General features: G+C 46.2%; 1 protein-coding gene and 1 long non-coding RNA gene across 2 annotated transcripts; one reads left to right on the top strand and one right to left on the bottom strand.

Moving 5' to 3' along the window:
• Positions 1 to 34,483: 34,483 nt before the first annotated feature.
• Positions 34,484 to 38,097, bottom strand: IRX5 (iroquois homeobox 5). Its single transcript, XM_024124984.3, has 3 exons — positions 37,463 to 38,097; positions 35,985 to 36,390; positions 34,484 to 35,824 (listed from the first exon to the last, which is right to left on the bottom strand). The coding sequence occupies exons 1-3, from the start codon at positions 37,709 to 37,711 to the stop codon at positions 35,028 to 35,030; spliced, it is 1,452 nt and encodes a 483-aa protein (XP_023980752.1). The 5' UTR covers positions 37,712 to 38,097; the 3' UTR covers positions 34,484 to 35,027.
• A 1,943-nt stretch (positions 38,098 to 40,040) lies between these two features.
• On the top strand, positions 40,041 to 50,485 carry LOC102974497 (uncharacterized). The gene is made up of 6 exons (XR_447937.4): positions 40,041 to 40,143; positions 42,477 to 42,525; positions 43,758 to 43,879; positions 45,281 to 45,346; positions 48,532 to 48,586; positions 50,210 to 50,485. It is a non-coding gene; the product is annotated as an uncharacterized lncRNA (long non-coding RNA).
• The last annotated feature ends 10,878 nt before the right edge of the window (positions 50,486 to 61,363 follow it).

The raw sequence follows: 61,363 nt of genomic DNA, 5'->3' as shown, positions 1-61,363 counted from the left end.
GGCATGTGGGATCCTCCCGGACCGGGGCGCAAACCCGTGTCCCCCGCATCGGCAGGCGGACTCTCAACCACTGCGCCACCAGGGAAGCCCTGGGTCTCTTTTTAAAATGGAAAGATGGAGGATGTGACAGGGAAGGAAACTGCAGGGTCCCACAGTGGATGAGTAATAGAGTCCAGACGGGGACACAGATTCCGTGCCTTCAGTCCCCAAGTGTCTTCCAATGAAGTAGCCCTGCTGGGGCAGGGCTGACCTTCTCTGGGCCTGTGGCAGGTGGGGAGGGCAGGAGGCATGAATGGGAGCTGCTAATGGAACCCAGTGAAACGTCTGCACCCCAGTAACTGCCCCTCTGAGCATCCTGGCAAGGGCCACCCCAGGACTGGTCACCAGGATTCCTGGCATAGGCCCAAGAGCGAGCAGGGGGTGTGGAACAGCAGCCATTGCCCCCGGAGCCACCAGACAATAGCCCCGCAGTCCACAGCCCTCCTGTAAACAAGCTGTTGTGCCTGAGAGAACGGGATAATAGCAGCCCCTGCCATCCTGCCCTCTCTCTGTGTCGGGGAAGGTCTGTAATTACTGTCTTAACTGACTCAGATATGACTGGCGGAGGGTAGACATTTCCTGAAGCTGTATACAATTTTTGCAAGCTTTTTCCTCCTCCCTCTTCTAGGGCTGGGGGTTCAGGCTCCTTCCCTCCAGCCCCAACCCTCAAACTTCTCCTGCAAGGCCAATGGTGAGGCGTGCTCCAGAGAACCAAAACACAGAAACTTCCTGGCCCAGAACTCACATCCACAGCTGTGGACCAAGGCTTAGAGGTGGGGTTGGGGGAGGGACAGTGCAGAAAGGCCTCTGTCTAATGGTCCCTGCCCAGACCTTCACTGTGCCTGGAATTTCTCCATCAAAGAGCCAGTCCTTTGGCAAAGCATGGCTCTCATAAAGTACCTGCTAGACAATGTTTATCTCTTCAGGACACCAAAAGGACTTCAGAGAAAGTCAATGGTTTAGATGCCTAAAACAGAGCATATTCAGAAGTAGATAAATCCTGGAGAGGGTGTGGAGAAAAGGGAACACTTCTACACTGTTGGTGGGAATGTAAATTGGTGCACCCACTATGGAGGACAGTATGGAGCTTCCTTAAAAGACTAAAAATAGAACTACCTTATGACCCAGCAATCCCACTACTGGGCATATATCTGGAGGAAAGTATAATTTGAAAAGATACATGCACCCCAATGTTCACAGCAGCACTATTTACAATAGCCAAGACATGGAAGCAACCAAAATGTCCATCAACAGATGAATGGTTAAACAAGATGTGGTACATATATACAGTGGAATATTACTCAGCCATAAGAAAGAATGAAACAATGCCATTTGCAGCAACATGGATGGACCTAGAGATTATCATACTAAGTTAAGTAAGTCAGACAGAGAAAGACAAATATCATATAATATCACTTATATGTGGAATCTTAAAAAATGATACGAATGAACTTATTTACAAAACAGAAATAGACTCAGACATAAAAAACAAACTTATGGTTACCAAAAGGGATGGAGGGGGATAAATTAGGAGTTTGGGATTAACATATACACACCACTATATATAAAATTTAGATAAACAACAAGGTCCTACTGTATAGCACAGGGAACTATACTCAATATCTTATAATAACGTATAAGGGAAAAGAATCTGAGAAAAGAATATAAATGTATGTATAACTGAATCACTTTGCTGTACATATAAACCTAAACCTAACACAACATTGTAAATCAACTACACTTCAATTAAAAAAAAAAAAAAAAAAAAGGAAATCTGCCCAGGCCTGAGTTGAGTGACAGGAGGGGCTAAGTGGCCTGGATAGGTCAGACCTGAGTCTCTGAAATGAGATTTGGTGCCCACCACTCGCTATCAGTCCTGGAGGCTCAGAAACGGGTATTAGGGAGTCACCACAGAATGAGGAGAGAAACTGGGAAGTAGAAAGAAAAGGAGCCAAGGAGACTTCTGGGCTTTAGAGAAATTTACTGATAGAGCCTGAACCGGACCAAGTATTAGCCACCAAATCTCTTTGTGCCTTAGTTTTCTCATCTGTAAAATGGGGATAAAATTTAGATAAACAACAAGGTCCTACTGTATAGCACAGGGAACTATACTCAATATCTTATAATAACGTATAAGGGAAAAGAATCTGAGAAAAGAATATAAATGTATGTATAACTGAATCACTTTGCTGTACATATAAACCTAAACCTAACACAACATTGTAAATCAACTACACTTCAATTAAAAAAAAAAAAAAAAAAAGGAAATCTGCCCAGGCCTGAGTTGAGTGACAGGGGCTAAGTGGCCTGGATAGGTCAGACCTGAGTCTCTGAAATGAGATTTGGTGCCCACCACTCGCTATCAGTCCTGGAGGCTCAGAAACGGGTATTAGGGAGTCACCACAGAATGAGGAGAGAAACTGGGAAGTAGAAAGAAAAGGAGCCAAGGAGACTTCTGGGCTTTAGAGAAATTTACTGATAGAGCCTGAACCGGACCAAGTATTAGCCACCAAATCTCTTTGTGCCTTAGTTTTCTCATCTGTAAAATGGGGATGATAATTCCACCAATCAGGACAAGCTAGGTTATCTTGCAGTAACAAACAACCCCAAAGCTCAGTGGCTGTCAACAACACAGGTGTGTTTCTCACTCACACTACAAGTCCACGGTGAGTCATCGAGGAGTTTCTGCTTATTGTGTTCAGAGCAGCTACCAACCCAAATGTTGCTGGTTGATAACAGGAGGGAAAAAGAATGATTGAGATCTTGAACGAGCAATTGTGCTCTGTCCTGTAAATAACACAGGTCTCTCCTGTTCACACTCATTGTCCAGAAACAGTCCCCTGATCCATCCAGTTATCAGAAGTGCAGTCCATGTGTTCTGGAGAGAGAGAGCCAGAATTACTTGGTGAACAGCATTAATGCCTACCACAATAATCATAGAAAAAACTTCTAGGGTTGTTGAGAGAACGAAAGGGATTCAATTTGTAATAAGTTCTGTGTAAGTATAGGCTGTTCGCATTATAATAATAATGACGATGGTGATGTTTATTAGTAGTAAGAATATTAAAATAGGACCCGAGCAAACCATCAATGAAAGAATAATCACTGTTCTAAACTCCTGTTAAAATGATATTAGAAAGTTTGATGTCATGTCAAGAAGAGCCAAATCCTGGGTCTGCCACTCATTTGCTGTGTGATCTTAGGAAATAATGCTCTTTGTCTGAGCTTTCAATTCCTCTTTTGTGCAAAAGGGTTCTTGGGCTCATTATTCAGGAATGAGCTTGGGGGTAGGTAGGGGTAGAATGTAAGTAAAAGGAGTCCAGGACCTGGCTTGGGCTCAACCTCACTAGCTTGGGTGACATGTACCCCTTGATGCTGAGCTCAGGAAAATCCCTGACATTGGAGCTGTCTGTGTCAGGGTTATGAATCTCAATCCGTAAATTATGGGTGACAGTGGCTTCTTAAAGAGGAAATGAATTGTTGCAACACAATCCAGCCATGTTGTATCGATATGATTAGGTAGTTATCCATGGAGTGCAGTAATTTGCTTTGATTTTTAAGTATCCGTTAGCAGCCAAGTCCTAATGAGGCGGCTCTAAATTGATTAGATACTCTAAGATACAGCACGGTTCACAGATTGTTTCAGAAAACTGTCAAGATCCCGAGACTGGCATTTCATTGGATTTAATGATTGCTGGAGAATGTGTGCATCCCAGCTAGATACAATCACATTTGTCAGCATGATCCTTTTAAGCACAATTCAATTAAAGTGTTATTCTCTAATTTTATTAGAACCTGAGCCCAGAGCTAATGCAAACTCCCGATATTGCGTCAGGAGGGGAGTGTGCACAATTTAATTTACCTAATTGGAGTTTAGTGATCTAACATGCTTTTCATATCTTAATTCTTGGGATAATCTCCGGTTTTTGCACCTGCTACAATTCCTTTAATGGAAATGAGGAATCAGATGCAACGGTTACGCCTGGCATGGAATCACTGGGTCACATCTGCCTCATTGAAGCGAATTTGCACATCTGGATCCTTTGCTTTTACCTGATCCTTTCCCACCGATCTTGGCCTTGACTTTGATAAGAAGCATCTCTAACCTGGATATGATCAGCTTTTCCAGCCAGGCTGACAATTTGAGAATGAAGATGGTGGAAAGAATGTGGGCTAGTTTTGGATCTCAGCTCCATCAGGCATCCATCCATGCAGCTGATCAATATTTTGTGGGTTCCTACTATGTGCTGGGCACTGTGTTAGGTGCTGAGGGTACAAGCGTGAGCAAATCAGACGTGGCCTCTGACATCATAGAACTTAGAGCCTGCTGGGGAGAGGGTCATAAATAGTAATCACACGAATATCAAAACAATCGTTATTGTAATAAAAGATGTGAAGGGAAGGAATGATGTAAGAAAGACCTCGTGCCACTCCAGGCTTAGTTGTAGCGAGGGCCTCTAAAAAGGTCCTGTGGCCTGAAGATCCTGGATGAGAACCAAGGGAAGTGCCATGTAGCCTTCGTGCCAGACCCTCTCTCTGGCTGCAGTGCCCCTCTCCCTTCCCCAAACAAGTCCCAGCCTTCAGGTTTTGGGTAGAGCCCCAAGTGGGAAGAAGCTTGGAACATTTGTGAAGCTAAGAGTTGACTGTTCAGTTTAAATGACATAGAAAGGGTCAAGGAATCAGGTTAGAGAGGTAGCTGGGGGCCAGATCCCATAGGATCTTACGGGTCTCAGTTGACATCTGTTGTCCTAATGCCCCAGTATGGGCGATAAATTACAAGGCCACCCACTTACAAGTCAAAATGGGGAGGGGTGTCTTATTGCTAACATTGTCTAGAATTGCTGATGCATGGTGCTGATAAAAAAAGATTAATAATAGGAAAAATACCTAAAATATATTGAGTTCTACGTGCTCAGCTCTTCTATACATTATCATTTGATGCTTTCAATGGCCGTAGGAGGGCACTGTGACAGTGTCCCTTCTACAGATGGGAAAACTGGGGCTCAGAGAGGTAAGTACTTTGCAAGGTCATCAGCTAGTACATAGCAGAGCTATGTACTAGGATTTAAACCTTGCCTAGCTGACCCAGAACCACCAGAGTGAATTGCTTGATGTCATAAGCCTTCTCCTCACCCCCAATCCTGAAGTGCAAGCCCTGTTAAAAAAAGGGGAGGGGCTTCCCTGGTGGCGCGGTGGTTGCGCGTCCGCCTGCCGACACAGGGGAACTGGGTTCGCGCCCTGGTCTGGGAGGATCCCACATGCCGCGGAGCGGCTGGGCCCGTGGGCCATGGCCGCTGGGCCTCCGGAGCCTGTGCTCCGCAGCGGGAGAGGCCACAGCGGAGGGAGGCCCGCATACCACAAAAAAAAAAAAAAAAAAAAGGGGGAGGTACCAGAGCCTCACCAGGCCACACTGGATGTCTAGAGCCCTGTGGACCCTGCACATCCTCTCCTCAGCTCTAGACTGGCATAGCGAGTCCAACTCCAGCCAGGATTCAAAGGCAGGACACCCAGGGCCTGCCTCATTCCTGCCACTGTCACTTCTGGGACCTGGCCTGGTTACATCAGCTTTTGTTGGGCTCTGTGGGGAAATAACACACCAGCAGTGATCACAGCTAGATGACAGGCAAGGATGCTCCTTGCTGGTTAGAAATGGCTTCCCATGGCACTCCGAACCAAACCTCAAATTGTTTCTGTGTTTCCACAAAACTCTGGAAAATCTGGCCTCTGATCTATCACCAACCCCTCTTCTAATACTTTTTCGCCTTCATGCGCTCCTGCCACTCTGAACTTCTATCTGCTCCTCTATTTCCTCTCAGTGTCTTTGAACTTGCCGAACCCTCTGTCTAGAACATTCTCCATCTAGAACATTCTCCCCCGAGATCCTCTTTCAAATCTGAGCTCAGATGTCACCTCTCAAACAGGCTTTCCCTGACCAGCCAGTGGAAAGTATCCCTCCATCCTTGGTCCTATCCATCTATTCTATTTTTCTTACATCGTTTATCACTATCTAAAATTATCTGACGTATATTTATTTGCTTATTTATGATCTCTCTCCCCTGACTAGAATGCAGTTCCATTCGGGCAGTCCTAGTCTGTCTTATTTACTATGTCCTTCACCTGCTATGGTGCCTGGTGCATAGAAGACTATTGATAAATATTTTTTGGATGGATGGATGGATGGATAGGTGGATATGTGGATGGATGAATGCATGGAGGGATGGATAGGTGGGTAGGTAGATGGATAGGTGGATGGAGAAGGCCCTCAAGCCAAACAAGGCCATATGCAAGTTGATGTTTTAAGGCAGCAAAACCAAAAAGCAGGTGTGACAGTAAAGGAACAAAGTACTTCCTAGGAGGCTGAAGAAGCAGACACCACAAGCCTTCAAGGGAGGTAAAGCTCATAGAGACAGGTAATCCATGCACTTCTGACTCAGGGCCAGAATTGCCCATCAATTCCTGCCCTTCCAGAAGTTGGCAGTCCTTCTTTCTCTGGTTCCTGCCCAGGTGCCCTCCATGATATGAAGCCCCTTGAGTGAGGCTCTGCTTCTTGCTGCCCATGGACCCCAGATGGAACAGGCAGCTCTGGGCTCTGTGGCATTTGTCCCAATCTCAGGACATCTTCTTCCTGGTTATCTTATTTAAGTGTTGTGATAATGTGGGAAGTGGGCAGTCAGCCCCATTGGACAGATGAGAAAACTGAGGCCAAAAAAAGAGTTAAGGGGCTTGTCAAGGTCACACTGGGAGTTGCTGGCTTTCCCAGCACCAGCCTCCAAGGCCTGGGTCTAGGAGTTTCAGCTCCTCATCACCTCCTCCACTTTGTCACTGACAAGGGTCCCCCTGTGATAACTCAACTCACCCCTCTGCCTCCAGAGGTAAGACTTGCTACCCTGAGTCTGTCAGAACAATTTGGATTTGGATTAAAAACAAGGAACTTCTGTCCCAAGCCACCTAATGGGAAGAGAGTAAAGAGAGGAGAAGAAATCCTTCAGAGACAGAGGCAGGTGAGAAACATTTTTCTGGGAGTAATCAGTAAAAACTAACACTTGCCTAGGTATAACTCTGTGCCAGACAATGTGCTAAGTACTTTATATGAATTAACTCATTTTCATTCTCCCAAAAACCCTAGGAGGTTGGGGATGCGGGAGTATTACAGGCAGATGAAGTATCCGGGGCACAGAGAGGTTAAGTAACCTGTGCAAGGTCACACAGCTCATAAGTGGTAGAGATGGGATTTGAACTCATAACCCTGCCTGGCTTTAGAATTTTTGCTCTTAACATGCATTAACTCATTCCAGCTTCCAAACACTCCTGTAATGGGGTACTATCAGCACTTGCATTGTGGGGAGAGTAAAACTGAGATTCAGGGAGGAAACGTGATTTACCCAGTGTTTAATCCTTGTGAGTAGCAAGCTGACAGGCTAGTTCTATTTGGGTCCAGGCCAGACAGTGCCTCCCTAGGATGGAGGCAGGAGATGATAGATACTGATGGTAACTAACATTGAATGTGTACTTATAATGTGTCAGCCACTGTTCTAAGTGCTTTATAGGAATTAACACAGGTAATCCTTACATGAACCCTATGAAAGAGGTATAGCTTACCCCCATTGTACGGATCAGGCAACTGAGGCCCAGAGAGGTTAGGCATTTTGCCCAGGATCACACAGCTGGTAAGTAATGCAATCTGGCTCCAGGGTCCTGCTTTTCTGCCTTATCTCCTAGACAAATGCCCTCTTTAGGCCTGAGGAGCACTAAACAGCACTCAAAATTCGCATCTAGGTATGGGGAAAGGTATCTGGGGAAACACTGGCCTCGCTGACTCTGAGTAGCGCCAGATGATAGCTGATGTAGCCCGGATCAGGGGTTGGGAGGCACCCTCAGCTGGGACAGTGAAGACCCAAGAATAAGATGTTCAAGTTTGAGGCTCCCCCAGGGAATGAGTTCACTAGTGGAAACCCACAGGATGTGCCAATAAAATATGTGATGGGGAAGGTGAGCACCTTGCTCTGCTCTGCCCAGGAGTGATCTTACTGTCAGAAATGATTAGGGGTCAAGTTTGTCTGTGAGCCAGCTTGGGGGCCAAGGCGGTGGGGGGTGAGTGGGAAGATGAGAGGGGCCTATTAGAACAGAAAGAGGGGCTTCCCTGGTGGCGCAGTGGTTAAAAATTCGCCTGCTAATGCAGGGGACACGGGTTCGAGCCCTGGTCTGGGAAGATCCCACGTGCCGTGGAGCAACTAAGCCCACGCGCCACAGCTACTGAGCCTGCGCTCTAGAGCCCGCGAGCCAGAAAGCCCAGGCGCAGCAACGAAGACCCAACACAGCCAAAAAAAAAAAAAAAAAAACCAGAAAGAGAAGCAGACTTAGAGAGGCCGGGAGAGGGGAGGGGGAGGGAGTGAGATGGAGAGAGAAGGGGAAGAGAGACGAGAGACATATTGAAGCAATTGGAAAAAAAAGTAAAAGGAGAGAGAATCATTTCGAGCAAGCTCTTTTGAATCTCCCCTCCCCCCATATCCCTCATTCCATCCCAGTTTCCCTCTCCCCTCAAAGTTGTGATTAAGTTATCCCATACATAACAAATAGAATGAGACTGGCCTCTTGGAAAGTGATTTGGGGAAATAATTAAATTATTGTCTTCGTGAGCACCGGCCAAATAAAATGATTCTGGCCCCTTTTCATTCCAAGATGGGGCCGGGGCGGTGGAGGAAGGGAAGGGGCCAGGTTACCAGCCTGCCTGCTGGTGGAATTAACTTCTCACTCAGTCTTTCTCTCTCTCTGAGGAGTGGTAAAGATTCATTTCATCTTCATGTTTGACTGTCCTGGCCGAGGAAGTGCTCACGACCGTAAAAAATGGCATGTGGCTCCGGGAATGACATCAGAGAAATAAAGGTAGCTCTCCAGTCTCCATCCCCAAGTAGGAGCGCAGATGCCAGCTCCCAGGATGACAGAGAGCCCAGGACTCCCCTGAGATGCCAGGAAAATCCACAGCCCTTGGCTCCACAGTTTTAGGGCAAAAGCCTTTGCTCCCCTCTTGGACTCCAGGGAAAGAGATGATGACGCCCTGCCCTAAAGGAGCTGGGTAGGTGGACCAAGCTTATTTATGATGCTGCTTGAGTTTCATTTGACTCAGGCAGAAAGATGAGTTTGTCCTCTGCAAAAGGGCAGCTTTTGACGACACGCTTTCGTCGATGACTCTTACGCCTCAATTCAGAGCTTCCGGTTAGAACTCTTAGCGATGGATGACCAGTCCCTGTGAAAGTCTGTGCAGATCCTAACTGGTGGTGGGATTTCTTTTCGTCTTTGTGTTTCATAGCGACGGTGCTGACGGTAGCTTCATAATGTGTTGCTGTCTCCTCCTTGGGTGTAGCTCCTCCCTCCCTCTCCCACCTCCCTCCCTCCCTTCCTCTCTCACTCCCTCTCTCTGTTACTTCAACAAATATCGACTGAGCACCTACTCTGTGCCAAATCCTGTCCTAAGCGCTGAGAATCCAGCCGTGAACAAGACAGACAAGATCCCTGCTCTCATGTAACTCGCATCTGTATAGAAATTATAGACAATAAACAACAGCAAAAAAAAAAAAAAAACCCACAAATGCTAATACTATAAATCATGTGAAGCACTATGAGAAAAAACAATGGACAAGTGTCATGGGGTGGTGGGGGGGATGGGGCGGGCAGGGGGCACTGTGTATTTGGAAGGCATCTCGGAGCGGGGTCTGGAGCAGAAGGGAGGGTGGTAGGCGGTGAGCTTGGAGGAGATGTGTGGTCAGATGGACCCGATGTTACTCTGGGCAAGATGGGAGCTGTCTGGCTGCTGGGTGGGAAGTGGACAGAGAGACAATAGTCCAGGTGAGAGATGGACGTGGTAGAAGGAACGGAGATGTAGTTTGCAGGTAGAGCTGAGCGGATTTGCTTAGGAATTGGGGAAAGATCAGGACCATCCTGGGATGATGTGAGGGTGAGTGCTGGGCGAACGGAATGCGGCTCCCTGCCTGGCAGTGCAGACGAGAAAGCCCTCACCCCCTCGTTAAGGTGGGTACCTCAACTGCGGGAGGGCAAGCTGAGGCAAACACCTTGACCTTCCTCCCGGAGCTCTCTGGTGGCCAGCAAAGGAGGAGAAGGCACTCCTCATAGAACAATTACTCTTGCCACCCCTGACGGGGGGGCCTCTCTGCAAAGTGTTATTACCCGCTTTTTGCACAGGGGAAAAAAAAAAAAAGATAGGCCTCGATTTCCATTGATCCATCATGAATCAATGCTTTTAAAAAATCTCACACACATTTGGCTTAAGAGCCAAAGCATGCATTTTATGTTTTGACATGGTGTTATTGATTGGAGGCATGCGCGCGCGCCCCACCTGCCAGAGCCCCCCGGTCCACCCCCGAGCGGCGGGCCTGGTCGCGGTGCGTCCTTAATGGCCTTGCCCCTGCCTGCACCTTCCATGCCTCCCCTGGCCCTCAGCACGGGGCCCTTTCTCAGGTTTTTTGAAAGGATCGATAAGGTGCTGAGGCCTCCCGCGGCTGCCTGTCACTCATACTCCGCCATACCATAAATTATGTATCTGCCTCTCTCTCTCTCTCCCGGCTCTAATTCCTCTCGCATTCTTCGATGACTCGGCGACGGTTGTCTCTTTTCAGCCCTCTGAGGCAGGGGTGCAGTTCAACTTTAGTGAGGACACGGGTCGGGGCTGCAGGCTTAGGAAGAGGGGCTGGAATGGGGGGAGAGGGAGTCAGCAGCTGCTGGTGATGGATGGAGGAGAGGGGGAGGGGTGCTGGGGCTCGGGACGGCTGAGCTGCTTCCGGTGGTCCTGGGACCTTCTCAGTGGGGTGGCGGTGGATCGGAACCCAGCCTCCCAGCCTAGGAAAAAGGAACATCTTTTTGGGGGAGAAGGGAGAGATTGAAGTCGGCATAAAATGTCATCTCCTGCTGGGTCTTTTACCCTGGCTTTTAGACCAACAAGGAATTTTGCTAAGACTGGGACAAGCAGAGGGTAGTGAAAATAGGGTACAGCATCCGTTGGCTGGAGAGTGGGCTTTCCTCACTCGGGAGCCTCCAGACCACCCACCCAGAATGCTGAGTGATGTGTTAGAAGAACAGTGGGCTGAAAGGTCCCTCATTTACTGTGTGACTAGAGACGAGCCTGTTCCCTTCCCTCAGAGGTACAGCCTGGAGATCAAAGGAGCTAATACATGTAACAGCTACCAATTATTGAGCATTTACTACAGTTCATCTTCCAAACAGCCTCCGCACAATCACAATCCCTATTTACAGATGAGCTAACTGAAGCCAGAGAGGTGAAGTCAGTTACTCAAGATCACACAGTTAGGAGTGAGGGACATTTGAACCCCGGCCTCTCCACATCAGAGGCTATGCTCCTAGTCACTCCACCCTGCTTTGTTCCTCTTTGATTCTCTTAGAATCTGTCCATGTGATCGTTGCACTCTTATCTCAGGGTAGAGACAGGCTTGGGAAGAGGGGCTGTAACTGGGAGAGAGGGAATCGAGCCTGTAGCCCAGCCACGCTCTAGCCAGGCCTCTCTTCCCTGCACCCTCTCTCTCCCACTCTCCATCTACACAACCACCATGCCTTCCTCTCTGTTGATATGACAACGGTGGCTAGTGGATTGGTATGTTTTCTCCACCTGTGTAAATGTTTGCGATGAAAACTAGAAAAAGATTTGAGCCAGAAGTCCAAGTAATAACTTCTGCCTTCCGGTATGACCTAGAGCAAATCCTTTCCTCCATTTTCACCTCAGTTTCCTCATCTGTAAAATGGGTACTATAAGGTAATGCATGTTTTATGTACCTCTTAATGGAGATGGGAAGGAGGGAAAGAAATGAGGTCATTTTTCAAAAACCAAGTAGATAATGAATGAGGAAATATTTTGAAGCCCTAAAACATCATACACATGAAACAGGTTGGTGCAGATTTTGGTGCAAAGAGTGTTTTATTCTTACCCCAGGGAATAAAACTCTAACAGATTCTCTGGGTGACACTGGGAGGGAAACTAAGAAGATAGTCTAACTCTGCAGCTATAGTGACCTCTGTCTACTGGTCTCGGGGTTTCACAAAGAGGCCCAGCACGGCTCTTTGGACAATGAAAGATGTTTTCCGGTTGGTAACGATCACAATATCTGTGTCCCTATTCCACTGATGTGAGTGGATCTTGTTAAGGCCAAGACCTAGCAGTTGGATGGAGCCCCCAAATCTACCAGACTCAGAGCTGGAATATCTGTTCATATCTCGCAGAGAGAAGGGGTCTGCAGCTCTGAGCTGGGAACCGGGCAGAGAGACCCATTCATTCAGTATTCATCCATGTGTATTCATCTATCTGTAAAGTACTTGGTACAGTGCCTGGTATATAGTAGGTGCTATATAAGTGCATGCCTTCATCATTCACTCGTCCTTTCCCTCGCTCACTAGCTCACTCAGTCACAGGGCTGGTTTGCACAATTCCAGGGGGTGACATTCATATGGATGGGAGGGGGACTGTTCATTCCATCTCTGAAGCTGGACACTGGGCCAGGGCCTTTGGGCTTCACAGCTGAATAAAAGAGAGTCCCACCCCACCCCCACCCCAAGGATCTCACAGTCTGTAGCAGAGGAGACGAAGATGCCTATAAACATCCGTAATTCCCACAGAAGGTAGAAAGCAAGAAATAGTCTCTAGAAGAAAAACACAGAGAGTGGAAGAGGAGGGGGAGGAGGGGAAGGATGGGGAGGAGGGAGACAGGAGGGAGGATCTCAGTTGCCTTCAGGTCTCAGGCAGGCAAAGTCCACCCTGGAGTTAAGTGGAGAAATCGTGAAATGACTGCCCCACCTGCAGGGGGCAGCAGTGACCCATCTCCAGAGGATTGTTTTTTTTTGTCCGGGAATGTGGAGCCAGGATTGCCAGGTCTTCCGACTCTTTTTAGAGAAGGTGGAAATCCAAAATTTTCGGTGACGTTTTCTGATTTTTTAAAATATAGTGCAGGTCAAACAAAAGAGCCGCTAGTTTGTAACTCTGGCTTGAGCTTTGCAAGAAGAAATTAATTCCTTCCCAGGGAAGGCTTCATGGTGGCATTTGAGCCTGACCTTGTAAGACTGACATGCAAGATGGGAAGAAAAGATTGGCAGTGACCTTAGAGAGAATCTAGTTTCTCTATCTCACTTCATAGATTAGGAAATTAAGGCCTAGGGGTCTGGTTCCTTTTGGTTGCCAGTTAAGAGAGGATGGGAAACGGGCAAGAGTTTGGAAGACTAGGTTGGAGACAAATTACAGAGGAGCTTGAATGCCAGGCTGGGGAATTTGGGTTTGAATAAGCATCTATGCCTAAGGGCTAACACTTCTGAGCACTTACTATGTGCCAGGCCCATGCACCATCTCATTTAACCTTCACAGTACAATTACTATCATTCCCATTTTACAGATGAGAAAACTGAGGCTTAGTGAGTTTAAGAAACTTGCCAAGTTCACACGGCTGGTAAATGGCAGAGCAGGTCCTCAGACCTAGGCCTTTCAGACCCCAAAGTTTGTGTTCTTGACCACCAGTTCCTACTGTAAGAGAAAAACGGAGCAATGGATTTTCAAAAGATGTTCCATTACCTAGACATATTTTTAACTTCTCTAACTCATTTCCTCCCAGAGCCCTGTTTTGTTTTATTGACTTGAAGATTAGGTTTCCACATTTCTTGAGAAGTCTCTCTCCACCCCTTTTTAAACACAGCTGTCTTTGAGGGTGGGGAGGAGGAGTATTTTAAACAGGAGTTGTTTAACTAATTGCCAATTATCTCTGAATAGGGTATGGTTTCCAACAGCTGTAAGGGATTTTGGTCTCCATCCATTGCCTACTGTTGCTGGTACTTGGAGTGTGTTGAGATATTCTTGGCCTCTTGCTTCAAAGGGACAAAACCAGTGCCTCACCCCTCCTCCATTCATGCAAACAGTCTCAGCCCTGCTTTTCACTGACTGGCTGGCTTAGGAGGGCACTGGCTGTTTCTGACTGTAAGAAGATCAGTAAAGACTTTCTATCTGTCTGTCTCTGAGTGTAAGTGGCCTGGTACTTGTGAGGGCAGAATTCTCCCCCAGGACTTGGCGCCTTTACTGTCATTTCCCAGTGCTTTTTAACATCTCCCTTGTGTATGGAGGTTTCTTGTTGAAATAGGAGACCTGCTTTGCCTCCTCCATCCTGAATCTAGCAGAAAGCTCAAAAGAAATTAATATGAGACGTCAGAAGACCCCAGTGCAGATGGGTGATGTTAATTGTCCCTTCTGGCTCTGTCTGCTGGATTCTTGGGAACCGGCCGAGGGGCAAACTTTTGTAAATGTTAATCTCCTTATGCTTAAGATATCACACTGCCTTTGATGTTCCCAAACATGTTCACTCCTATCTTGGTTAAGGGTGTGTGGCTCAGACAGGCCAAATGCTTGTTTTGTCTTCCGTCTTCCTCCAGGAGGGCTCAATTGATAATATGCTCACCTCCAGTTGAAATATGAATAAGTCCCTCTTCAAAGCCAAGGTGGTATTGGGGCGGGGGGGAGGCAAGATGCAGTGACGCTCAGGGCCCCTCCACCTCTATACCCAGAAACCAAACTTAACTGGAGTCATTTTCTCACCCATGGCCCTTTGGATTCAAGTGGGTTGACTTCAAGTGGATGGCCCTGTCCGTTACAAACCCCTCCGCTACTATAGAAAGGGGAAAAAAGGAAAGATTTTTAAAAATCTATTTAATATATATGTATGGTTAAGGTAACGCTGATTGCTGTAAGAAAAAAACCCAAAAACGTATGATGGCTCAAATACAATGGAAGTTTATTTATCCCTAATGTCAAGTCCAAAATGGATGCTCCGAATTGGAGGTGGCTTTCCTCCAAATGATGATTCAGGTACCCAGATTCATTGTCTTGTGGTCCTTTCATCTTCAACAGTGGTATCCAAGTTTTCTGTGTTCATCTACAAGGAGCTGTGGAAGGAGGAAGAGAGGGTGGGGAAGGCACACCCATTTCTTAACTGCTGGTGTCTGAAAATGGTACATATCAGAAGGAGTCACATGACTTCACCTAGAAGGGAAGCTGGGAAATGTAGTTCTGGCTGGTGGCTGCTTCCCACTAACACCCTGTATTACAGAAGTGGGAGCATGACCCTTTGGTGGACAATTAGTTTCTCTGCCATATACTTGAGCTGTGAGGAGACAGCTGGGACACCAGAGGAGGAGAAGCAGTTAGAAGCTATGGTTTGAGTTTCAAAGTCTGGCCATGTCCTTTTGGGTAGGTCACTTTCCCTTTCTGAGTCTCAGTTTCCTAATCTGGAAAATGGAGATAGTGCAGAATGGGAAGAGATAATAAGGATGACCGAGTTATATTCCATCAAACATCCTACCCGTGGCTGCCCACTAAGCTTGGATGTTAGAGTATTTTAGGGAAAATGTGATGCAGTTGACGATTTATATGGATTTCAACTTTCCCTGAAAAAGAAAAAAAAAGCGAAGGACTAGCAACACTGGGTCTGCATTCCTGGATGGTGACAATCAGCCAGTGCTGAATGTAGAAAAGGTAGCATCGTGAAGTCCCCTACAGTCGAAACCACTCCCATATGGCCTTTTGCCCATTTATATGGCCTTTCTGGCCATGCCAGCAGGGAAATTTGAGGATCCTGAGCTATACAAGTGTCATACCCGCTCATAACGATGATCACACTCAAGCTTCAGGAGTGTTTTACTTCTTTTCTGATTTCAAAGAACTTAGTCATTGCCAAACTTCCACCCCAGCTGCAGAATCTTGTACATTAGCTTTACTGACTGATAAACTCTAGAAATTCCATATTAACAATGAAGGCCAATGTATGTAATTTTTAATTGTCAATTTTTTTTTTTATCTCGGCAGAGTATTGTTACGACTGCCATAGCACAAACTTCAGGATCTTGTTAATTTTCCTGAGATAATGGATGGGCATTCTTGGAGAAGGTTCCATTCCAGAACTCAGAGCCCTGTGAGTCCAGTAATTTGCTTAGGAAGTTACCTCCTGCCGAGGCCAGTGCTGGGGAGGTCGACTGACTGACAGCTGTAATTGATGGACACTGGTGATGATGCCAGGGGCACAGCTTTGTGGGGCAGGCTGGTGATCTCCTGCCAATGTCCACTTGAATATCACTGGGAAGGCAGGAGATGACCAATCATCGATGCCTTTTAATAGTCTGTTGACAGAAGATAAGTTAAGAAATAGAGTTATGTAAGACTGCTGGGCAGAGCAGGGCAGCAATGGGAGAGGGAGGGAAAAGGAGGGGAAGAAAGAGAAGGAGGAGGAGGAGGAGGAGGAGGAGAGGAAGGGGGAGAGGGAGGGGAGGGGAGGGGAGGGGAGGGGAGGGGGAGGGGAGGGGGGAGGGGAGGAGGAGGATTCTGCATCTATTATTTAGGATAGGCTAAGTTATGCTGTTATAACAAATGACCCCAAATCTCAAAGGCTTAAAACAACAAAGGTTTATTTCTTGCTCACAGTGCATATCCATCGAGGGTCAGCAGGGGTCTCTGCTCCATATTGTCCTCAGTATGGGACCCAGGCTGATAGAGCCACCACCACCTGGAACACCATTATGGGAAGGAAAGAGAGAGAGGGGTGAATCGTACACGACTTGTAAAGAGCCCACCCGGAAGTGACACCTATCACTTCTACTCACATTTCATTGACAAAGGAAGGCATATGCCCTGCCTCCCTCAGAATCAGTGGAGAAGTACAATTCTCCCACATGCCCAGAATGAGAAAAACTGGAAAGTTTGCGAATAGCCTTAATATCTACCTGTCAGAGGATCCGAGATTCTAGATCTGGAAAGACTCTGTACTGGTTGGAACTATTTGGGTTGCAAATATAGAAAGTGAAACTCAAACTACTTTAAACGAAGGACATTAATTGACTCACAAAACTAAAAATTCAGTGGTAGGTTTGTCTCTCTTCAGGCAAAACTTAATCCAAGGGATCAAATTCTCTAAGATCTGGTCTCTTTCCATCTCTCAGCTCTGTTCCCTTCCATGTAGGCTTTGTTCTCAGGTCTTCATAGTCCCAGAGTTCAAGTTCAATGGGAAAAGAGAGCCTGTACCTCTTTTCAATTTTAATAAAAATCTGAGGCCTCAATCTCTCTGGAGCACATTGAGTCATGTGCATATTTCTGAACCAGTCACTGAACCCAAAAGGATGGAATGTCCGGCAGCCCTAAATCATATGTCTAGCCCTAGAATCAAAATTGAATTAACTTCATCAAAAGCATTTAGACCGGGCTTCCCTGGTGGCACAGTAGTTGGGAGTCCACCTGCCAATGCAGGGGACAAGGGTTCGAGCCCTGGTCTGCGAAGATCCCACATGCCGTGGAGCAACGAAGCCCGTGTGCCACGACTGAGCCCGCGCGCCTAGAGCCCGTGCTCCGCAACAAGAGAAGCCACCGCAATGAGAAGCCCGCGCACCGGAACACAGAGTAGCCCCCGCTCGACGCAACTAGAGAAAGCCCACGCGCAGCAAAGAAGACCCAACACAGCCAAAAATAAATAAATAAAATAAAATTTAAAAATAGCTTTTAGACCCAGGGGAGGGGAGAGATGGTTCCCAAGGGAAATTCAGAATGCTGGACTAGAATAAGTATCCAAAAATATACACAAATAAAATAACACATATCCACTATAGGATGTAGAGGTGCTCTGACCCAGTGGCTTTCCAAGTATTGTTCTGTGGTTGGGAGGAGTAGGATGGAGTTCCTGCACTCTCCAATCTCCCTTTCAATTAGAGCAATTGTGCTTTGTTATACATTAACGTTCCACGTAAGATTTTTTTGGAATTAAAAAAGGGGGATCCTCTGCTTTTAAAAAAAACAGGGGGATTAAGCAACGCTGCTGTTTGATCCCACCTGCTCATTTTACTAAAGTAGAGATTGAGATTCAGAAAGATTAGTAGATTTCTCTTCACGTCTCATTGGCCAGAATTGGTCACATGGCCTCCTACCTGTAAGGGAGGCTGGGAAAGTGAGCATCTGGCAAGGAGAATGGAATGATCACAACTGGCCTAGAGATAAACGGTCCATCCCCTAGGGCTGGGCACATTGCCACCCCACACAAAGGTGGGGTTCCTTTAGGAAAAGAGAAGGAAGGAAATGGCTCTCAAGGAGTTGTCAGCTGTGGTGGTATGAGTCTGATCTCATTGAAAGTTCCTTAAGGCTAGGACTGGGCCTTGTGCCTCTGTTCATTCCTCCACTGGTCTATGAATGTGCCTGCAATGATCTCCTTTAATCCTCACAACAATCCTATGAGGCAGTGAAACACACACTGACTGTTAAACTGTCCAGCTAGAATGGACTTTTACCATTATGATTGTGCCCAATTTTACAGAAAGAGAAACTGAACTTCAGAGATGAATTAATTACCCAAGGTCACACAACTAGTAAATTTTGCTTGTTCCTTACTTGACATCTTTAGCACTGAAGGAGGAGGGAACTTTAAGCACAGATCTTTAACCATGTAGGGGTTGACTGTAGAAAGGTGGGGGGCAGACAGTGAGAACTGGGGCATGACAGAGGGAACAACAGCATGTGCAAAGGCCCAGAGGCAAAATAGTGTACATGAATGGCAAACAGGTTTGCCATTTGCAGGTTTAGAACCTAATGTTTAAACGAACATTATACTTAGGAGTTCAAGACTTGTATGAGGGCAATAGAGAGCCGATAGATAGATATTTCAGGCAGAAGAATTATATCATCACATATGTAGCCTATCTTCAGTGGGGAAAATCAACTTCAGGGAACAGGACTAGAGCTGGGAGGCCATTGAGGAGGTGAGAGATGACAGTGGCCTGCATGACAATGTTGGCGATGGTAACGAAGTGTAGATTCAAGGAAAAAAATCAAGGACATTGAATCCACCAAGTCTGAATCCAGATTTTGTAACCAGAGGTGACGATCTGGAGAAAATGGAAAAAGCCAAGACTGAGTCCCAGGTTTCTAGATGGTGGTGCCATTGGCTAAGCTGAGGTAGGTGGGAGGTGAGTATGGAGGGCGGGAACCCAGGCAGCCTGGCTCTCAAGGCTGCACTCCTCGTCACAATTCAATCTCAGTCCCCAACACTTAACACGCAGTAGGAAAATGTCAGGACTCAGGACTGGGCCAGGGGTATTAAGGGAAACCTGATGGAAGTGAGGAAACCTCCCTCACTGGGTGTGGGTACAAGTCCTCACACAGCCAGTTCCTCACCCTGCAAAGAACACCGGGAACAAGCAAGTGCCCCTTGCCAGGAGCAGGTAGTGAGCCCCTCCCTCATCCTGCCTCAGAGCCACCATCTTTGCCCCTCCCCTGCACCCAAGGTAAGACATCTGGGACCTCAGGTTCATCTTAGACTGACTGTAGTCTATCTTGGGCACCCCAGACTACACTTTAGGGTGCCCAAGATAGATTCTATAGAATCTGGTATGCACTTGATTCCTTTCTCCACGTGTATCCTCTGAGAATCACCTGGGTGCTTTCACACCTGTTACCCTGAAGCTCAGACTCTTTGCCTGGTACAGTACTGAGGGAAAGAGTACCAAAATTCATGATTTTGACACTTGTTAAATTCATCCTAAAACTTGTGTGGAAAAACAAATGCCCCCAAATAGCCAAGTCAAAGAGTTTTGAACAAGAAAAGCAAAAAGTAAGGACTGCTCTGTCATATTGTAAGAGATATTGCAAAGTCATAGTCAGATAAACAGTATGGGGCTCCAGACAAATAGCCTAGGAGAGTGCAGAACCAGATCTGTGTGTTTCTGGAAATGTACATGCCAAGATGAAAAGCCAGGTCAAAGCTCACAGAAGCATGTACTCTTTGGAATCATCTTGTTTCCAGTCCTGCACATGGATGCTAATATGTGAACAAAGAACATACTGGCTTTGCAGGTGGTCCTGGAATGAATGACTTCTAAAGCACTCCACAGACAGGCTCACCCTCTAACCAAAAACTGGGACACAGATAGCATCATCATTACTTCACTCTGGTGGAACTGAGGTTCTGAGAGGTTAAGCCACTTGCCCAAGGTCACACAGCTGGCATGTGGCAGAGATGGGATGCAAACCCAGCTTTCCCTGACCCTAGAGCCCATGCGCTCTGCTGTCTCTTCCTCAGCAGCAGCCCCATGTGGAGAGGAAGCAGTGTGAGGTGGAGCCATTGTGAAAGCCCTAGAAGCTGCTAGAAGCACTTGAACTCAATCTCTGAAGGGCAAGTGGATTTAGACAGGTGACTAGGATGATGGCTCTGAGGCAGGGGACCCAGCCTGGGGAAAAGGGCTTGGAAAGTGACTGTTTAGCCTGTGTGACCAGAGCACAAGATACCCAGGAAGGGTCTATGGAGACGGGGTCACCTGGGAGAATGGGGTCAGACTGATGAAGAGCTTCAAATGACTTAGAGAGGAATTGTGACTTTAATCTGTTGGAGTATAGTTTTGATTTTGCCGCTCTCCCGCTCTACAACCTTCTGTAGCTCCTTTGGCTACTGTCTCCTGGCTAGTAAGGTAAGAGTATGTAGATGGAAAGATGGGGGAGAGCCTTGGGACAGAGAAACCAATTAGGAGGCTGATGTCACAGTCCAAGAGGGAGGGGACAAGGGCCTGGAGGCGATGGGAGGGAGGAAGAGCATGCACTTTGGGACAGGGTTTTGTGAGATGCATGCCAACCCCTCCCCCCACCCCCACCCCCCACCCCCGCCCCTGGCCCTCATCACATTGAGGATCACTGCTTCTCTGTAGCATCAGATAACATTTCAAGGTCAGCAAATAGCAGGTACCTTACTCTACTCACAGTAGAATTGAGCTGTGAATAGCCAGAAAAATCACTGCTGCCTAAAACTGCAAAGAACAGCCAGCAACTCCCTCCTGGCTCCATCTAGGCACAGAAAATGAGAGTCAGACATTCCTAGGTTCATATGTCACTTTGACACTTACTCAGTTTCTTCACCTGTAAAATGGAGATAGTGATAGTACATACTCCATAGGTTTGATGAGGCTTTACTGAGCTCATGTACATAAAATCTTCAGTCGAATAACTGGTATACACTAAGAGCTCAATAAGGTAGCTATTATTATCAATAACAAAATAATCGTTTAGGTAATATGTTAACTGTTAACTGTACTATGCGATTGTTATGCAGCTTTTAGCAAAGGAATTGGTGTTGGAATTCTCAAACATCACTTATTTTATCACCAAGGTGGCGACATGGGCCTTATGACTAAGAAATGTCAGAAGATGAAGCAAATTCCATTCAATTCAATTCAGGAAGTTGTGAATGGTCATTCCTAATTATAAATTGTTAGAGAGATAGATGGACAGATAGTAAATCATGAAAGCTAAACATATTTCCCTACTTGAAGTACTGATGGCTATTAAAAAAAAAAGAAAGAAAAGGAAAGAAAAGCCTATTATATCTCCCTCCAAAAGCCCCTGCTTCTGTGACAGAAGTACATGGTGTCACCTCTAAGAGTTTTCATTATTCAGCAGTTTTGGGAATGAGTGATTGATGTAATTAAAGTTATTGGTAAAGAAAGACTCAGTTACCACGGAACAGATGAGTCAGCAGAAAGTTTAAGTAATGAAATAATGTTCCAAGGAGTGATTCTTAAAATAAGATTTTTTTTTCACTCTAGACATCTTAACCATTGCTGATCAGCAAAAAGATGTGAAGTAGTTAAGAAATGGAGAAAACACGCTATACAATTTTAGAAATTCTCAGATGAAATCATTTGCAATCATATGAAAGCATATTTATTGAGTAATAATGGTAAGCACTCACATTTCTTGAGAGTCCACCATGTGCTTCGGTGCACTTTGCATCCATTATCTCATTTAATCCTCACCCTGTGAGGTAGGTACTGTATTATCCCTGTTTTATGGATGCTGAATTTCAGAGAGGTTAAGGAACTTTCCCAGGGTTGCACAGCTGGCAGAGGGCACAGATAGGAATGGAATCCAAGAAGTCTGGCACCCAACAGAGTCCACCTTCTCCATCACCACAGGTCCTGGGCCTCTCTGTTTAGATTTCTTAGTCATCTAATCTGGTTCATTAATATACCCAAGATAGTAGAGGGCAGTCAGGATTTGAATTCACATCTGTCTGACCCCAGAGCTGTTTCAAAATTCATTTCTATGGGAAAAAAATCCAAGTACACTGGCTTGGAATCCATTTCTTTGTTTTCATTTCCATCAAAATGTATTGAATACCCAGGACGCTCCAGGCTTTGGGCTCTACTTTGGTGCTACAAAGATGGCTGGGGAAGGGAGACCTTCAGGAGGTATGTGATGGTCAGTATGACAGATGATGAAGTTCAGACTAGTGCAGTAGGCCGGGGAGACGGTTGAGCACAAACCCTCAGAAGGATCTATGGGACTTGGGGAGCGGATGCATATGAAGCATTGGGGAAAGGAAACTGTTGGCATGTTTCTGAAGTCCTTCCACTGGGTCACTGGATGAAGGAAGGCAAGAGAAGCCAATCTGGGGTTAGGGTGAGGCTAGGAATGGGAAGGAGGTGACTTTAGTTTGGGACATTTTTTTTTTCATCTGTCATTTTATCTGGCTTTATTCTTTTATATATATATATATTTCTTTTTATTATTATTATTATTTTTTTTTTTTTTTTTTTTTTTTTTTTTTTTTTGTGGTACACGGGCCTCTCACTGTTGTGGCCTCTCCCGTTTCGGTGCACAGGCTCCGGATGCACAGGCTCAGCGGCCATGGCTCAAGGGCCTAGCCACTCCGTGGCATGTGGGATCTTCCCGGACCAGGGCATGAACCCGTGTCCCCTGCATCGGCAGGCGGACTCTCAACCACTACGCCACCAGTCCCAGCTGCTCCGCGGCATGTGGGATCTTCCCGGACCAGGGCACGAACCCGTGTCCCCTGCATCAGCGGGCGGATTCTCAACCACTGCGCCACCAGGGAAGCCCTTTTTATTATTTTTAATTTTTATTGAAGTATAGTTGATATACAATATTATATTAGTTACAGGTGTATAATATAGTGATTCACAATTTTTAAAGGTTATTCTCCATTTATAGTTATTATAAAATATTGGCTATATTCCCTGTGTTGTACAATATATCCTTGTAGGTTATTTTATACCTAATAGTTTGTACCTCTTAATCCCTTCCCCCTATCTGCTCCCCACCGGTAACCACGAGTTTGTTCTCTATATCTGTGAGTCTGCATCTTTTTTGTTATATTCACTACTTTGTTGTATCTTTTAGATTCCACAGATAAGTGGTATCATACAGTATTTGTCTCTCTCTGTCTGACTTATTTCACTTAGCATAATACCCCCCAAGTCCATTCATGTTGTCACAAATGGCAAATTTTCATTTTTTATGGCTGAGTAGTATTCCACCGTATATATATACCACATAGAAATTAAGGAAACTGTCCCATTTACCATCATGTCGAAAAGAATAAAATACCTAGGAAGAAATCTAGTTTGGGACATTTTGAATTTGAGGTGCTTGTGGTCCTTCCGGCTGGAGATAGACTACGGGTAGTGGATAGGTGGCCTGGAGAAGAGGTGAGAGTGCGGGCTGGATGTAGGCCAGGTGTGCTGCAACACCACTGAGGGGCATGGCAGGCCTTCCAGGGCAGGTGAGGGAGGGCCTACCCAATGAACAAGCTATGCTGAAGGTCCCCACCTAGGGAGAGGAGAAAGGAGCCAGGGGTGTGTGTGTGTGTGTGGTGTGTGTGTGTGTGTGTGTACAGGGGTGTTAATTTTGAGTGATATTAAAGCCGGGAACCTAACAACACCCTACTTGTTAGCACTAAACAAAGTCCCCATGTGTCTCTGTGGCCAGCTTCAGAAAGGAGGGGAGAGAGATGGGAACCTCCCACTTGTAAGTATCTGGAAAAAGGGGCGCTGATAAGGCAGGAACCTCTCAAAGGGAGATGCAGCCACCTCCTCAAGCCCACCCACCCCCTCTCCAAATTCTGCTCAGAGCTGGAGGCTCCAACCCTCTCTTCTTCCCCTTCAGAAGAAATGGAGAAGGGCCAGAGTCCTTTGTGGAGTCAAAGAGGGTTGTGGGTCTTGGCCTCTTACCCCCAAAGAATGACCCACAGATAGGAAAAAAAGAGATTCAGGCCTTGCAGAACCAGTGGAATGGAAGGAACAAAAGTTTACAAGGTTTGTAAGGATTCTCCCATCTCGGTCCTGCCTCCCCAGAAGCTCACCCAGAGATGAGGATTACAGTGCAAGGAATTCATTAAGAAAAGGGCAATAGGGGGAGCAGGGTGGGGACAGGGGGCAGCCATCCCTGGCTGCTCTGTCACCAACAAGCTGTGTGATCTGGAGCAAACTGCTTTACCTCTCAGGGCCTCAATTTCCATATCTGTAAAATGAGCAGTTACAATTTTTTAAAGTGTGGGAAGCACATCTCTGGGGGGACACAGGATGACTTTAGGTGTGAGTGAAAAGATGCTCATGTGACCCACATAATCATGGGCAAAGCAGAAAGAATGGGGTTGCAGTAACCTCTAGAACAACCAGAGACCCTGAGAGACGCCAGTTGCCTTCAAAGCCCAGGAGGCCAAGAAATTCACTTAATTAACTGGTTTCTTAATAATTGTCTTCCACTGATGGCGAGTGATACTAGTTTTTCAGTGACTGTAATGGTATAAACATTCCTTTCAATATAAGTAAATGGTGACAAAATTCAAAGGAAATTATTCTGTAAACAGTAGTTTCAATAATCGTAGGCTATGACAAGGATTGCGAGGGCGGGGCTCAAATGAGTAAATTTTGGGGAACACAGAGCAAGGTAAGGACTCTTTCCTTGCAATTTCGAGTCCTATGGAGCCTTCTCAGACATTCCTCAGACATTTTCTTGGACCTGTCAGGTACTTACCAGATTAAAAGAAAAAAATTAAAAAGAAAAAAGAAAGTAAGAAAGAAAAAAATGTCTGGAGAGAGGGGAAAAAGAAAACTCCACCAACCAAAATAAACCAGGCCAACGATTTTTCTACCACATTCTTCATGAGCGCAAAGAGGTGGTGTTTATTCCAAAAACGCCCTTCTCTCCAAGTCGCCATTCATCCACTCTTTTATGTGATCCAGGAAAATCAGTCCTCAACTACCCATGAACATCTTTGCATGTATGAGTGTTTAGAAAAAGAGCCACCTATTACCACAGGGTTTGGATTTAGATGCTGAATTCAAATAGAAGGCAAATGAAATCAACCAACCAACCAACAAACAAAAGACCTTGTGTCTTGGACCTTAAAAAAATGTCTCAGCAATGACAACTGTGTGGTAAGTCTGATGTCAAACTGTGTTAGCTGGGAAGGTGTCTGGGATGTTCTGGGACTGTGAGGGTATTTGGAATCTAGGGCTAACCGATGTCTCACTCTGCTTGAAAGACATTGAGATGCTATTCCTAAGGGCCTGTGGGTTCCCTTGGGGACAAAGCCACTGATAGTTTTTACAGAAAAAATCCCCAAGCTGACGACCATATATATGACACAAGGAGTCAAGAAAAGGATTGAGGTGGGGGGAAAAAAAGCAAAAAACAGTCAAGGTGAGGCATTGAAAAAAAAAAAAAGAAAGAAATACAAAATCAATGCATGAAAGACCTATGATTGGAGTCCTTGTCCCCAATTCAAATCTGTTTGCTAGGAGCTGCTCTGTAAAATGATGGGCAAAAGAACAGTCATTTTTGCTGCATTATGTGAGATCATTGTGGGCAGGCAGGCAGTCACTTCCAACAGGAGAAATGAGCAAATCTTTTCAGATGGCAATTATTTAGGGAAGTAAACACTCCTTGGCAGGGGCAGAAGTCCTAGTACTTCCTTGCTGTTGAGTATCGGGGAGAGATGACATACTCCTAGCTTTTCCCTCATCTGTACTTCACACACAGAGTCCTGAGGAGGCAGCCTGTCCTCCAGCAGCTTTGGAGGAGGGCTAAGATATTTCCCGGCCCTGCCTAAAAATATCTCCCTTGACAGCCTGTCACAGTGTCTGAGACTCCACCGTTCTAAATTCATTCCTCTCTGTTAAGGCATTTTGTTTCCAGGAGTTCTCCGTTAAAATACAGATATCCGTGAGATCTTAGCTTGGCTGAGACAGAGGGAGAACACAGCCTAGGAGTTAGGAGACCCGGGTTTCCGATTCGGTGCTGCCTATAAACTCACTGTGTGAGCTTGGGCAAGTCATTTTCACTTCCTGAACCTCAGTTTCTCCACTGGTTTAAAAAAAAAAAAAAAGAAAAAGGGAAAGGAAAAAAAAAGCAGAAATAAAAGGGGAGATGGGGTTAGAAAGGTCTGAGATCTCTGGTCTCAGGCAGCAGGATCTGTTCACTTCAGGGTTTGGCCTGGACACTGGATGACCAGCATGTCCACGAGAGCAACTCCTTTAGGCCAAAGGACTTGGGGATCAGGTCATTAAGTATCTTACTTCCCCCTTCTCCAGAAAAAAAAAAAATCCCTACTCCTCCCTTACTGCTGGATATCTCCACAAATGGCAACCCCACGCCTCTGGGTTTTCAGGCTCAAATTCTTGGAGGCATCTAGAACTCCACTCCTCTTATTCCCAACATCTAATCCATCAGCAAAGCCTATTGACACTACCTTCAGAATATGGCCCAGACCTGATTGCTTCTCCCCACTTCCCCGGCTACCGTGCTGGACCAAGACCGCATTCCATTACCTCCCCCTAAATTCTCCATCACCCTCTTAACTGGTCCCTGACTCTACTCTTGTCCTCCTGGAGTCTCAGCTCCTCAATATAGGGGGATGCCTTTAAAACATAAATTTGATCCTGTCTCTCCCTTCAAAACCCTCCCCCCCTTCCTCTCCCTCTCTCTCTCCCTCTCTCTCTGTCACATCATAAAATCCAAAGATCTCACCAGGACCTACGAGGCCCCATATAACCTGAACCTGGCTTTGCCTTGATCTAATCCCCTCCCATAAAAGTCTTCTTGGTGTTGCTCAAACCTGCTCCCACCTCAGGATCTTTGCACCTGCTATGCCTTCCGCCCAGAACTCTCTCCCCTGGGATACCTGCCTGGCCTATTCCCTAACTTCTTTCAGGTGTCTGCTCAAATGCCCCCTCCTAGGGGATGCCTCCCAGACTGCCTTCACTCCAAGAGCACGTTCCTGTCCATGTCCTTACCCTACTTAATTTTTTTCCTAACACTCATCACCTGGAGATTGGGAAAAGCCATTATCACACTTATTTGTTTACTTTCTGCCCACCCCTCTAAAATGTAAGCTCCAGGAGGGCAGGGACTTTGCTCTGTTCACTGCTGCATCATCAGCACCTAGAACAATGAATCTGGCATATTATAGATGCTCAATTATGTATATTGCAGGAAGGGAAAAAATAGTTTAAGTGGAGCTGCACTAACATGGAGGCCAACCAAGCCTCTTACTGGAGAAGTCAATGCCAAGGGCTTCCCTGTGCTCTGCTTCAGCAGGGCGGGATGTCCCAGGGAGGCAAAGGTAGAGCCAATTGTTGGGAAATCTGGGTGGGGCAGTGTGCGGGGTACAAGGTAGGCAGGGAAAGTGAAGACCCCAAGCTGAGTTTATAAGTTTGTGGGCTGCAGGTTTTTGATTGAGACTAGAGGAAGTGGCTAAAAGGACTTGGGGACACATTCCAAAAGACAGGAGCCTGCAGAAAAAGGGTGGGTTATATATAAATGAGAGGAGGTCTGAACTGTCCTGTGAACTAACTTGAACTTCAATTCTGCCCCCATAGGGGATCCCAAGGCAGGTCCAGTCAGCTCCCCAAAGCTCAGCTGTGATCAGAGCTGCCTTCCCAGGCTTCCCAGTGTCCCCCTCCAGTCAAGTCCCAGAGAGTGATGTCTAGCCAGAGGAGACAGGGAAGGGGAAGAGTGCTAAAGAACAGCAGCCATTCTGGCAGGATTCTCCCCAAGTCAGAACCCAAAGCCTCAGTCTCCCACCCTCTCCCCTTCCCCCCAGGCCCTGGCTAGCATCTCCAGTGAAGTGAAGTGCTAAGAGAGCATGACCCTAATAACTGTATTGAAGGATGACTATCTGCCACCCACTAGAATCCTCACAAAACAGGGGTGGTACAGGCCCATTCTACAGAGGAGGCCATTGAAGTTCAGAGAGGTTATTTGATCTGCCCAAGGACTCACAGCTTAGTAAATTGCAGAGGGAGGTAGGATTGAGCCACCAAGGCCCAAGGACCCAACCAGTACAATGTAACGCCTCTGGACAACAGCCTACATCTCCATCTTCACACTGCCTGGGGTGCCCTGGTCACACTCAAGTCCTGGCTTCTAGGACGCTGGAGAGGTGCTGTCTACCTCTGGGCCTGCAACCGCTGGAGTCCTGGCCTCCCCCCACCTCCACCCCCGCCTGAGCCGCTGGCCCGCAGGGGGCAATGGCGGCATGGCTGGAGCCCGCGCCCCAAATCCGAGGCTGGTCAGCAGAAAGCGGCTAAGGTCAAGGAAAGTCCCCAGGGCCAGGGCTGGGTGCAAGAGAAAACCGTTGCAGGCGCTGAACCCCCGGAGGCCGAACCCCAGCTGTGCTGAGCCCCGCTGCCAGGCCGCCCCGTGTGGACCGGAGCTCTCCAGCCGTTGTTTGATGAGCAGCGGCCAATAAATTCATTAATCATCATTTTATGCCTCATCAAACCCCCTCCAAGCCCCTCCATGGGAGTTACACAAATTAGCCCCTGAAAAGACAGTAATTTCAGTTTAGCGAGGTAAGTGCTTTCTGATGGGCTCCGCGCACAGAGCTCTCCTGACAAGCCAATCCATCAGCGCGTTGGGGATGGGACGCGGCCGGGCCGCCCTGCCCAGCCTAGCCTCTGGGGGCTACCTGGCAAGGGTCTCCGCCTAGGGCGCCCCCTTTCCCAGGCTCCTTTGCACCCATCCTCCGCAATCTGTCTCAGCTGGCCTCTTGCCTTCACCCACCCAGACCTCCTCCACCCTTCTAAACGGAAGAAAAACTTTGCCGGAAAAACCGAGGCCCAAACTTGGGGAACGAATTTGTCGAGGATGGCGGAGACCGACGCACTGGTGCTGAAGTTCTGAACTCCCGCCCAGTGGAGCTGGGAGTCAGGCAGCCCTTTCTCCTCCTACAGTCTGGATGTCCGGGTTCTGCGACCCTTTGAAACTATTGAAGGGTTGTGTACATTGCGGGCATACATTGGGGGAGGGGGTGTTATCCACGCCAATCCTGAAAGAAATCCCAGGATCCAAAACAGGGCCATCTGGGTACAGAGAAGGGTGGTCCTTCCGTCTAAAGGGCGACTCCACGGGACCCTGGTGGCCGGGGGTCGGGGTGGAGGTGGGGGACGCCCCTGGCCTTTTCCACGTCCCTCCCGTCTTTCTTTCTGAAACCGACGCCTGGGGAGGGGAGCAAGAAAGGATTTTCTATCGAACGGGCCCGGCCAGTAGGACTCCAGTATGGAGAGTTGGGTAAAAACCGCAGAACGCTGTGGCGAGAGGTTGGGTATTTGCAAGCGCGAAGCCGAAGCCGCGCCTTTTCACTTTCCCGTCCCTTTGCACAGAAAGTCCCAAGGGGATCCTACCCGGCGGGCAGGGCGCATGCAGAGGAGGTGGACGAGGAGCCGCCCAAGCCGAGCCGACCGACCAGCGCTCGAGCGCCCAGCGACGCGCCTCTCCTTCATTAGCTTCCCCTCCACGCGGCGCTGCATGCCTCGGAAAATAAGTTAGCAAACGGGGAGCCGTTTATCTCTTTTATCTTGGGGCCTGATCCAATTAAATAAGTGCACATTTACATTTGCATCCATCAGGCGAGAGCGCTGAGAGCCCGGGGTTTGCTCGGAGCAAATAAAAGCAGATTTCACTGAGAAAAGTGGCGTCTGGGAGCGCCAGGCTCGTCCGGGCGCCGGAAACGAGCGCGGCCGGGAGGGCGGCCTTGGGGACCCAGGGTTGGGGCCTGCGGCCGACGGGAGGCCGGAGATCCCCAACGGCCAGGAGGGGCCGGCCAGCGCTGGGTGTGCAGCCAGAGCTACAGCCCGGTCCCCGAGGCGATCGTGTTAGGCCACAACCCTGGGTCCCACCTCGTGCCTGGGACCCAAGTCGCATTTAGCGCGAAAACGAAAAGGAGATTAGCTCTGTCCTGGTCCAAAAGGGAGACCCGTGGGGTGGGTGTAGGACCAGTCCCACAGCTTTGGCCACTTTGCGGGGAGAGCAGGAGGCAAGATTCCGATCTGGCCGATTTTCCTCCTATTCAGGGGCCGAGTGGCAAAGAAGGCGAAAGTCAGGTAGAGGGCGCGCCCCCCGCTGTCCCCAACATTCTTGCACCGGGGGAAACCAGCTGAGACTTCCCGTTAGCGCTTCTGGATGGGTAGAGGGGGACGTCCAGGTGAGCACCTCCTCCTTTGCCACGCCGAGCTCATTAAAGGTGCTTTCGAAATAGGGTTTGAAGAATTCGAGGGTAGTTTTGTTTTGTTTTTCCTTTTCCTAAAGATGTCCAACCTACAGGCCAAAAGATAGAAACGATCTTTGGGGGCGCGGCTGCGTCGTAGACCCCCGATATGCCAAACCGCAAATTAAAACTGTGCGGGGCCCAGAGGCCGGGAGTGGAAAGGCCAGCAGAAGCGGAATACCCGCACCTGAAGCGGAGTGGGAGCCACCGGCACCGCCTGGGCTGCGTACCGCTGCGCCCGCTCCCCACCCCGCCGTCCGCAGGCTGCTCCAGCAGCCCGCATATTTCTCAGCTGCCTGCCGCCAGGTTTTAAAGGCTGTGCCCAAGCCGTGGCAGGAATCTGTAGGGTTAATACTCTTCCAGTCGAAGGTCGTGCTTTCCGAATCCCCAATGTTAACTGGGTGCTGGGTCCCAGGCCAAAGCGAGTGGGATGGCGGAGCAATTTACGTTTGACTCTCTTGGGGTCCAGGGCTAAGGCCCCGCTGTGGGTGGAGGGCATGGCTGGGTGTCGCCTAACTCCTCCTCTCTGCGAGCCGCGTGGCGCCCGGGGACCAGTAGGCGGCGCCCTTCCTAAACTGCATCCGCCTCCGGCTCCCTCTTGGGAGCGCAATCACATTCCTTTCACTTTGGGCGCTTTGCAGGGCGCTGTTCTGTGCCTCCGCCCCAGCTGGCAGCTTGTTAGGCGAGACAGGTGGGCTGGTAGGAACGGCCAGTTCTGAAACCAATCGCACGACCACCGCAGCCCAGCCCCCAACCTTCCAGGCTCCAAGAGCTGTGCACATCTCAGGGAACGAGAGGCCCTGAGGGGTTTGCAAACCAGGAGGCCTGGATGAAGGCCCCTCACCCAGGCCGGGGCACAGCAGTTCGGGCCCTGGCACCCCGGTCCGAGGAGCGGGAAGGAGAAAGGGCCCCTTCTGCAGCCTCACCTCAATGCCCGAGTATGCGCCCTCGGGGATTGACTGGGCTGTTGGTTCCTCGCCCCAAATCCCAGAAGCTGATTCGGCCCTGCACAGGGGGGCAAGGGAAGAAACCCAGCCGGTCCCCGGTTTGGCGCTGGCTCCTGGGGCTGACTGCAGGGACCCCACTCAGTGGCCCCGCGGCCTCTGTTGCCAGGGGTTCAGCGACTCCTAGTCCCCTTAGTGCCAAGCTAGGCTCTGCTTGGGGGCTGCAACCAGTGCAGCCAAGCACAGGTGACAAACGCCCGCGCTACCCCAGCACCGAGGTGTATTAGGCGCTGCTTCGCATAACTTCCGCGCCCCAGTCCAAGTCTGCGAACAAACCCCTGACACACGCCGGAAGGTTCCCCCCAGCGCCCCTTGCAAGCATCGCCTTCGACACGGCCCAAGATGCGGCCAGGCTGAGGCTAGGAGGCTCGAGGAGGGACTTGGGACCTTACAGACACGCATCTACTTCTGGGATTAAACGCGGGAGACGTTTCCTAGCTGCACATACCTCGATCCGCCCAGCAGGCCGCCCCCAAACTGAGAAGTCTCTAGACAGCAGAAAAAACCACTGGCCACCGAAACCCAGCTCTGCGAAGGAGAAAACCCTAAGCTTAATTTGGGGCTTGTACTTAGGACGAAGTACGCAAAGAAAACCCTCGACCCTGCAGAGGCCAAGGGCAGGAGGGATGCGGACAGGGGGCAGCGATGTGGGCACCAGCCTTCCAGCCTCTGGCGGTTTCGCTGCGCAGCCGGGAGGCGTCTCGCGCAGCCCCTCGTTGGGGAGAAACGCCGCGGGCTCCGCGGTACGCGGTTCCCGTTCCCAGGCAGCCCCCGCGGGCATTCGGCTCCCAGCCGGGAGTCTCGGCAATCAGACCCGGGAGGCCCGCGCCGCGCCATTTGCATATTCCCGGGAACACAAGGAAGCCTACAATTTTCTTTTTAAAATCGTTGGGCAGGGTTTAGGGCCAGTGCTTCCAAATCCCGCAGAGTTGATGTCGTCCTTAAACTCTCTCTTAAGAGAAGGCGACTGGCCTATTCTTCTGACTTTTTTAGAAGAGAAGGTGACTCCTGGGGCTGCATATTCAACAGGGGGGAAAAAGCTGATTGTGAACCGGGCTGTCGGGGGGTGGATGGAGGGGGCTGGGGCGCGGGGGGTAGGGCAAGTCATCTCTGGAATTCAATTGTTTAAAAAAATCATTTATAATTAAAGGGACAAAATAAAATACGATCGTCTCATGCATATGTAATCATTCACACTTCCAGCTTTGAAACCATTTGCCCTGCGTGAATTTTCTCACTAATTTAAACACTGAAGTCGACTGCTGTTCAAGAAAACATCTGGACAATGCTGCTTTCAAACTTGTTTAAATTCGAATAAGCTAAAGGAGCCCCGTTGCAGGTTAAAAAAAAAAAAAAGTAGCAAAAGTGAAAACTCCAGTGAAAATTTGGGCTGTGTTTAAAAAAACAGGGTTAAAGTGGTCTTGGCGGGGGGTAGGGCAAGTCATCTCTGGAATTCAATTGTTTAAAAAAATCATTTATAATTAAAGGGACAAAATAAAATACGATCGTCTCATGCATATGTAATCATTCACACTTCCAGCTTTGAAACCATTTGCCCTGCGTGAATTTTCTCACTAATTTAAACACTGAAGTCGACTGCTGTTCAAGAAAACATCTGGACAATGCTGCTTTCAAACTTGTTTAAATTCGAATAAGCTAAAGGAGCCCCGTTGCAGGTTAAAAAAAAAAAAAGTAGCAAAAGTGAAAACTCCAGTGAAAATTTGGGCTGTGTTTAAAAAAACAGGGTTAAAGTGGTCTTGAGTAAAAGTGCAAATATGTGGGTTTTGATTTAGCCTAATTAAACCGGTGTTATGTGCAAACACATTCTCTCTACGCTCAGGCTTGGGTTTAATAGAGCAAATTAATTCCCCTCGCTGGCGTATGTTTTTGCTGTAAAGCCTCCCGTCCCCCGACCAGTGAAAATTTCCCACGAAATTCCACAAGTCCGCAGTTCCCCATCTCCCGCGCAAAATGGAGACGCGAGCACTGACTGTGCTGGAGGGCCTCGGGCACAGGGCGGTACCTCTTCCTCATGTGGGATTGAGACGCAACCTGCCTTTTCGTTTTGCGATGAAAGATGCGGGATTAAACGGAGAAAATAAAACCTCAAAAATACTTTTGTAGCTACTCGGACTCCTGAATCCGAGATGGGAAGAGTGCTAAAGTGACAAGCCTGATCAAGTCCACAACGGCCTCATTATCTAGGCAAACGCCCTCGAACTTTTGAATGCCGCTTGTACAAAAAGGGGCCCTTGGGGGTGGGGCGGGGGGGCTCTTCTGGTCCGTTCGGGGCTCCCCTTGCTTCCCCCAAGCGCCTATGGCACTCCCTCCCCCACTTCCGCCCACTCTCTCTCCAATCTCCGACTCTGCAAAGTGCAGGCTTGTAATTCAGGACAAGTGTGACACCTACCTGTGAAAGGGGGGAACCGTCCCCTCGCTGGTTCCGCGGCCCCCAGCCCCGCGGCTGCGCGGGGAATCTACCCGGCCGCCTACCACCCGCACGGTCGCGGATGGAACCTTTACTAATCTAATCAAATCCAGTGAAGAGATCAATGCCCAATTTTGAAGGGGTAGAGAAGACAGTGACTTGGGAAAGCCTTCTCCTTGTCATCCCCTAACGCTTCCCGTCCGCATTAGCCCAGAGCACCTTTGAAAGAGTAATAAGGGCTAAATCCGGCATAAAATCGAACTCATTAGCAAAGTTCACCAGCTGATTGCTTTGCATAAAACACGACACTGATTGGAAGTAATTAGGTTAAGCAATGGAGCTCGGGTGGTGCGTGTCTCTAGCTGCCTTTGCCATCTCTTCTCCCTTCTGGGCACACACTTGGGTCTCTCTCCTCCCTCCTCCAGGGTCCAATCTCCCCACAGCAGCCCGCATCAGTGATCCAAATCTGCATTCCGGGCAGGGCCAGGTTCCCCGGGGCTCGAAGCCTAATTACGGTTTCCCGCTGGCACACTAGGTTCGGTGGAACCTTTCATTCCCCACTTCGAAAAAAAGTTGCAGTTTGCACCTTTTGTCCAGGGCGATGGACAGTTTATTGTGGCTTCTAAAAAGTAATGAGTGGCTCTGATTATGTTAAAATCTCTTTTAATTAAATATTTTGCATTTTACAAAGGCGGCTGCAGTTCCTTTTACTTTTTAAATCTAAGAGTATAACCTGTTTCCTTTCTGTAATAATACTTCAGCTCATACCCAGAAAAATCAATAGGTGTAAAAAATTAAATTAAACTTGTATTTTTAAACTATGAAACAGTTTGGGGGGAAACACAAATGTATATATTTATATTACAAAAAAACATTAAATGCCTGTACAGGTGTCTTAATTTCATAATTTACTTCAAAGATATTGAGTTATCAATTTAAATACAAAAATGCTACATTAAATATACAGAATAAGATTTAATACAAATCCTTTTTTAAATTTTTCTTTTCAGTTGGTTAAGACATTTTTGTTTGTGTGTGGAGATGTTTACATTTTTATGTCATCCATCTCCAGGAACTATAAACTTTTTAGTAGGAGGGGTAGTTTTGTTTTTCTCTCATGTTGATGGAAAAATAACTGCCAAGGCCATGTTTTTTTTAATAAATTAGGAAAGTCCAGGACCGACGCAGCCCGCGTTAAATGTCGGACATACCTTTCTTCAATTCATAGGGAGAGTCTTTGCACAGGTCTAGCTGGGACTGGCTCCGCAACATTTTCGGGTCTTTAGCCAAAGCGTCCGCTCGGTTCAACACGGTCTGGTTTAATCCATTGAAATGCGAGCTCGGACCCGTTGTAGGGCCTGGCCCGGGCCCCGGGTGGCCGTGAAGGTGTCCGAAGGAGCCATAGTTCGTGTAGCCAGGATAGAAGGGCGCCGTGTAGTAGAGAGGCCGGGACAGCACTGTCCCGCCTGGAAAGGGACACTGAGCCGAGGGCGAGCGCGACGGCGCCGGTGCTGGTGACGCGCGGCTGCCTCCTAGGGCTTGCCCAGCTACGGGCCCGGGGCACGGTGGGCACGGAGAGCCCTCGCTCCCGCCGCCCCCGTCCTTGACCTTGTCCGAGGATGTGGCGATCTCCGCCAGAGACCACAGTTTGGGCTTGGCAAGCACGGCCTGAGGCGGTGGCGGTGGCGGCGAGTGTATGACCGAGGGCCCTCCGGGACCGGGGGGCAGCTCTCCCGCGGCTGGGTGTGGGCCCGGAGCCGGCGCGCCCGAGGAGTAGTGAGGGGCCGGGTCCTCGGCCAGCCGAGCTGCCGCAGGCCCGGCCGGGGAGGGCCCGCCGGCGCGGGGGGGCCCGGGCAGCGCGTCGAGGCGGCCCTCGGATGGCGGCTCTTTAAAATCCGAGTCGCTGAGGCTACCCTCGGTCTCTTTGCCGGCGGGGGTGGGCGGCCCCTGCAGCCGTTCACAGCCTGAAGCCACCATCTGCTCTGCTCCTCCTGCGGACGAAACCCAGGCGGTCAGAGGCGCGGAGGCCGCGCGGCGGGGCCCAGGTCCCCGCCCGCAGAGGCAAAGACCCCTGCCCTCAACCTCCAGGCCCTGCGCGCCCCCTCTCCAGTCCCCCTTTTGCTCAACGCACCCTTTCCCGCGTCCACCAACCTGCATCGGGGCCCTCGGGGTCGCCCTTGTCCTCGGGCTTCTGGGGCTCATCCTCGTCGTTCTTCTCCAGATCAATGTTCTCTTCCTCCTCCTCATCCTCGCTGCGGTTCCGCGGCGTCCACGTCATCTTGTTCTCCTTCTTGAGGCGCCGGCGCGCGTTGGCGAACCAGGTGGACACCTGGGTGAGGGTCATCTTGGTGATGATGGCCAGCATGATCTTCTCGCCCTTGGTGGGGTAGGGGTTCTTGCGGTGCTCGTTGAGCCAGGCCTTCAGCGTAGCGGTGGCGTCTCGCGTGGCGTTCTTCCGGTACGCGGGGTCCCCGTAAGGGTACGAGCCCAGGGGTGCTGCGTACGGGTGGTACCCCAAGGAGCCTGCCATGCCGGGTGTATGGTCGTAGGGAGAGCCCTGCAGGGAACGGGCAGAGAAAGTGAGAGTGGGCCGTGGTCCCCAGTGCCACCTGGGCGACCGAAAGACACTTTCCCTGCGCCCAGGGGTTTTCGGGCTGCGAGGCCCGCACTCAGGCTTCCCCTGGGGTAGGGCTGGAGAGCTCAGACCCTGGGGCAACCCCTCCTCCTCCTCACAAGGAAGCGGGGGCGCCAACTCCTGAGTCCTTGGGGGCGCTTGGAGCCGTCCTGGCTTCCCTGGCCCCTGGTAGGCCCCCCTCTGCCCGGGAACGTCCTCCCTCCGTGCGCAGATCCGGCCACCACGGCCGGGCTCTCTACCCAGAGAGAGGCCTGGGCAGCGGCGGCGACTCTCCGCTACGCGCCCGAGTGGTTGCGCGTTGGGAGCAAGGGTGGTGAGCAAAGGAAGTCAAGGACTTTTTTTCCCCACAGAGAAAGGCAAACGAAAAGCTAAGCCTTGCCTCGGCACTCCCATCCCTCCAAAAGTGTTACCCCAAACCGAAGCCAAGGCGCTTTTCCAGAAAGTGCACCCGGCCGAAAAATCCCGGATGCACCGCAGCTCGCCCGACTTTTCAGAAATTTAATACCTCCAAATCGGATTGCGAAGATAGGATTACGGATTTGCAACATTTTGGAGGACTAATTAAAGGCGAGGCCAAACACATTTACACGGACTTAGCACGCTTCTGTTCAGATTTCGGGTCTATTTCTTTTGAACTACTTTCTCCAAATGGCAAAACCAAAAAAGAAAAAGAAAGAAAGAAAGAAAGTAAAATGTGTAGGGCGGCCTGGAGCTCACGTTTGAACCAAATGCTGCTCTTTAATCGCAGCGACCTCTCCCCAAAAAACCCTTTCCGCCAACTCAGCGATCCGAGCAAGACGCGGCTCTTCTCTCCGAGCAACTCCTGAGCCCGAGGCCCGGGCGAAGCCGAGGGAGACAATCGCCCAAGTTTGCAGGGTCCGCGAGGCTTGGCAGGGGCGGTCCGCGGTGGAGCCGAGGCCCGTGTCCCCCGCAGCCCCCGACCGCCCCAAGCTGCCCCAGCTGCCCTCGTCCGCCCCGGCTCCCGCTCACTCACCACGTACGAAGAGAAGGCGGCGGCTGCCGCCGCCGCGGGGTCGGCGCCGTACTGGAGGTGCGAGTTGTAGCCCGGCGAGGGCGCCGTGAAGGCGGTGGAGCCGGCGTAGGGCGAGAACGCGGAGCCCGACGACGAGCGCCCGAGCTCATCCGTGCGGGGCCCCGAGATGACGCTGGTGCTGTACGCCGGGCACGAGTAGAGCGCCAGCGAGGCGGACGGCTGGTACAAGTAGCCCTGCGGGTAGGACATGGCCACGCACGGGCATGGGGCGCTCCGCGCCGCGGCCGCCAACGAGCCGGGCGGCGCCCTGCGAGGGCGTGCGGGAGGGCACCTGGTCTCCGGCTGCCTCGGGCCGCCGCTCCTCGGGCCCCGGCTCCCGGGCTCCGGCCCGCGGCGCCTCCTCGCTGGCTTCCCGCGCGCCTCCGGCTGCGGCCGCTGAGCCCGCTCCTCTGCGCGCCTCGCTCGCCCCGGCAGGGTTTCCCCCCCCCCTCCCTTGCTGCTTTCTCTTTTTCCCCCTCGCTCTTTGCACTGGGGGGCTCTGCTTTTGGCTTCGCAAAGGTCCTGCCAAGATGCTAAGTTGGAAATTGAGGATTCTGACGCCTTGTGCGCGCCTGAAGCTCCTCCTTCGCGGGGTGTAGTCGGTGGGAGGACTGGCAGGAGCCTCTGCGTGGCCGCAGCCAACCCGGCAGCCAGGCGCGCCTCGCCCTCTCCCTCTTCCTCCCCGGCTCCCTCTCCCGCTCGCTGGCGCTCCCCTCGCCCCTCCCTAGCGCCCGCCTCTCCTCCGCGGCCCTCCTTTCCCCCTCCTCTTCTTTCCCCCCCTCCCCTCCTAGGTCTCTCGCTCTCTCTCTCTCTCTCTCAGACTCTTGAGCGCCGGCCCCAGGATGACAAACACATCCCAGGCGCGCCGATCTCGTCCAACTTTCCTCCCCTGCTAAGTCGGGGTGGAGCGGCGGTTCCGACACAAGGCGGGCCCTGATGGCCGGTCCCGCCGCTTCGAAGCACAAAGGGAACGAGGCCGCGGACCGCGCGCCAGCGAAAGCTCTGCTTTCTGTACGCCGCAGTAAATCGCGGAGTTAGCGGATTTCTCGTTCGCCAGAAGGCTGAGCTCCAAGGCAGATCGCCGCCCACCCGCCCCTGGCTTCTCCCCCAAGCTAGGGGACCCGAGAGCGAGTTGGATACCCGGAATGAAGGCCCCCGAGAGAGCCGGATGGATGCCAGCGTCCAGGGCGCAGGGAGTCCGGGGTGACTGTCCCTCTCCGCCAGCAGCAGCAGGTGGGCGAGAGACAGGCCTTGGACATCTGCACGTCCCCGGCCCTGCCTCCCTTCCACCAACTCCCCGCCAGACGGCGAGGGAGGAGGCACTGGGGACCCAGTACTACGGGGGTGGCCTTTCTCCAGAGAGGTAGTGGGCAAGAGCTGCCAGACGGAGAAGCAGCTACACCGGAGTAGGTCTTCGCCCTCCACTACACCCCCTCCCGCAATGCCTGGCTGCCTCTTTCTCGGGTCTCTGCATTATCCGCAGCTCGCCCCGCCAGGCCGGTGGTGGTGGAGAGTGCGGGTCCTCTTCCCCTTCGCACCAACTCTCGTATCCGCCCACGCTCCACTGCTAACATTGCGGAGCAGTAACCAACCCAACCACCGTTTGTTCAGCGAGGCGCTGGCAAGGCAAACACACACAACCGAGTCACAGGCTGAGCCCTTGCCCACGAAGGCCACACATTTAGAATACAAAACAGACCCTTTGCCTGTCTCTCCACACCGCGCCGCCACAAGCCACAGAAGCACTCGAACTCTGGGACAGACAGGGGCGCTGGTGAACCAGGACAGGGGCTGGCACAGTGTTGGGCACTCCGCTGGGGCCCAGTAGATCGGGGACTTTGTGGCCTTTTATAATGAGGTCACACGGAAGCCGAAGTATGCCTGTACACAAAGTTTCCCTCAATGACTCTGACGGGAGAGATACACTTTCATTTCCTGAGCTCCAACCCCTGCACACAAACCCACTCTCCACAACAGCACACTCTCCGCAGCGCGACTTCACGCACGCGCGCTAACCCCTCCCCTCCGTCAGTTCCCTCCAGGCTCCGCCCCCCAGGCGGACGTCCTCCTACAACCGCTCTATCCACCCGGCCCCATCCCTCCCTGCTTTCACCTCTAATTGGACGCTGGCCTCTATTGGCTCCGCCCTTCGGCGACGTGAGCCCGCTTTCCTCCGAGTAACGGCGCCGAGAGGGCGGGGCTGGGCGGGGCGACGGCGCGCTATTGTCATGGAGACGGGAAGCCGGCGGCGGCGGTGGCGGGAACAGCCAGGCTGAGGTGGCAGCGAGCCGGCCGAGACTGAGGCGAGGCCGAGCGGCCTGGAGCGCACGGAGCCGGCCAGTGGCGGCCTCTCAGGCAGCCAAGGGGCAGTGTCTTCCTGGGCTCGGACAACGCCCGGGTGGTCTCGGGGAGTGCCCCGAAGCGTCCCCGCCCTGCTCGCATCGCTCCCGCCTCTCGCGGCCCCTCAGCTCCCCAGCGCCCGCCTCCCGGCTCCGCCCGCCGCCGCCGCCGCCGCCGCCGCCGCCGCCGCCGCAGCCCTTCGCGCTAAAGGTCGGTAGTGGCCCGCGCGCGCCGCCCGCCGGGGGCTCGCGCCAGCCACGAGGGAGCGTCCGCGGCTCGCGCGCCCGCGCCGTGGAGGAGAGGTGAGCCCCGGGTCCTCCATGCCACCGCGTACCCGCCCCGTTGCGGCCGGGCTTCCTGCCTCTCGAGCCGCGTCCGCGTCCCCTCGTGGACCGGACGGACGCGACGGTGCCCCGCGCGCCTCCGTGGGCATGGGCCGCGTGAACGTTGGGCGGGCTTCTCCTGGTGTGACGGTCCCCGGGCGGGCGGACGTGGGCGTGTCCCCTCCATCCACGCGCGGCGGCTTCACCCTCTCGGCTCTCGTCCGAGATTTCTGAAATGCTGATTTATGAAATGGAGCCGTGGAGGTTTGTGCCACCGAAAATCTGAGTCTGTCAACACAGACATTCTCATTACATCATCATGCCACTCTGGGCAGCTAAGCAACCCCCCGCACACACACACACTATACTTACAAACCCCCCCTCCCCCCCACACTTCGTTTCTTTCTACTGTCTTCTTTTTGGTGCACGGACTGTAGAGAATCCTGCAAGATATTGAGGCATTTAGAATTTATGGTTCTGTTGCTGTGGTTGTCACCTCCGCTCTTCGTCAAATTTGAGACTCATTTCTTAAGGATGTCTCTATTTTCTGGTTTATTTGCACATTGATGGCTCTGATGCTCGGCTGGCCACGGCCGCCCGGCGTCTGAGATAGACTCGTGTTAATATGTGAAAGGGAAGAGCTGATCATTAGCGGGCAGACGGGATTCAGATAACATCTGGCGGGTTTTCTCCGTTTTCATGTGAAAGCTTTCACGTTTTTGCTGGTAAACCGGAGGTTTTAACTTTTAGTCTTGGTAGCAGTGACGATAAGGATACGTTCCCTTCTCTCCACCCGCCTCCCCCCCCCCCGCCCCTTTTCCTCCTTTATTCATCAGCTTTGCCGTTTGGGAGCCTCCGTGCTTTTAGCAGTAGTTTAACTCGTCTCTTGTCACTGAAGCTTTCTCCCCCAGCAGAGGTGGGAGCTAACTCCCTCTGGTTCCAGGTTACCAAGACGACTCCTTTTCTTTTTGGCTTACTATTGCATTTGTATCTTTCCGAACATTTTAACTTACACTAGGGATAGGTATTCCCTGATTGTTCTTAATGAAAAACTTTTTTTAAAAATCTAATTTTAAAACTTCCTAAGAGTTTATTGGTTTGTCATGTCTGCACGGATCCTGTTATACATAACTCTTAAAATTTAGAGCTTTAAAATAAGATCCACAATGGTATTGTTAAGACGTGGTCGTGGAGCTTGCTCTTCGAGTTTTGGCTGTACAGTTGTCATTGTTTAAATCAAGTGCAAAAGAGGTTATTCCTGTTTATTTAGTGTAATAACTGTTTACAGTTAAAACTTTAAAGACTCATAAAAGGAGATCTGCTGTATTTTAAAGATCTCATCATTCTTGTGGGAGAGACACAACATTGACGCTAGGAAAGGCAACAGATTGCTTCTGTCATATCGCTTTGCAGTTTTGGAGTGTACTTAAAGGATTATGATTGATAAGGCTGTCTTGCCAGAGAATGTTGACACAGGTGTGCATCGTTATCTTAATTAAGATCCTGAGAAAATGTTGTCTATAAAATGGTGACATAAGAAGGGCGGCATATTTCTGTACAGTTTTGCTTTTGGAGAATTTAATTGCATGGAAACCTGTCTTTGAGCTTCCAGATTTTGTGAGCACTTTGGCAGCAGAAGTTTTAGAGAGAAATGATAGTTCAGTGTTAGGTGTTCTGGCATGTATTAATACTACTTGTGGCTTTTTGGCAATGCCTTTGTCGACTTGTTTTGTGCTTCCATCTTTGTGGAATAATGGTTCCTGATTTAGAAAGAAAAGCATAAATAGCATAGTATATTGTTAAGCAAACGTTTATTAGTGTTCAGTAAAAATATGTAGAGGAAGGCATGCTTATTGTGCAGAAACAGGATTGTAATAAAAAGGTAAATATATAAGAAATTTATGTCCCTTCACTTTTTTTTAGAAGACAGTCTCCTAGAATGTTTTAATGATCTAAAACAATTTCTTTTTTCTTATTGTCAAGTACTTAACTACATTTTTTATGGAATGCCTTGTTTTTATTTCCAGACACAGAAGAAAACTGTTTTATTTCTTCCAAAATGTGGTTCTGTAAACTTGAATTGATGAGCAAGTGAAGATCGTGCATTTAGACTCTTATTAGTTTAAGGATCTGAATCATAACCTGGATGACCACTAGAATAGTATTACTGTCCTTTACTTCAAATCTCTGAATACCAAATGCCAAAACAATAGCAGGACGGATACTGTTGATTATATTACCCCTTGGCTTACCCAGCACCTAATACCCTTCAACATAAGTATTGCATTAAGATTTCCCCCCTCTCTTTGTAGCTCATGATTTCCTGGAAGCTGGCTGTCCATCAATGTGTATGTAAGATGTGTGAGTGTTTTTCTTTAATATTAAAACTCATTGTAGAAAGAGGAAATGAAAGTGGAGGAGGCCATAGGCGTTATGATCGGAGAGGCCAGGTGTAGAGTCACAGCTCATTCGTGACTCCAAGGATAATGCGCTGCAGAGCATTACATGGTAGAGTAAAATCAAAGAATGACTTATTTAGATTTGTTTGCTGAAACTAAAACAAGAGCATTAATTTTGACATAATTGCTTTACTTATCCCCCAACTCCCCTTCAAAAATTTCTTTTCTGGCAGCTAAGATCAACATCCCAATGCTGTTATCCATACATTATTTCCAAATTTGATATGCTGTGTTAAAAGAAATGAAATAGGAATATGAGCTAATTACCTGTCATCTGTTTTAATAAGTAACACCAAGTAATTATTAATATATTAATATATAATATATTTTTACAGTATAGAAATCTTGTGGAAAATTTCAGTGTTCTTCAGTTGATAATGTGCAAGTAAATGAGATCATGTAATTCTGAGTGAATTAAACATGTTCTTTAAGACAGATTATGAAAACAGGATCATATTTTGGAACAGTGTTTTAACTCTGAGATAGCACAGCCTATTTTGTGTGGTAATAGCTCAATATCTTTGTGTCTTTCCCTTCAGTGTCTACATTGTGTTGGCTCCTGTAGTTTAACATCTTTTCGGTATAAATGTTAGCTGTTTTATAGAGAATAATTGTCCTTAATAGAATAGCAGCTGATACCACTCTAAGAAGATGTAAAATCTTGGAATTATTTTTTTCTTGTTCAGTAATGACTCTGGTTTGCTTTCATAGCACTACTCTGGAGTGTGATCCTCATGACTTATTTCTGCATAAATCTGCAGTATTTTATAGCTAGAGTATACCTGAGCACCAATTTAGCTTGGCAAATTAACTTAGATGCTTCAAAATTGAAAACCAGTATATTCAAATGTAGTTAAAGTTTAAATCTTTATTAGTAAGGATGCACTTAACATTTGTTCAGGAGAATAGAATATAATTTTCTCCTGCAGTTGTCATTTATGTAATCCATTTTTCTAGCCTTTTCTCAGGCTAATGATATTCCACACCTTGATACAGTCTTTAGTTGTTTATTTGCGATAATATAGAGTGATACCTTGGAGAAAATTAGATTAGATATTCATATTTAATATCCCAAAAGTATTTAACCAGACTTCTATGTTTCCTTAAACAGAATCGTTTCCATTTTCTGTGCAGGTTTTAAGTATGATGTTTCCGTAATACATTTGGATGTTTTCAGCTAAGCTCACTTCTGAACCGTGGGGTTCCTCCAAATGTTGACTGAAATTTGTCCTTGCGCTTCCCAGGCTCATCTGCAAGTGAGTGTCTGCACAGTTGTGCTTGTGTGTGGAGTAAACCCAAAATAGCATCAGCGTTTGTTTTACCAAAGTATTTGTATTGGAAATAGGGATGGTCTAAGTATAGAATGTAGAGAATGTCACTTGAGGCCTTTGATTATTAAAATTTTACCAATGCATTGGTAAGTAGGAAAATTTTTGATTCATGGAAATGCACTTGAAATGCATTTATCTTTTAATCTTATCATCGGATAGTGAAATTTTTGAACTCAGTGCTTTTCGTAAAACTCAAGACTAAAGAAAGTCATGATATGTTATAGAAATAGGATTATTATTTAAAGGAAATAATATTTATATCAAATTACAGTTTTTGATTATTTTCATTACCCCAGTTCTTTTAAGAATAAACTTAGAGGGAGTATCAGCTCTAGTCATGGGTACTAAACTCTTTTAAAAAGACAAAGGATATACAGGTGTGCACAAAACTTGTCACTTCTCATCAAAATAGGGGCTGCTGGATACAAGCAGATGAGAAAAGCTATGAGAAAAAAAAAAAAATACTGTGCAGATTATTTGTGTTGCCTAGTGGGGAGAGCAAGTACTGGATTTAGTGATAGAGAATATTTTCTTAAGTAAAAAAGATGGTTGGATGACCAAAAAAAAAAGCTAATTCTACAGAAGGCAACTGTAGTACAGCCTGCAGTAGAATAAGTGCTTCTCTGTGGATACTTTCAAAGGCATTAAAGTGATTTTTAATGTTATATAATTGTTTTTAAATAACACACTTGTGTTCTCCTATCACTGATTGGGCGTTATGGGGCTTCATGTGTGACCAAGAGCTGAAGCATTACAGTGTTAGGAAACACACAAATATGAAGAAAATGTTAAACAGTGAGCAATCTGATTGCTCTTTGTTTGCCTTTAAGCTTAGTTTTTGGTTTTGTTTTTGTTTTTTTAACCACATGTAAACTTGTTGAATTTAAAAGACAGGAGGATTAGATTTTTCTTCCCTCCTAAGGATGAATATAGGAAAAATCTAAACATATATGCAAATTGGTTGAGTTTTATATCTCTTATTAGCCAAAATTTATTATGAAGATTCATATTTATTTCTTTTATACTAATGGTATTCAAAGGTATTAAAACTGATACTTCTTTTGTATAAAATAGGTATGTGAGGGGGGGTTCCCCACTCTTGAAAATATGAAGAAAGCATGTCCTTACAACAGTAATAGGTTATGGTTGATTAATTGAGAAGGTTATACTAAATGTTCTCTAGTGGAAATGGCTAGAGTATGCTTTTTGAGAACTATATCATTCAGGAATAAAATCAATTGAAGTATTGGTAATTAAATTGTAATTCAATGAAGGAACAAACTGCTAGGAAAGATGAAGCTAACTCTTGCTGTTTTTCTCTTTAAGAATCTACAGTCCATAATGGAGCTACTGTACTGGCTATTGGAAGAAGGAGATTCTGAAGATAGGGAGGTAATATTATCTCTTTTAAAAGAATACTTTCCTCTGTAATCCTGTGCCTTTATTACATATAAGAACTTTATCTAGTAGAGAGCAATTTCTTTAAATTTGGGGTATGGAAACAATCTGACGTTCCTGTGTTCAGTTTTCGAGCTCCTCCTCCTGGGGTAATAGGCTATGTTGGGAGAGCTGAGAAATCTCATCTAGGCATACTCAGCACCCTTAAAATAGCTTCTTTCTGAGAATTAGATTTGTGATGGTGGCCTACCCCGTTCTAGTAGATGTCATTTTAGCTTGTGGTTGATGTGCAGGCATTGAGCACATTGCTTAGCTGTCCTCATTTACCTCTCTGGCTTTGTTGCCTTCTCTGGGGGAACGTGCTCTCGGCCGGGTGGTTTACTGCCAGCCACCACCCAGCTCTGAGTGGGAGACTTGCTGGTTGACAACTGGTTCCAGGGCTCTGCCAAAGAGCTCACCAGGCCCAGCCTGGGCTGCTCTAGCGCACTGGAGGCCAGGAGCTCCCACACACGGGTTCCTTCCCTAGTTGTCAGCTTTAGGTCCCTTTCCATTTTTTGTGTAATCCTAGGCTATGGGTAATACTTTCCGTTTCCTCTCGCGAGGTTGGCTTGTTGCTTTCTTTGCAGCTGTTGCAGGGATTCACATGGAATGGAGGACTCTGTTTTATTCTGGATGAGATCTTTGATCATTTCCCCACATGCTTTTCCAGTTTCAAAAACCTAATGCTGGTGTTAAAGAATGAATCTAAGATTCTTGAACAACAAAAATTAAAAATGAAAAATCTGTGTCAGTAAGAAAAGCTTCCACCTTTTCATGCTATGTTGCTACATTGCCCATGCAAGTTAAATTAAAAACAGAGTCAAACCCTTTTATAAATTATCAATCGCTATGTCTAAGAATGTTTATAAAGGCTTAAATTGTGTAATGGGATTTATATCATTTTTTTTCCTTTTTAAGAAAAATGACATACTTTTCTAGTCATCAAAAATACTCCCTGGGGCTTCCCTGGTGGCGCAGTGGTTGCGCGTCCGCCTGCCGATTCAGGGGAACCGGGTTCGCGCCCCGGTCTGGGAGGATCCCACATGCCGCGCAGCGGCTGGGCCCGTGAGCCATGGCCGCTGAGCCTGCGCGTCCGGAGCCTGTGCTCCGCAACGGGAGAGGCCGCGACAGAGGGACGCCCGCACACCAAAAAAAAAAAAAAAAAAAAAAAAAAAATACTCCCTGAACTGTATCTATGGAGGGATATTAATGTAATAATAAAGGGCTTTATGATGTTTAATTATATAATTGGGAAATTGGTAAGCAACAGTAGTAGCTAAAATCAGTTTCTTCTATTAAAGAGCTAGTATACATTTAAAAACAAAAACCTTCAAGAAGGAGACTCTTTAATCTTTAAATCATATGATGTTTTTGGTTAATGCAACAGGAAGAGGAAATACACTAATCTCAGATTCTTTTCTTCTTGGCTAGGTAGAGGTTGGAAGCAGCTGAGGAGCTATTAACATGTAGCCTAGAAAAAAAATGATATAAAAGCGATTACTTGGAAGGCAGTTTACATTTGCAAAACAATTCAATATTATGTCCTTGACCAACTTTTACACTTCATATACTTGGGTTATTACTCTAGCTTTTAAACTATCAATCTATGGTGTAACTTGTGTATGGAATGCAAGGGTATTTTTGAATTGACTAGGTCTTGCCGGTCATTCTAAAATGTGCTACAATATTACAAAGTTGAAATGTAATATTTATTAATAGAAGGAAAATATAAAATTTAATATCTGGGCAACTGTGACCTTTAAACCTACTTTAAAAGTATAATCTTGACATCTGTGACACTATTTTTTGTCTTTGTTGTATAGATAGAATTATGGATATTCTACAATCCAAATGATTTATTTATTAATTCCAAATTTTGTTCTCTATAATAGACTTCTAAAATAAAAAGAATATGTGTTTTAGTCATGGACTAATTTATTAAGCATTAGTACACAGAAAAGCAGCCTTGATTAATTTAAAACTGTGAAAGGGGGCAGGTAAAACTGTTTTCGGCTGAAATTTACTGATGCAGTAACCATTTAAATTAAATGTTTGTTAACCTAATAGTGATGGCATTTTCTCCTCCTCCTCCTTGTGGTTTTGTCCAACTAGATGTTACAGTGGCAGTTGCGCTGACTGTTAAGTGTTTAAATGATGACACCATTATGTGAAGTGATTTTGAAATGAGAGATTCCAGCCAAGAATTACATCTGCTCCCATCTCCTTCAAATCATACTGTCTGGCAGTACAGATTATGATTGATTTGTTTGTGACAGATTGCAGGAAACAGTCATTGATTTTTCAATATTTTACCTTAAAATTATTTACAGTTGTAACCATGGGGAGGTATTTCCATGGGCTGTCAGCCCCTGAAAGACTAGGATAATATTCCCTGCTCTCTGACAAGACAAATTACCTGTAATGAGTGCAGTAGCTGAAGGGTATACTTTTATTTTAAAATATGTCAATAACCCCAGTGACTAAACGAATATTGATTTAGCATAATGAAGCCTGAGTAATGTGAAAATGAGCTTTTTCAAGGAGCATGGTAAAGACTTTCTTTTTAGCTGGTTGTAAGAAGCTTTTCATTCTTTTCAACTAGCTAGTGGAGATAAGGAGTTTTCTATGCAAACCATCAGGAATGATAGTGTGTTTGTGATAACCAGGGTCCGAATATTTTGCCCTTGCTTTTATCGATTCTTTTTCAGATCTTATTTGGAGTCTTACTTTCAGTCATAGACTAGCTACTGATTTGCTTGCTCTTATCTTTAACCAAATTAATATTTTGCATTAGAACCTCTGGTATTGAATATTAAAATATAATTCTATATACAATCATTTGTAGATGACATAATAATTATCTTAAGACATTTCAAATGGGTCTATTGTAGTATTTAATGTGCTGTATGTTATGGTAGAATAATTCCTAGTCCCTGGACATCAGACTGCTTTCAGTGGGAATGAAGATTAATTTACTTAAGCCCTGATATTTTAGGCATCATTGCATGTTTTCATTTTTGTCAGACTTCCGCCCACCCTTTTCAAATGTAATTCTCAACTTTTTAATGGATTAAGATCCCAATACATAAGGTCCTTCAAACAAGAATGATAATAAAGTAGTATATTGCTTTATTTTATAGTTCATCAAGAAGCCAAAGATCTTATGCCTGACTAAGTATCTCCATATCTAACTTGGTAAGGAGAAAATAGGGTAAACAATGCCTATAATATATAGTAGAAAAGTCAGTATTTGAAGATGTCTAACTTGTATTCCATGGGAACCTAATGTATTTTATGATAACTAATAGTAATAAAATTTTATTGAAAGCAATAGGTAAAGTCCCTTTAGAAATTAAAAATGAGTTATGATTTAAAGAAAATTCAGATGGCTCTTTGTGAGTGCTAGTTCTTTTTGTAGCATTGCATTGGAAATGTTGCAATAAAATGAAAAATATAAACATATCTTTTAATGGAAAATAGGATAGACTCTAGAAGAGAAAATTATCGTTTTATTTTTTCCCAGGAATTTGCCTGAGGGTGTGACACAGATGATCTCTGTTACTTGTCTTAGTGTGTCCTGCAGTAAGCTGGATGCTTTATAAAATACTGGTCCCTTGGTTTCAAATGCTGTAAGATTTTAGGTCTCCATCACCCCCTCTCCCCAATTTTTTCCTTTTTTCTATAAAGGACCTTTGAAAATAGAAATATAAAGGTTGTACTATCATCACATATGAAACTGGTAGCCCAAATTCTTCAACCATTAATTTGGTTTATAGTTTTCTAAGTTGATATTGTATCCTTAAAACTTATCTATGGTTAAGGCCTATCTATAGATATGTCCTCCAGAAAAAAATGAATATAGATTTTTTTTCCTCAATAGTTTTTTTAAATGAAACGTATTTTCTTCATACAAATCTACGTTAAGGAAAACATCTATATTGTTGTTTAGCTTATTTTGGAGTAAAATAATAAATGTATATGGTAAGTACCTCCTGACCCCATCATTTAGTTTAAACCTATCTGTTCCTTTTATAGTACATGTGCAGAACTATTTACGTGAATAAAATTCAATAAATACGTAGATAAAGTAAAGCTTTTTCTGGGGAAATTATTCTCTTTTGGATACTCTGCCCTTTTCCATTTCTTTTCTCCCCTTGGAAAAAAAAAATCTTGCCCTTGTTCTCCTTTAGGGAAAAACTATTTAGATAAAGTGTTTTTAAATCATGCAAGTCATTGCCTGGGGTTGGTTAAAACATTTACTTTTTTGAAAAGGAGAAAATGCCCCTGTTTTAAAAATCTTTCTTGTATTTGTATCTATTAAGATAAACAGTTTACTTTGATACGGTACATACCAATCTACTTAGTTAATTTTTTTTCCAGAATTCATTTTACTGTGCTTGGTCTGACCTTCTATGATAACTTAATATAGGAACAAATTAGCATATAATTCTATTTTCCATGTGACCTCAACCAGTTGCAGAATTGTACCGCCACTTTTGGGGCGCAGTTTGATAGTTTATGTAGACTGTAGCATTTTTAAGTGTTTGCAAATGTTCAGTGCATCCTGCCTAAGGTGTTATCGAAAATGTTTAAAAGTAAGCAGTTAGAGGAAATACTCACCCCTATTCCTAAGGTATCAAAATGCCTCCTAAAGGTAGCATTTTAAATTAGTGTGCATAATTGATTAGTGATTTGTCTTTCTCCCAAGCATAAAGCAACAGGGCAAAGTTAAGTGAGGTTGGTGAAGTATAAGAAGATATTACAGACTGATGGTGACAATGATCATGGTAACTAAATGGATTTTTTTTTTTCTTTTAGATTCAGCTATCAGTCTGAAATTTCCTGTGGTCTGTTCAGTCTAGATGCAAAGGCCATGGAAAAATCAAGTGCTCAAGTGGTTTAAATATGTTTTGGATGTTCTTATTTATAGATTACAGTATTTTTCCACTTAAAATCCACAGTTGTCTTGCAGAAGAAGGTTATGCCCTTCTAGATCACCAATTTTATTTGACATGCTTAGCATTGTAATGTATTACCAAATGCTATCTGTTTTAATCAAAGTATAGAAAAAATAAAATCAATTTTATATGTTGACTTTTTTCTAAAACGACTTTATTGGATTGAATGAATGTTTATACCTGAAAAAGAGCGTTCCAAAAAAAAATCACATTCTCCAACAGAGCAATTCTTCTGGCAATCTGGTATCGTTAGAATAGGTTTAAAATCACTTTCTAATGTGACTGTATTATATTTATGGGAGAAAAAAGACTTGAAAGGTATCCTTATATATATATTTTAATTTTCTATATTAGTCCCTCTGGAATAGAGCATTTTCTTCTCAAAAAATCTATTAGCTCAACTGAGATACAAGAAAAAAATCATAACTGGCAGAGCATTTGTTACGTGTTTGAGCAATTTGTAATGTAAAGAAGGTTGACATCCAGTCTTTCACAGAGTTGTTACATTTGGGGAGACTGAATAATGACCGTTTGCCTTGCCATTGGGAAATTCCTTGTTGTGGCCTTTGTGGTGGCTGTAGGAAAACGGAAGGATTCCTCTGTGGCAGACAGGCCTCTGGCTTCTGTGGTGTGAACACTGTCAAGGGGTATGTCTCGTACTTCATCCACTTCTGTAGTTTTTACAAAGAAAGTGCTAAATGATAAATTCTTAAGCTCAGGTCTCCATATGGCAAAGTAAATTTATTAGGCTAGAGTGTTTCTTTTTTATTTTTAATTAAACTTAGTATTTTGAGATCATTATAGATTTCACATGCAGTTGTACTAAATAATGGAGAGGTCCTTTGTACCCTTTTACCTAGTTTCCCCAAATAGTATGGTGTATAGTACAATATCACAACTTGGACATTGACATCAGTACAGCCAAAACACAGAACATTTCCTTCACCACAAGGATTCCTCGTGTTGCCCTTGTATATCCATATTTGCTTCGCTCCTGCTCCCCTTCCTTAACCATAGCAACCACTAGGCTGTTCTCCATTTCTATAATTTTTTCTTTTCAAGGATGTTATATAAATGGAATCATATAGTATATAATCTTTTGGAATTGACTTTTCTCACTCAGCACAAATTTCTGGAGATTCAACTTGAATATTTCAAGTCTGTTCTTTTTATGTTTGGGTAATATCCCATGGTATGGTTGTCCCACAGTTTGTTTAACCATTTACCAGTTGAGACTTCAGGGTTGTTTCTGGTTTTTCACTATTACGAATAAAACTGCTGTAAACGTTCGTGTATAGATTTTTGTGTGAACGTAAGTTTTCATTTTCCTGGGATAAATGCCCAGGAGTGCGATTGTGGGTCATATGATAATTACAGAGAGCATTTCTTTTTAAGACTAGGATTGATTTTGTGTATGGAAGGGGAGACAAAGAGGACATCTACATTTTTGTGGTATTTTTGCTTTAACTGGATTTGTTTATGATTTCAAAACATGCAGACTATCTTAAATAACTTGTAGCTAGATATCAAAAAACATTTCTTCCACAACCTAGATTTTGTTCTTATTTTTAGAGAAATATTTTTGAGAAAAAATTACTTTTTGGGGGTAAACAGTTTCTTTGTAAAGGAATAAAGGTAGACATACATTTTAGAAAAGATGCTGCAAAGCTGACAGGTTACTTGGGGAAATTTTCCAAGTGTTAATAGAGAGACTTGACGTTCAAGGATATATTATAATAGTTTTTCAATTGGTAGACTCTAGCTTTTGTCACCACCAAGTTGCCTGCAGTTTTTATTTGTAGAATGAATTCATTATCTTTACAATTTGTGTTCAGCGGTATTGCATTCAATGTCCATCTAATTCAACTATATGCACTTAGGAAGAAAAGAAGGAAATAAAAAACAGTAAGTATCTTTTCTAGTACGTGGCCCCTGAAAGGCAACTATTGATACTTTACATGATGCTTAATGGAAGAAACAGCTCTGTTCCCAACCCTGGTGGAAATTATACTGTTCTACTTCCTTAGAGGCATGTATGAAACCGTCTATGCTATATTTTGGGAGAGACTTACTGAAAGGATTTTCAAGGATAATTTTTATTCTGATTTTCCACCATATATATTGACTTTAGAACTCTTACTGAAGATGTAGCTCCATTTCTTTTTTAGAAACATTGGATGCCTTTAACTGGTTACAATAATCCTTCTAACAAAAGTCAATATTTTAAATCTATAACCTTTTTGAGTGAGGCCCTAGGCCCAGGGGAACCCCAATCTTGCAGTTCTTCTAAATATAGTTAATCTTTAGCCCATTATGGTCATGACCACAGTGATATAAATGACATAAGATAATAAAATAGTCCTTGCCCTTAAAAATGACCTGGACAAAAGATAGTATGGACATATGGAATCTTTGAATACCAGTAGTCACTCATCAAGAAGCAGCTAGGGAAGCATCTCCTGTCTAGCACTTCTAGGAACTGGGACCCTAACAGTAAAGAAGAGCAATACAGGCCTTGATCCCTTTGTGGGGTTCTCACGGCTCTTAGACTGGGGGATGGGGACAGGGGAGAAGTAAAATGAAACTGAGATAGAGTCCAACATGATTATGTGTTACTAGAAATCCAGAACCTTCGGAATTTAGGAGAGAGACTAGGAAAGCTGAAACTGCTGGAGCAGGCCTCACAGAAAATGGTGGGCTTGAATTGGGAAGGAGCATGTATGTGACACAGAGGAGGACATCGAGGACATCGGGAGCAGGGGGAAATGAGCTGCAGTGTGGTTTGTTGGAAGTGAGGTGCAATCTGGTCTGGTCATCAAAATAGTAGGTGACTGCCCCAAAGTATACTTAACAGCTTCCTATGTTTTAGGAACTCACCAGAAATGTGGCATGCTTTCTTTAAGAGTAATATTTGAGTTTAAATATGTATATTTGAGTGAAAAAACAAATGGATACTCTTCTTCTTAAAACTAGGACTTGGAAGTAGCTTTTAGGCTATGAGGCTCAGTATGTGTGTGCGAATGTGAAAAACAACCTTACTTTCCTCCATTTGTGTTTGATAAGAAATAAGTTATTTTGTACCTTTCAGATGTCTTAAATGCATAATCTGTAATACTTTAAAATGTTTTATTTTAGGCTTAAAATAAAAGAACTTAAAGTTCTTTTAGACGAGCTCCAAAATTAAAGCTGCAAGATCACATATAGATAAAAGTTACATAAAGAATACATTTGTAAGATGGTACATAGAGCTGATGGCTTTACTAAGAAACTATTTTGGGCACCCTAAGAAAATACAGGCATTTCTGTGCGTTCTTTTCAAGTGTTCAAGGTAGTAAGAGAGCTGAGAGCCTTTTCTAAATATGCATCCAATTTCAGAAGGCTAAACTAGGAAGCTCTAATATGCCTGAGGCCCTTTAAGTCAGGAACTTGGAAAAAGGAAGCCACCTAAGGGACTATCCGAGTTTCTTTAAATTTATATAAATCATAGATTTGATCAACGTGGTTATAAAAGACATCAAAATTAAGATACTCAGGATTTTATGTGTAATAATACAGATTCCAGTGCCCCCAACTATATGCCATTGCCAATGAGGAGGCCAAAATGAATTGTGTTTTAGGAAAGTGCTACATTAGGTGGGCAGATTAAAAGTTCTGACTATGTATAATGAGCCAGCACTGTGGAATCATCTTGTAATACTGTTTATCTAGCAGTTTAAAAAAAAAAAGAAAGAAAAGAAAAGAAAATGGTGCTATTTTAGATAGTTAAAAAAAATTTTTTTTACAAATATTGCAAATCATAGGTTGGTTACCACTAGACTTCCTGACTCTGCTGTGATTGCTGTATTCTCTGTATATTCTTTTAAAATACGAGGCACTTTATAATTTTGTCTATAATTGTTTATATATATTTTCTCCACAAAATGTTTTCAGAACAACTTATTGCTAAATTACCTTAACCTACCTGCCATCTTTAAACTTTATGTATGAATATACTGAAGTGTCAGTCGCAAGACACATTAGCAGACTATTTAATTTTTTTTTCCGGGAGTCTTTTTATTCAAAACACCTTGCAAACTCTATGCGTAAAAATAGCAGGCAGCTTCCACTTGCAGGCTTTTGAAGGTGGAGAGGATGTGTTTTTCACGTGAAGAAACTTGAGTCCCAGGAAGATGAAATGCCTTGCTACTAAGTGGTAATAAGGATCTTTTGACTCCACAGCAAATGCTGCCATCTCGAAGATGCTTGTCCCCAGTTCTGGAAATTCAATCTGAAGATGGTTGTATCACGTCCCTATTCTTCATAATATTTTATTCTATACATATCAGAAATAAATGTCTACTTGCCATCTGTACACATCATACAAACATTTTGTCATCCAGTATGGGTACAAGTAACAAGTTAAAGTATGTTAACCTCAGAACTGAATTTTAACCAATAGAATGTTTCATGTATTCATTACTATTTATACATACCTGCTGTCTTTTAACATTGTGATAAATCCAGGGAATCAAATATGAATACAGTATGTTCCCTGAATTCAACAACGTGGGCATTGGGCTCAGGCATGGAGATGAAATGGTGAACAGCATGCAGTGTTTACCTTTGTGGAGCTTGGAGCTTAGCATCTATCTTGGCTACAGAGGCATAAACAGACCATTTCAGCACAGCATGGTGAGAGGGAAAGGCCAGGTGCCATGGGACCCCAGGGGCAGAGTCCCCAGCCAAGCCTGACGGAGGATGGGCAAAGTCAAGGAAGGCTTCCCAGAGGAAAGGGGCATTGGGGTTGAGCCTTGAAGGAAGGGGGAGCAAAGAAAGACAAGGGAGAGCATGTGCCTTCGGGAGTCAGCAAGGAGTTTGAAAGAAGCAGGAGAGGTGCGTGCAGAGATTAGAAGGAGAGATGAGAGTAATCGGGGGCCAGGCTGCAAAGGATGGTTTATACGCCCGAGAGAGCAGCTTGGACCTCATCTTACTTTCACCTGACCAGCTCTGCGTTGTGGAGGTATCATGTTTGGTGGCAGCATGGGGAGTACATTGGAGACCAGCAAGACTGGTGGTGAGAGCCTAGCTCGGTGGTTTTTGCACATAATTGTCCAGGGGTGAGAATAGTTGCGAGAGGAAGTAGAGCTGTCGGTGGATTGATGGGAGATACTAAGATGCTAGAAATTAAAGGACCTGTGGCTGACTGGTTACGTATGGGGGTAAAGGAAAAGCCTGTCAACGAGGGCGTCCAGAAGGCTGCAGCAGTTAGGTCGTGGTGGTGGTGTTTTGAGACAGGAAACCTAGGAGAAGGAAGTCTAAGGGGAGGAAAGACAGTGTGGGCCGAGCAGATGGTGAGATGCTAGTAGAATATCCAGGGGATTTGGAACTCACGATCTAGTAGCAGGCAGGGAACACAATCTATTCTTTCATATCCGTTCGTTTTCATTTCTCTGAAAGGCACATTTCTCCAAAAATGTGTTTTCTTTCATTATTAAATGTTGTTTTCCTGTTTTTCTTGTGTGATACAGCTGTAATGGTCCTGTGAAAAGCAAATCTGAGATGAACCGTTCAATATTATTGGGCAGCATTTGTTTTTTAAAAAAAGATGGGGTTCAGAAGGATACGAAGGAAGGAAAGTGAAAGAATATTCCTGGCTATAGCTGTCCCCTAAACCGTTCAATGGATTAAGTATACTCAATTTCATTTGTGCAGAGGGATTTAAAGATAGAGAGGGAGGGGCAAAACATTTCCAGGAAAAAAAGCACTGGAGAATATTTTTGTTTTTAGACACTTGGTGAGTTTGGATTACAACATATGCTTAAGTGATTAGTAAGTAACATTATCTGCATCCTGTTACTTCCAACATTCACCCACAAGTCCTTACTCAGCATGTACTGGGTACTGGACAACGTTGGCCATCGAGTAGAGACTGTAGTGGGCATGGTCCTTCCCTCACAGAGTTTATAGTCTAGCTGGAGGGTTATAAATCCTGAAGGTAGCTTTTTATGGTATCTCTCTCCATGTTTGTTTAATGTAGTTGACATACATTGCGAGGACCACTTATGACTCTCAAATCCTATAAAAATGAACATTTATGCCTCCAGAGGGCACTGCCATGTTCACAGGAGGAAGAAAAAGAAAGGATTCAGGCTGCCTTGACTTTCTATCTGTTGAGGTGGGGCTAGTTGGAATTGTTCCTCAAATCAGGGGACCGGAGCACATGTGGACAGTAGCTCCTGGCTATTCCTGAGTAGCTAAGAAATGGAGTTGTGACTTACTTGCTCAAAGGGGTCAACATTCCCCACCAGAGTGGTACATTTGCTACAGTTGATGAACCTGTATTGACACCATCACCCAAAGTCCATAGTTTACGTTAAGGTTTACTGTTGGTGTTTTATATTCTGTGGATTTGGACAAATGTGTAATGACATGTATCCACCATTAGAGTAGCATACAGAATAGTTTCACTGCCCTGAAAATCCTCTGTGCTTTGTTTATTCATCCTTTCCTCTCCACTAACCCCTGACAGCCATTGATCTTTTTACTGTCTCCATAGTTTTGCCTTTTCCATCATGTCATACTGTTAAAATCATCAAGTATTTAGCCTTTTCGGGTTGGCTTCTTTTAGTTAGTAATATGCCTTTAAAATTTCTCTCTGTCTTTTCATGGTTTGATAACTCATTTCTTTTTAGCGCTGAATAATATTTCATTGAATGTACCAGAGTTTTTCCATTTACCTAATGAAGTGTATCTTGGTTGCTTCCAAGTTTTGGCAGTTATGAATAAAGTGGCTGTAAACATCTGAACGCAGGTTTTTGTGTGGATATAAATTTTCAACTCCTTTGGGTAAATACCATGGAGTGCTATTGTTGGATCATATGTAAGAGTATTAAGTTTTCTAAGAAGCTGCCAAACTGTCTTACAAAAGTGGCTGTATTGTTTTGCATTCCCACCAGCAAGGAATGAGATAGACCCATGATTAGGTCTCTGTCTTTTAATGAGCCTGCTGCACCTCTTGTCTGAACTTCACACTCCTCCTCAGTTTCCCGCCCCCTTAGGTAGGACAGAGTGGCTAGAGCGGGCTGCAGTTACATATTTCCCTTCCTCCCTGTGGAAGGCTATGGCCAGCTGGAAGTGGGTGTTTCTTTTCCTTCAGGTCAGTTAGGCTCTGGTAAAACCCTAGCAGGTTAGGCTCTATGAAAGTAGTTTCTCCTGAGAGCAGACCTTGTTAAGAAGAAAGCTCTGGCACGTTTCAAAAATGCTTCCTTTTCCCCTCCCCCTGCCAGAAGCATGAGGGGGTTTTTCCTGGAGGTTCACTGTGAGGACCTGGTTGAGCTCCTGGAGGTGAAACTCACAAAAGGGTGGGAACTCCCTGTGACTGGGCCCGCCTGGAACTTTTGCCTTCAGAGTTGTCCACACTGAGCCTCCAGCAGCTGGGCAGTTACGGTTCAGGTTCTCCCACCCTGCCATTGGCTCCCATGGAGGTTTCTGCTTACGGGTTTCTGCTCTAGTGAGTGGTGATTTTCCGTACCCATCTGCCTCTCACTTCAGCTTTAGGGGCAGAAGTTTGCCTTGTAACCGCACTTCCTTTATGGATCTCACGAGATTGGCTGATTTTTCAGTTTGTTCATTTTTTTACTTGTTTTACATTGGAGTTGGTGACATCTAAGCTCCTTACGTGTTGGACCGGAAACCAGAAATCCACAAACATTTATCAGCCTGTGACAAGATAAATACCAAATAATAAGAGAAAGCATTTAGAAACGTACATGGCGATTTGACTTTGCCATGATATCCACGTGCACGATTTTATATTTTACAAAAATATTGGTCTGCAGAAGATTGGAAATTAGAAGCAAAACAAAAAGACAGCAAACGATTGGCCCTTCACTACAGATAGGTGGAGAAGCAAGGAACTGGGAGGCAGTCAAGAAAATGATGATTTGGGGATGGGAATTTTACCACTTTATCAGTTGTCCAGAAGGTGCTCTGAGGTTGCAGGGGAAGAAAGTCAAACTGCTTGGAGTGCAAAGAAAAGGGTGATTAGGGCCTTTCAGAGTGGCTGTGCTGGGCAGGATACAGTGGCGTATGGGAGAGCTTAGACATCCTCCACCCCCCACCTACCTGGCCCCTGCTGTCAGAGTGATCTTCCTAACATGGAGATCAGATCATGTCACCCCCCTTGCTTAAATTCTTTAGAGACACCTTCTGCCTAACGCTCCTCAACTTCTCAGCACCATTCCAACGGCTGCTGTCTACCTGACCAGAGGACCCCTCTCACTTCGTTTTCTACCACTCCAGCCTGTGACCCTTCTCTCCAGCAGCTGGTTTTCCTGGAGTAGATCGTGGCGTGCACTGCCACCTCAGTCATGCATGTGCAGCAACTACGCATCTGCGGCCTCTTCTGTTGGGAAGGCCTTCCCTCCTCTCACTGTTCTCTGGTGAAATCCCACATATCCTTTAACATCATCCTCTTGGGGGTTTTCCTGCATTTGAGGTCAAATGCACAGGTGAGGTGGGCCCAGGTGCTCAATCAGTGTGGGGTGAGTGTGGAGCTGGAAGGGAAACTTACAGATTCTGCTACATTTCTGACGATTTCATGTTCTTGTGTCTTCTTTGGGCATCTCACAACTGGAAAGGGGGATGTGTTTCAGGCCATTAGGTAGGAGCAATTACCACATAACACTGAAACTAGCATCTGGATGCCTCAGGGCTGGGGGGAGACCAGAGAAGAGGCCATTGAAGGTCGGGCTCTCCTGGGGCAGCTTTCCTGGGGTTCCTATCCTTCTCAGAGAGAGAGAGCCTCTAAAGCAGGGCTTGGCAAACTTTTTCTCAAAGGAGCCAGATGATGAATATTTTTGGCTTTGTGGGCCAGACAATGTCTGTTGCAACTATTTTGTCATTGCAACGCAAAAGCAGCCATAGACAAGTGGGTGTGGCTGAGTTCCAGTGACACTTTTACAAAAGTGTTCCAATAACATTTATGAAAACAGACTGCAGGCTGAATTTAGCCCATGGGCTGTAGTTGCCAACCCCTGCTCAAAGGAAAGAAAACGTCCCCTTTCTTCTGCCCTGTCTCTAAATAGCCTTTGGAGGCCTCGCTAAGTTTACCTTTATAGTTTCTAAATTCCTGAATTTTTTTCCTTCAAAATGGCATAAACAATGAGTAATCTGCCCCTACTTGCCAGTCAGTTGCAGCCTAAAATGTCCTTTATTGGTGGAGTGAAAGATGCAGTCGCACACACTGAACATGTATAAGTGTTTGTAAAATTCATCCTTAACCCAGGTCTTTATGAGATAGACACATGAGATTCTGACTATGAACTATATGAGAGCTAAAACCTTGCCGTAAAGTGATTTGGTAATATCCTTGGTGCTCTAACTACCTTTTGGTGGGCTATGTGAATTTTGGACCTGGAAAGTAGAGTTAAGCTTTTCACAAACTGGGGTAAGGATGGGGACCTAGAGGATGCCCACATCCACGGCCCAGTATACTGTCTAGAATTCACACCCGATGGGAAAAACTGCACAGCTTACTGATATCTTATCTTTGAGATAACAGAGTGGTAGACAACATAGCAATGCATAAACTAGGCCAGTAGACATTAAAGGCAAGTATACCTGCCTCAAATGGCTCAGATGGTCATATACTCTATAAAATGCTCAAGCCAAATAGCCATGTAAATTAAAGTCGAAAACAGCGAGGTTACTAAAACCCTGACATTATCAGCACCAGGGAAGCAGGTAGAGGAGGCTGGCTGATGCTATGATAGCCTTTGTCACCTCCCTCTGCCCCCCAAGGGGCCCCATAGAGGTCACCCTGCTACCCTATTTCCCCAAAGCCACAAATCAGGACATCTTTTGTGGCCTGACCGAACAGGACGACCTAGTAGCAAGGCTCATGCGAGCTGTGACGGGGGGACTGACTTGGTCCTCATCATCTTCTGGTGCTATTTAGAGTAGATTAGCCACAGTCTCCTACTCTGAAAAATAACCAAGATGGGACATTCTTCCCCCGGCAGTTTTTGCCCCCAGATGCAGTCAAAATCAATGTGTGCTTTACAGCCAGCAGTGGAGTGGTCTCCTTTACAATCTTGAACTCTTTCCCTTTCCTTATGTCTTAGAGGTCTAACTAAACACCCCCAAGAAGAGTTGGTGATAGTCCCAGTATCTCTCTTCTTTTATTTATATGACAACCAGACCAGTTGCAAATTGTATTTCAGATAAACAACAATATATTGAGCACCTACTAGGCCATTATGATGTGAAATCAAATTAGAATGGTGTGAAATATTACTAGATCCTCACCCAGATGCCTAGGCTAGGTTTGTTCTCCTACAGCCTCTTCTCATGAGTGTAGTGTGTGATTATTTAGATTTTATCAAAAGGGTATAAATTAGTAATTTTATGTCTCTTTTCTCCCCATTTACCTTTGGAGATTTTCGCTTTTCATTGTGAAAAGTCCATTTTGAATATATTTATCGTCAGTGTTGAAGAGGGCTAGTTTTAGTTTATTCTAATGTTATGTACTTTAGTGCTTGAATTATTTACTGTGGGTTTGGTTATTGACCTATTTTATTTGTCGTTTTATGACGTACATATTTTCAGTGGAGACGCTTAGGCTAAGCTGTATTTATTTTTACCACAGTACATTAACCATAAAACTATCTAACTACGGTAAAAACCACGATAATCTGGAACCCTCAGGGAATAGGTTGTTCAAGATAGCCAAGTTTTAAGAATGAACATTAACTACTTGTGATGGAAACCTTTTTAAAATGGACCATACCTGTCCCTCTTATCTTGAAAACAAGGTAGAGTCTCACTGCACTTTGATAATAACTCATGGTCTTCAGTAAGAATTGCACTGCGTGACTCAGCTCTCATTAAAGGACTTGGGTGTTCTTTTTTGTTTTTAGTTTCTTGTCGTTGATTTTTAATTCTCACGGGCATTTCTTTTTTTTTTTTTTTTTTTTTTTTTTTTTTTTTTTTTTGCGGAACGTGGGCTTCCGACTGTTCCGGCCTCTCCCGCTGC

This window comes from Physeter macrocephalus, chromosome 17, assembly GCF_002837175.3.
Source record: "Physeter macrocephalus isolate SW-GA chromosome 17, ASM283717v5, whole genome shotgun sequence".
In the NCBI taxonomy this organism is placed as follows: Eukaryota; Metazoa; Chordata; class Mammalia; order Artiodactyla; family Physeteridae; genus Physeter; species Physeter macrocephalus.
The sequence above is the reverse complement of the archived record's forward strand: the minus strand, read 5'-3'. Positions and strand labels throughout refer to the sequence as shown.

Coding starts and splice junctions, on each gene's coding strand:
- IRX5 (XM_024124984.3), bottom strand. CDS start 37,711: ATGTCCTACCCGCAGGGCTACTTGTACCAGCCGTCCGCCTCGCTGGCG. Junction 36,391..37,462: donor CCGCCTTCTCTTCGTACGTG/GTGAGTGAGCGG, acceptor CGTTCCCTGCAG/GGCTCTCCCTACGACCATAC. Junction 35,825..35,984: donor CCCCGAGGGCCCCGATGCAG/GTTGGTGGACGC, acceptor TTTCGTCCGCAG/GAGGAGCAGAGCAGATGGTG.